Source organism: Nicotiana tabacum, chromosome 5, assembly GCF_000715075.1.
Source record: "Nicotiana tabacum cultivar K326 chromosome 5, ASM71507v2, whole genome shotgun sequence".
Taxonomy (NCBI): domain Eukaryota; kingdom Viridiplantae; phylum Streptophyta; class Magnoliopsida; order Solanales; family Solanaceae; genus Nicotiana; species Nicotiana tabacum.
In genome coordinates this window covers 12,437,809-12,509,897 of record NC_134084.1, presented here as the reverse complement: position 1 = coordinate 12,509,897, position 72,089 = coordinate 12,437,809, and the positions used below count along the sequence as shown (strand labels likewise).

The 72,089-nt window shown below is 37.2% G+C and overlaps 2 protein-coding genes and 1 pseudogene across 4 annotated transcripts; 1 reads left to right on the top strand and 2 right to left on the bottom strand.

Annotated features, from left to right (window-relative positions):
* Positions 1 to 43,209: 43,209 nt before the first annotated feature.
* LOC107775335 (uncharacterized) lies at positions 43,210 to 46,726 on the top strand. Its single transcript, XM_075252649.1, has 4 exons — positions 43,210 to 43,568; positions 44,516 to 45,411; positions 45,493 to 45,634; positions 46,267 to 46,726. The coding sequence occupies exons 2-4, from the start codon at positions 45,289 to 45,291 to the stop codon at positions 46,308 to 46,310; spliced, it is 309 nt and encodes a 102-aa protein (XP_075108750.1). The 5' UTR covers positions 43,210 to 43,568; positions 44,516 to 45,288; the 3' UTR covers positions 46,311 to 46,726.
* A 1,940-nt stretch (positions 46,727 to 48,666) lies between these two features.
* On the bottom strand, positions 48,667 to 50,962 carry LOC107775334 (putative carotenoid cleavage dioxygenase 4, chloroplastic; annotated as a pseudogene).
* On the bottom strand, positions 50,557 to 57,386 carry LOC107775333 (protein root UVB sensitive 1, chloroplastic). Of its 3 annotated transcripts, none has more exons than XM_016595061.2 (7): positions 56,583 to 57,385; positions 55,479 to 55,754; positions 55,132 to 55,188; positions 54,550 to 54,748; positions 53,416 to 53,528; positions 52,593 to 52,778; positions 50,557 to 51,420 (listed from the first exon to the last, which is right to left on the bottom strand). In XM_016595061.2, exons 1-7 carry the CDS (start codon positions 57,330 to 57,332, stop codon positions 51,130 to 51,132), a joined length of 1,872 nt encoding a protein of 623 aa, XP_016450547.1. In that variant the 5' UTR covers positions 57,333 to 57,385; the 3' UTR covers positions 50,557 to 51,129. The 3 variants fall into 3 exon arrangements, with proteins under 3 accessions (XP_016450547.1, XP_016450548.1, XP_016450550.1); XM_016595062.2 differs by having other exon boundaries at positions 52,593 to 52,769; positions 56,583 to 57,384; XM_016595064.2 differs by lacking the exon at positions 52,593 to 52,778 and having other exon boundaries at positions 56,583 to 57,386.
* Positions 57,387 to 72,089: the final 14,703 nt, after the last annotated feature.

Here is a 72,089-nt window from a genome sequence, read left to right as displayed (position 1 = left end):
CAGAATACTGCAGCCGAGAACCACGACCACCTGGTGTACCATGAGAAGCCTGGAGAGCTGACTGAAAGGGCCTCGAAGGATGGCCTCTACCATAAGAATCTCTACCTCCAGACGAGGTACCACTGAATCTACCAGAATGACGGGGCCTCTTATCAGACCCATGACCACCTCCCTGAGCAAGTTCCATCTCTATCCGGCGGGCACCATCTGCCGCCTCCTGAAATGAAATCTCACTACCGGCACTCATGGCCATCTGAACACGGATCGGCTGAATCAACCCATCAACAAACCTCCGCACCCTCTCTCTCTCGGTGGGGAGTATCACAATGGCATGCCGAGCGAGATCTATGAACCAGGTCTCATACTGGGTAACTGACATAGAACCCTGCTGGAGACGCTCGAACTGCCTGCGAAGGGCATCCCGCTGAGTAACTGGGAGAAACTTCCCCAGAAATAACTCTGAAAACTGATCCCAGGTCAATGATGGCGACCCTGCTGGCCTGGCTAAACAGAAATCTCTCCACCAAGTCTTGGCGGAACCTGCTAGGCGAAAAGTGGCGAAGTCGACCCCATTGGTCTCCAGAATACCCATAGTCCGAAGAACCTCATGACAGCTGCATATGAAATCCTGAGCATCCTCTGAGGGAGTGCCACTATATGTGGTAGTGAAGAGCTTGGTGAAACGATCAAGCCTCCACAAAGCATCCACGTACATAGCCGCACCATCTGACTGGGCTGCCATAGTAGGCTGAACTGCCACGGCTGGCTGAACTGCTGGAACCTGGGCCTGAGGAGCTACCGGCTCTGGAGTACGAGTATCGGGAGTCTAAACTCCTCCCCCAGCCTGAGATGTGGTTGGAGCTACAGGAAGCAAACCCACTCTAGAAATGCTCTCCATAATGCCTACCAGTCGGACCAAAGAGTCCTGAAGCACTGGAGTTGCTATGAAACCTTCTAGGACCTGAGCTGGGCCCACTGGAACAGCTGGGGCCGGAACCTCCTCCTCAAAATCGACCTGAGGCTCTGTCGCTGGAAATGCTGCTCGGCGCTGAGCTCTACCCCGGCCTCGGCCTCTGGCACGGCCTCGGCCTCGCCCTCTTCCCCTAATAGGGGCTACTGCTGGGGGCTCAGGTAGTTGCGCGGTAGAAAAGGAAGCACGTGTCCTCACCATCTGCTAAAGAACAGAGTGGAAAGACAATCAGTACTTGAGAAACAGAATCGCACGACAAGAATGAACAAGGTGAAGTTTTCCTAACTCAGTAGCCTCTGCGGGATAAATACAGACGTCTCCGTACCGATCCCTCAGACTCTACCGAGCTTGTCCGTGAGTTGTGAGACCTAAGTAACCTAGTGCTCTGATACCAACTTGTCACGACCCGGATTTTCCACCATCGGGTGTCGTGATGGCGCCTACGATCGGAGCTAGGCAAGCCAAATATTTAAAACACCTTTCCTGCTTTCTTTCAAGCAATATAATAAACGAGACAAAATTTAAGCGGAAGACTTTAAATCTAAAGCAATTGAAAACCAAAAGTGCTGAAGTTTAATACACATCACTACCCAAGGTCTGGTGTCACTAGCTCACGGACTACTACAGAATACTACAGACAATGTCTGAAAGGAAATACATCATGTTTATCTGATACAAGATGAACAAACGAAAAACATGGAAAGGGACTTCGGCCTGCGAACGCCAGCTAGGCTACCTCGAGAGTCCCTGGACTGAAGATAGCTCCCAGAAGTCCTACTGCTGCGGTCCGTAAGCTGCTCCCTGATCTGTGCACCAAAAATGCACAGAGTGTAGCATCAGCACAACCGACCCCATGTGCTGGTAAGTGCCTGGCCTAACCCCGACGAAGTAGTGACGAGGCTAGACAGTACCTACCACAATTAACCTGTACAGATATATATACAACAAGTGCAAGAAAACAATAACAAGATAATACAAAGTAAAACTGGGAGGGGACACGCTATCGGGGAATAACAGATAAAAATGAAATATCGAAAAAAAACAGAAGAAACTCCGGTTTGCCACACGATCCCATAATATCATATATAAGTGGACGGCGTGCCACACGATCCCATAATATCATATATAAGTGGACGGCGTGCCACACGATCCCATAATATCATATATAAGTGGACGACGTGCCACACGATCCCATAATATCATATATAAGTGGACGGCGTGCCACACGATCCCATAATATCATATATAAGTGGACGGCGTGCCACACGATCCCATAATATCATATATAAGTGGACGGCGTGCCACACGATCCCATAATATCATATATAAGTGGACGGCGTGCCACACGATCCCATAATATCATATATAAGTGGACGGCGTGCCACACGATCCCATAATATCATATATAAGTGGACGGCGTGCCACACGATCCCATAATATAGTTCATAATATCTGACTTCATATAGTAGACCCCTTCAGGGGAGAATAACAACTCAATACCTTTAACCCGGCAAGGGTACAGCTAACAGCCCAAAATATCCCGACAAGGGAGAATATATATATATATATATATCAGTCTACACATCCCGGCAAGGGAGTATTCACAACACATTCTCCTTTTTAAATCCATTCTTCCTCAACTAACACATTCATGTTTGAGCTAACGCTCCAAAAGTACACCAATCACAATTTTACCTCAACCGTTCACATTATATGAAACTCATCAAATAAACAAGGAGCTTGTGTCACATTATTCGAATTAAAAGCAATCAGGACTCACGGTCATGCTAGATTCCGGTGCATAGATAACTGTCACCATGCCTATACACCGTACTCCACATTAGCAAGTAGCAAATATCATCCTAATCATATTCCCTCAAGCCAAAGTTAGAACAAACACTTACCTCGAATGCTCCAAACTCAACTCACGCTTCTAGTATAGCTTTACCTCTTGATTCCGCCACCAATCCGCTCGAATCTAGTCATAAGTTACTTAATCACATTAATAATTACTAAATGAATCATCTCCAATGCATGAAAATAGATTTTTCAAGGTTTTTCCCAAAAAGGTAAAAAATACCCCAGGACCCACGTGGTCGAAACTCGAGGTTCGGACCAAAACCCGGTTACTCATTCCCCCATGAATCCAAATATATAATTTATTTTTAAATCGGACCCCAAATTGAGGTCCAACTTCTCAATTTGTAGAAAACCTAGGTTCTACCCAAAACACCCAATTTTCCCCATGAAAATCTTTGATTTGAAGTTGAAATTATGTTAAAAGATATTAAGGAATAAAGAAATTAAGTTAGAAATCACTTACCAATCGTTTTGGGGAAGAAAAGTTGTTGGGAAAATCGCCTCTTAGGTTTTGGGTTTTTGAAAAGTGAAAAATGACTGAGATTTTCCGAACTTGTATACCTTTCTGAGGACCTGGCGCGGACCGCACAAAAAATGTATCGTGGCCGCGCGGCTCCAGCGCGGACCGCGCGGAAATGATCGCGTCCGCGCTGGTGTCTGCAACACCTGAACCTGCATTTTCTTAAGTCCAAGACCTCCCGGGCCTCATTCAAAACTCACCTGAGCCCTCGGGGCTCCAAACCAAACATGCACACAACCTTAAAAGCATCTTACGGACTTACTGGTGTGATCAAATTGTCAAAAGAACATCATATATATAGGATCAAGCCTCAAACACATGATTTTCTTTCTTCAACTTTCATAACTCAAATTCTCCATTTTAAGTCCGAAACACGTCATATGACGCCCGTTTTTAGCCAAACTTTACAGATAGTGCTTAACACATATTTAAGACTTGTATCGGGCATCAGAACCAAAATACGAGCCCGATATCTATATTTTCTAACTCCTTTTCATTTCAAATTTTCATATCAAATTTCAGAAAATAATTTCTTTCAAAAATTCATTTCTCGTGCTTGGGACCTCGGAATTTGATTCCGGGCACACGCCCAAGTCCCACCCAAAATGTTGACCGAAGTCAACATTATGCATTTTAATACCAAAATTCATCAAATATTTCACAAAATCCACATATTCTAACATAAAAACTTTCCGGCTATGCGCCCGAACTGCGCATGCAAATCGAGGCGACTAAAAGCGAGGTTTTCAAGGCCTCGGGAGCACGAAACAAGGAAGAATTACGGTGATGACCCCTTGGGTCGTCACACATAAATACTGTATTGCTTTATTTCCTCTACACATGAAATTACAGGCACTCCTGGAAGGACTTCAGATTGCTTCAAAGTTTGATCTTTACCCATGGTAAGTGGAAACAGACTCAACTGAAGTAATCAACACGATAAACAATGGACATTCAGTTTTTACTAATCTGATTCTTTACTGCAGGTCATTACTGCTCCAGGGGAAGGGTTTTTTACTACGACATAATTTTAGGGAAGGGAATGCAGTAGCTGATGCACTAGCCAAGGAAGCAAAAAATAGTAAATTTAACCCTAGAGGGACTAAGGTACTTGTTGAACCGCCGACTTTTGTACAACAACTGCTAACAAAAGATATGAGCGGGGATAACTTATCTTCAAAAAAATTACCGACCTCTTTATGTAATATGTTTTGATCATTAGGGAATCAAAACATTACAAGTGACACCAGTTGTTTGGCTGAGGGGATATCTAGCCCCAATGTCACTATGACATGTAATATGTAAGACTTTATCTAGTAAGTATTATATAAATTTCCAGTTTGCTACTAAAAAAAAGATGTTAAAATACCAAAGAATTTGCTTAGTGATTGGAAGTTTGATTTTTCGAGGAGTTGTATTTTTAAGAAATTAACTCATAGTTTACTAATTTTAGTGATACAAAAAAATAATTTTATGACTTTATTAATATAACAAATAAAGTTTAATGACTTTATTTAGTGATACAAAATATAAATTTTTGACTTTACTAATAAAATAGATATAATCCAATAACTTTAATGATACAAAAATTGGTTCTATAACTATGACTTTATGAGTGTAACATATAAAATTAAGTTATCACGAGTGAAATCAACCTCGATATCTTAATTATCATTAATTTCTCCACATCTTCATGTCATTTATTTTCTTCGATCTTGAGCTACTTATGCTCTAGCTAAGGCAGCTATTTCTACGTCTGGTTCAATGGAATGTGGTTTAATGTAAGTGCTTTTGATTTGAGTAATAATTGAGAAAGCATTATTTCCACACAAAAAATAAAAAACCTAGTCCCCCCCCCCCCCCAATTAGTGGCGATGGAACTACCAGGATGAGCTAGTCAAAATTAGGGTCAGAACTAACATATAAGTTACGTGTTCACGTGAACTTAATAATTTTTATCTAAATGGTATACATATATTATAAAATTCACAAAATATCTATACAATATTTACCTATATTTTTATTTCTGTCTATTACCTTGAGGCCACGGTAGACATCCAATGACCTCTTATAATGAAAGAAATATTTTGTAGCTATTGTTTCTTAAATCAAGAACCCTCTTTTTGGAGGGGGGAGGTGGGGGTGGGTGGGGTGGGGGTGGGGGTCACTAAGAAATAAGGATGATGTGCACACATGCAAATACAATTGTAAATGAAGGAAATCGTGGGTTTATTAGTGGAATGTGGGCTGTCCCTACATTTAGACTACTCAAAACACTCATTCATCATTATCTACTCAATTATTATACAGGGTTTGATTCGTCCTCCTCTTTCCCAAAAGCGGATTCAGAATTTAATTATTATGGATCCAAGCTCGAAATAATTATTAGATTTAAATTTTATTAATTATATTTATTTAGTAGGTTTCTAATATAAATATGACATTTGAATCAAAATTAGTGAATTCAACTGAACTTATAACATATATACTAGGTTCGCCCCGGTCTTCCCCAAACCATCCTTTTTAGTGAAGTCGTATATATGTAATACTTCCTCTGTCTCATAATATGTGTCGCGGTTACTAAAAACGTTTCTCTCAAATTATTTGTCATTTTAAAAGTTCAAGACAAAATTGATTATGTTTTTCTTTTTTTACCCTTAATAATCGATTGCATTCACATTTGATAAAAATATGAATAATGTTATTGATAGAGATGACAAATAAATTGAGAAAATATTTAAGGAGTTTGCACAAGAGAATCGCGACACATCTTATGGGACAAAGGAAGTATATCACTATTGTCTCTCCTTTTTGGTAATTGCGCTAATTAGCTTTCCAACCTTAGCTAATTTGTCCTAATTATTGCCACTTTAACAACCTTAATTGGTTTTTGACCCCTAATTAATACTCCCTTTTTCACATAAAGCAACCTTCCAACATCTCTAAGTGCCACCTAATTAGGCTTTATTTATTTTTTAAGAAATGAGAGGTATATTGTTAATTACTTAACTTTTAACATTTTGGAGTCGCGAGTTATTTTAAAATATTAAAAAGTTAAAAAAAAATCTATTAAATTTGTGTGGAAGTGAGAACTTGACAAAGAACTATAGTGTACATCATAATGTTTTATGCTATGACAGCCACTCTTCAATTCAATACTAATTATTATCTACTTCTATTTCACTTTATACTTTAACTTTTACCTTTTTATTTAATCAATCAAATATATAGTGCTTTCCTTTTTTTTTTTTTTTTTTTTTGCTTATTTATTTCAAATGATACTTTTATCATCATGTCACTCATTTGGTAAGTTAATTAGTCACAATTCACAAATCATACATCTACACTTCAATAAGCTTCACATAATTAAGTTAACATTTCTAAGGACTTGAACGTTTATTTTTCTATTTTTTTATTTTAAAAAAACTAATTTGCATTAAGCTTGTCAGGAAAAACAGTGGAGAAATTGTACTTCACCTACTTTGACGATGACAAAATCATTCTTTCTTCCGTTATAAATGTTATCTTTGCTAGTGCTATCGCATAAAGAAGTTAATAAGATTAATTAACTAGCGATGGTGATCATGTTTATGCGCTTAATTTATAGCTTTGGGATAATCATAATTATTTGACAATGTTAAACGGGAGAAATTCAAAAAGTTACAAGTGGTCATTCAAAAATAGCCACACTTTCAAAAGTAATCAAAATTTAGCCACTTTTCATGTAAAGATAAATCTGAACGAAAATACTATTCAAAATCCGAAAAATACTCCAGTATAATATACTGGAGTTCCAGCATAAGTATACTGGAACTCCAATATAATGTACTGCAGTTTCAATATACTTATGTTGGAATATATTGGAACTCCAGCATAAGTATATTGAAACTCCAGTACATTATACTAGAGTTCCAGCATAAGTATACTGGACTTCTAGCATAATATACTGGAGTTCCAATATAATATACCGGTCCAGCATAATATGTTGGAAGTTTATACACAGGTGTTCCAATCTCTAGTATATTATGCTGGAACTTTTCGCATGTTGGAGTTCCAACATAATATGCTGGAAGTTCATACACAGGTGCACCGATCTCCAGTATATTATGCTGGAACTTTCCATGTTGCAGCAAAATAATAGCTATTTTTCAATGACTTTACAAATGCTGGCTATTTTTAAATGGCCAGTCCAAAAACTAGCTCGCCCGTGCTATTTTTACTTCTAAAACCTAGTCATGATTTAATTTTGTTGGGCTAAACTAGTCTAAAGATACTCTTAACATGATGTAATATTATCCGTTTTGGATCAAGCCCGTACAATTTTTTCCAAAAGTCTCACACCATTTAAAGATTCATACAGTTTATATGTAAGCTCCCAATTTTTTTTAGCTATCAATGTGGTTCTTTGTTCACATACTCAGCGATCTCTCTCTCGAACTAAATTACACGCGGTCTATCATCACGATTCACAGGTCTCTCCCTCGAACTAAGTTCCATATAACCCATTACCGCAATTTATGGGTCAATTTTGAGATTCACTGTGTGTCACTTACATTGTCGGACTATTTATCTGTCATCACTAATATACTCGTCCCACCGAACCTGGGCTCTGATACTAGTTGTTGGGCTACCCAACCCAAAGATACTCTTGACATGGTGTAATATTGTTCACTTTGAGCCAAGTTCGCATGGATTCCCCCAAAAAGTCTCACACAATTAAGAAATTCCTATACCTTATATGTAGGCTCCTAATCTTTTTCAGCTATCACTATGAAATTTTATTCGCACACTCAACAATTTTTGTCCTCTTATATGATTAATACTATTCTAAAATTAAAATGTCAATTTGACTTATCGATTCAACAATACCGAAATTTGAAAAGTTAAGTGAAATTAATTAAGGACTCGTTTGGCGATACATTTTGCCAAAAAATATTTAGGTTTTTTTGACAAATAAATATTTGTTCAAAATTTTTATCTATATTTTGGAAAATTCCCAAAATCCAAAATCCAAATCCCAAAATCAGCTCAAGAGCCGGTTTTGGCCCAAAATGTTACTATTAGTTTTTTAAAAATTACCCCAAATTTTTATATTTATAAAATAACCCACCATTTATTATATTGTAACAATGCTGATTCGCCTTCTCGGTCATTTGATAGTGTATTATGTAGTTCATTATAAAAATAATAATTTTGTATCAAATTTATTTATGTTCAGGACTATGGTTTGCGACAATATAATGAATGTTATTGATGAAGGTACTGTTGAGTATTTGTGATAGTTTTTAGAACTTGTGGGTATAAGACATGTTTCATGTTTTTCCAACAAAAAAAAAGTGAAATATATTTTGAAAACTGATGTCCAAACACATTTTCATCTTCAAACCAAATTTCACCCAAATCAATTTTTTCAAAACAAATTTAAAAACTTATGGCCAAACACTAGCTAAGTAACGAATTTGTTCATAGACCAAAGTGGAAAGAATGGAGCAATACTGTCATGTAGCATTTGCCAAAATAAGGAATTCTCCAAATGATCGCATGATAAGACATTGCTGGTAAGAATAGTAGGTGAGATTTTACCAAAAGTGCAGATCTTCTATGATGTTTCCCATGATTCAATTTACATTCAAACGCATTATATCAAATCAATAAATATATAACTTGTGTCCAAAATCTAGCGTTGTACCATGGTAATCGAGTATAGTTTAATTTGATATAAACATCGAAATGTTACTAAGTTTTTTTGTGAGATGAATGTAAGAAACATAAAATTGAATTTAAATAGGAAACGTGGCCCGTGAAAATTTATGTAACTGACATTTATTTATTTGAAATTGAGACGTAATTGTTATTAAACTCCACGTCGGCATCTGGCCAAATGGGGTGATGTGGAGAAGAACTACATGTAAGAAATATAAAAAATTATTAGGTTCAAGATAGAAACACAACAGAACCCACAAAACCACGCGTGAGCCATCATGTTTAGATATCATTACTTTTATTGAATACGTGAAATTCCACTTCAAGTTTCAGAGAGATCAGCAACATCAAGATATGTAATTTTTACAAAAAAACATAACAAGAGATCGACAAAAAAGTAGCTCGGTGCATAAACTATTTTGTATTCGTGTAAGGTACGAGAAAGGGTCGCACCTCAAGGGATATAATATAGACAATCTATCTTACCTAATACAAGTATTAGTGGTTGCTTTCACAGCTCGAACTCATGACCTATAGGCAGCGCAAAGTTACATTTTGGCAAGGGTGGTCAATTGATCACCCTTTGTCGGAAAATTACACTGCATATATAGGTAAAATATCAGGTGTTAGAGGTACATATCATATATTGAACACCCTTTGTCGGGCATTTATTTTGCTTCTTTCAAATTTGAACACCCTTAAGAAAATTCCTGGCTTTGGCGCTGTCTATAGGTACGCTGAGACAATTTTACCGTTGCTTCAAGACCCCGGCCACTTCCATAATGATTGGCATTAATAGTGGTTTTTACTGAAAAGCCACTGTCATGCAGTATAATTTTTTGTCTCTTAAAATAAATCTGTACATGAAAACACCTATATATTTCAAAGATTCACAAAGAATTTCACAGAGAAAGATGCATGTTTTACTGTATTAATTTTCTAAGTTAATCGAATTTTGTCACCAAATTTTCTCCCTCAAATGAGTGAAAAATTCTTTCCTATAAACCTATACAAATCACCGCACCCTGGCAGATTAAAATATAGGATTTAAAGTTATATAAATGCAAACAAAAACTCTTTTAAGTCACTCAACGTAATTTTATCTATTATATATATATATATATATATATATATATATTTGTTTTTATCAAGTTACCAATTTATATTTGTTATAAGAAAAAGTTACTGATAATTACTCCATCCGTTTCATATTAAATGAGGTACTTTCCTTTTTTGTATGTTCCAAAATAAACGACACATTTTTAAATTTGGAAATAATTCAACTTTAAACTCTTTTATTTTACTCATTTACCCTTAATGAAAAGCTTTTATAGCCACACAAATGTCATGGCCCCACAAACTTTTTACCCCTTAAACTTTTAAGACCACAAGTTTCTAAAGTCTTCTTCTTTTTTCTTAAACCCCGTGTCAAGTCAAACTACCTCATTTAATATGAAACGGAGGGAGTATTATCTTATAAATAACTTAACTGTATAAATATCTTTCACGTCGCGTCATGCATAGTACATATGTCATAGGTCAATCGTAATATATCCATATCCAATATATGCACTCTTATTCCCTCCCCACGAGATAAATCATGTTCTAATTGCTAAACCAAAACAAGACATCATAGCTAGAACGAAACTAAGATGATGGGAGATGATCATAATACTTTAGGAGTTAGAATTTAATTATAATGATTGATGATGAGAAGAAAGAAAGGGGAAATATATGGTGTGTTTGGTACGAAGGAAAAAAATTCGAGAAATATTTTATAATTTTGCTATGTTTCTAATCTGACTTCCCTAGAGCTCTCAGTGGCACAGCCGAGACAAAGACAAGTTCTCTGCCCTTGCGGGTGTGGAGCGGTAGAAGTTTTATTGAGAGTTAAAGAGAAGGTCACGGTGAGATGAGATGTTCATCATTAAGATATATGTTAAGTATAAGTGCAGTGATATATGTAACTAAGCAGAGGCGGACCTACCTTGCATGTAGAGAGGTCACGGGACCCGTTAGCCTCGGGAAAAACCTTGTATATATACGTTATATATATTCGTACATATATATAGGACCCGTTAAATATTTTACTTGTGTCCCTAAAAACTAAAAAGGTTGATAGAAGAAGTGGTTATGATGGGTGCTTCAATTCCCTTGTTTGTTGGATACTCTGGGTTCGAATCCCATCATTAGTTTTGTTTTAGTTAATTGAATACAACGTACTTTCATACTTACTAAGAAATTGTTTTTGTTTCTTTATTCTTTTTCTTTTGAATTCAATTATAGTTTAGTTCTAACTTCTAATACATAATAGTCAACTTAATTTAAAAAAAAAAAATCAAATTCATCCTTTAATATTAAAAGTTTCAAATTGCAACTTATCACTCCATAGAAAAATACAAATCCTTACGCCACAACCTTTTTCATCAATCACTTTGACTCCGACTCGGCAGTGAAAACTAAGAGTTTAAGACTCTTCTTTAGCTTTTTTTACTATTAACATACCTTAATCTTGATTTCTTAAAAGTTTGAACGCCCTTTTGATCACTAACTCTTTATTTTATTAAAAAAAAAAAAACTAGAAATTTTAAAGTGCGAAACATGCTTAATCAAACATTTTCCATTCCCATAACACCTATTTTGCGGGGAAAAAAAATCTCTTTGTTTGGTGCTTTATTTTCTTTAGAACTTTTTTGTTTATACGTGGATGATAAGTCATTATAATCATTAAGTTTTCAAAGAGTTGCATGCCGAATTTTATCGCTAGTGATTAGCACACAGTGGTGCCTCCGTCGTGCTCAAATCCTGGGTCTGCCTCTATAACTAATGCATCCTAATAGACCGGTACTTGAACCTCGTTCCTACATGACCTGATCAGTTCGATCATGCATTCACAATCCGTTTTCATTGTTTAAATCTTTAACACGAGAAAACCATTATTCAACTCTTTAACAATATGAAAAAATCAAAAGCTTTGCGCTCCCTCTCTATCTATCCAAGGGAGGGAAGGACAGTGGCGTTCAGTGTCCCTCCAGTCAAGAATTGAGGCCTCAATGATCATAAAAAATATTTTCTCTAGGAATACGAGTTCCTTAAAAAATAAGAAAAATGACTTTCCTCGTGGGAAAATATGTTTAAGATGTAGTATTCCACTCCCCTGCTCCTCCTTACTCTATCAATTCGCAACACCTTGTTTTATATATCTCTACTTTCATCCCATAGTATTTGCCTAGATTACATATAAATGCTACCGGAATAATTATTTTACTTACGAAAAATTAGTCAAGAGACATTTTACTTCGTGCCAAACAAAGCCATAGAGAAAAAGGGCATGCAAAAATATTCAAGCTAAGGGTAGTTGTTGCAAGTGGAAGAAAATATGATATTTGATATCATTATACTTTAGTGCCTTACAAAATCTGTACCAGTTGTAATATGCTTGCATATAAGCACGCCTACAAAATTTTATTCTCCCTTAAGCATGATCCTCCACTACCAAAAAACTAAAGTGATGGATCCAAACTGAGAAGTGGAGATCCTCTTCCCATCTTATCATGCTTCCTCCAATCATTTGCTCTAGATTTTCTGCATCTTTTCTAGTTCTCTCTCCCTCTGGAGTAAAATTTTATGAGTAAAAATCTATTAAAATTATAACAAATAACTGATATAAATCCATAATTTATAAAAAATAATGGGTTCAATACTAGGAACAATAAAAGTTGAACCCATAAAATTTAAATTTTGAATCCGCCTTTGTGGGGAAGAGAGGTGTAAAATAATCATTAACTTCTCGGACAATCCTTTAGCTAGTGAAGACCTAACAAAATGTTGAACTCAAACACAATACCCGAAGTTTATAAGAATCGTATGAGCATTTATGTCGAGTAGGGCGGCTAACGGGCAGGTCAGATTGGATATGGGCGGGGTAAAAAATGGGTAATGCAAAAAAAGAAAAAGAAAAAAACAGATAAATTATCCAACCTGACCCATATTTAGTATGACAAAAAAATACGTTAACTGACAGATAATATGTATTTTCATATTGTCCATGGTTTTTTGAATATGACCACTTTTGTGAGAATTCTTAGTCTCACAAACTAGAGAAATCTCCAATTTGATGTTTTACAAATGTAAAAATTAAACCTATTAGTTATCTATTTTCTAAGTGGATAATATGGTTCTTATCCATAGTTAATCCGTTTTTAATAGTTTATTATCCAACCCATTTTTTAATGGATAATATGAGTGGATAATTATTTTCTTTAACCATTTTGTCACCACTAATGTCGAGCATAGCAAGGGCCTTGACTTCAACTTTTGTCATTTATCCTACAACAGAAACTCATCTGTCCAATTCTTTTTCTCTTCAACTTGGTCTAATAAGGGACTACAAATTGTTTCTATTAATGAAAACTGTACCTGGCATTAAAATTTGTTTGGCGGACTAGCTAATGTGTCTGAGAATATATATAAATAGAAATATATTCTTGATTAAGATTCTTAAACTATTAGTTTGTGTCAAGTAACGTTTTTTGAAAGTTGTTAAAGTGTGGGATAAATGAAACGGAAATAATATTTTATTACACTCCAAAATATAAAGTGGGGATAAATGAGCGGATCCCACGTTAGCCCCAAGACATTGAACTATGTAATGTACTTTATTTGCTGGATTAGGGGCGTTCCCTTTTTTGAAAGAAATGTGCGATCCGGACAAAATCGATGAAACGAAAGAAATCTAAGTGAATGAAAAGGGAGTTCATTCTCCGGATAACTCCATTTAAATTATTCTGATGGATTCTTTCCATCCTACTTCCTTTATGGCAATTCGGAAATCGACCTTGATGTGGGGCTATAAGTCTATAGTTTAGCACATTATGTGCCTTGCATTTTACATGTTCTAATGATAAATTACACTTTATTTGCGCGTAATGGAGTCTATTTTATGTGTAGGTGAATTGGAAATGAAAGTAGAGCAAAAGGAATACTTAAACGTTGAAAGTGTACTCGAGAACAGTGAAAAGGCGAGGCCAGGCAAAGGCCAGGCTGAGGCTGACGTTAGGCTGGCTGCAAGGATAAGGCCAGGCTGAAGCTGGCATTAGGCTGGCGACGCCAGGCCTAGGGCGAGGTCCAGTCCGAGATTTGAAGACTTAATTCATTTTCCGGCTTGACTAGGATTTGACCTACACGTTTAGGTATTGTCCTAAACATATAAATAGACCTAAAAACGCCACTTTGAAGGAGTTTTGCGACCGAAGGCAAGGAAATCACGTGGACAACTTTTGGAGGAGAAAGTCATAGAGTTCTTCAACCTTTTTTCTTTTCTTTGTAATTTGTTTATGCAAAATACTTGGAAAATTATTACTACGAACATGAGTGGCTAAGCACTCTACGTTCTATGGTTGTGGTTGATATGATTATTAACGTTTATTAATTACATCTTCGTTAATTCGGATTATCATCTTGTGGTTGTTTTTCTAATTCTGTGCATAATTGCTTAATTGTCTGGCCAACAGTTGAGTTCTATTTACTATTGATGATAGGCTATAATTACGTATATTAGTCGCTTATTAAACTCAAATTTACTGCACTTTAATTGAGTTTGAGCTTTAATCGCTAGTGTCTTGCACTAATTGTGTGTTTTATGCCTTGTAGGGGTGATTCCGAGCTATGTAGATATTATGGAATGAATTCAAGTGTTTTGGAGCTTTGAAGTCTGAGTAAAAGTCAAGGAATTAAGACGGGATCGTATTCGGGGATTAGCGGATCATAGAGCAATAAAACGAAGAATCGAGTAGGCATATTGCGCACTGTCTAGTACAATGCACATAACGTTTCACTCAGAATGTCATTTGGACTCCACAATATATGGTTGGAAAGCTAACTCAAAGGGCTACAACTTTCATTTTACGTTTTCCTAAATTTCAAACTGAATAGGGGAAAAAATGCGGTCGAAACCATGACCGCGAACCTGACGCGGACTGAGGCAGTACACTAGGAAAGTACCGCGCTCGTACCGCGCCTGGACCGCGGCCGCAGACGTTCAGTCCTGGAAACTTGTCCTTTTTTGCGTAGGAGAAGGTATAATTATTTGAGCCTGACCCTACTTGGTATATATACATGGGAAAACGGTATTTTAAGGAGAGGAGACCAATTTTTGACACAAATTCGACCTAAGGAGGCAAAGACACAATAGGAGCAAAGCGGGGAATTCTTCTACGAGTTTTTCCTTCCTCTTCCTATTTTTCATTGTTGGTTATGACTTTTAGTATTGTAGTTTTACATACTATTATGAATAGCTAATTTGTTATCTAGGGTTTTGATGGAACCTTTTGTAGGATAAATTCTTGTTATGTTTTTATATAATTGAGCCATAGTATTTTCTCTATTTGTTCAACTACATTATTCTTGTGGTTGATTGAAGGGCCCTCAATTAGCTTTGCCTATTTAGTATGTATTACTCGGGAGAGAGTGCATATTTAGGTAGTTGTTGAACAACATCAATCCCGACGTATGTGAGGAATCAATAACCAAGGGTTTAAATGTGAGATTAGGGATAACGAAACCTTGTGTGCGATCTAAGTGAGATGTAATTAAAGTCACCTAGCGTAACTAGGGAGAGTATGTCTAGTAAATTATCGTAATTACTCGGAAGAGAATTACAACACGCAGAGCGCTCATGATCGGTAGAGAATACTTAGGCGAAATTATAGAAGACATAGCGGGAAGGATTTCGATAATTGGGGAAATCATAACGTTGGACCTCCTTAATCTTTTCTACAACCTGTAGTATCTTTAGTGTTAATTTATTATTTTAATTTGTTAGTTAGTTAGTTAAACACAAGAATCTTAATATCTATAAGTTAGGAATTGTTCAAGCTTGTATTCTTGGTGACAGTGAACAATTGTAGCTAAGCCTTAGTTCTCTGTAGGATTCGACTCCAGACTTGTAAACCGGATTATATTTGCAGCGACCGCTTATCTTTTTAGGACTAGAGTTGGGCGTGATCAAATTTTAGCGTCGTTGCCGGGGAACTAACGGTGTAGTTGTAGGTGTACATATTTCTAGGTTGCAAGTTTGAACTATTATTTTTGTTTTTCGTGTATTTGACTATTTATTTATCTTTAGTTTTTTTTTAATTTTTGATCTGAGAGACATGACATCATGGAATTATGAGAATTTTGATGTTGGTAATTCTGCTTTTAATCCTCCTTATGCATATTGTGAAGGAAACCACCCAGGGCAAAATTATCAAAATATTCCCGAGAGCGAGTTTTGTGCACCAACTCAATCTTATATGTGGAATGTGTGTGATATGTGTGGTGGTTAAGATGGTCACTTTCATGGTTATGGTTATAGTTCTTATCTTCCCCCAACCCCTTACTTTGATGGTTCTTCTTTTTCTTGTGAAGTTAATAGGAACAAAGAACCCAGGGATGATGAACGGAAATAGATCAAAGATATGTTAAAGTATTGCATGGAACTATATGATAAGAGACCACGACAGATACAAAGGTAAGAGGCAACTATTCACAACTTGGAGGCTCAAGCGAATAAATTAATTGAACCTTGTAAATCGCAACAAGTTAATATTGTGGATAGTAGCCAATATGAGCATGAATTGGCTGCAGAAATTGCCATTATACTGGAGGATTTAAAAAAATAGAAGGATGAGCTAGAGGAGAAGGCCAGAGTAGAACACCAACAATCAAGCGAACTGGATTTTGAGGATGCCGATGTCGTAGAAGAGATACTAGAGTCAACAAAGGATATTGATGCTACATATTTAGTTAACTCTATTGTCATTAGTGTTGATAATGTAGACAGTCCTAATGTTCATTGCGTGCACAGTCCGGGCGCGTAGCCGGAAAGCTATTATGTGAAAATCTGTGAAAATGTTGAAATTTTGACTTAAAATGCATTTGAGTTGACTTCGGTCAACATTTTGACTAAACGGACCCGGACCCGTGATGTGATGATCCCGGAGGGTCCGGAAAAATATGGGACTTGGGCGTATGCCCGGAATAGAATTCCGAGGTCCCATGCTCGAGAAATGGATTTTTAAAGAAAATTGTTTTCTGAAAATTTCTATGAATTTTGGAAATGAAATGCATTCAGAATTTGATGGTATCGGACCCATATTCTGGGTCCGGAGCCTGGTAAAGGTCTTATATGTGAAATAAGATAAGTCTGTGAAATTTGGTAAGAAACAGATATCATTTGACGTGATTCGGACCTTAAATGCAAAATTTGATGTTTTAAGTAGTTTTGAAATATTTCATTGATTTTGAGGTTTAAGTCATTGTTTAAGGGGTTATTTTGGCGATTCGATCGCAAGATAAGTTCATATGATCTTTTTGAGTTAATGCACCTGTTTGGGTTGGAGCCCCGAGGGATCAGGTGAGTTTCGGATGGGTTTCGAAAGGTTTACAACTCATAAAAAGTTGGAGGTTGTTCAGTTTCTGATGTTCTGGTATGTCCTTCTTCGCATTCGCGGGAGGACCCTCGCGAACGCGATGAGTTATTCAGGCTGAAGGAGATTTCCTTCTATGCGAATGCGAGACCCAGGTCACGAGTGCGAAGCTTTGGAAGTTTTCCCTTCGCGAACACGGGCCTGGTAACGCGAATGCAAAGGCTTATGGGCCTGGGCAGGGGGAGGGGTATTTTACCCTACGCGAACGCGTCCACACGAACATGAACGCGAAGGCTCTGGGGCTGAATCCGCAAAGGCAAGCCTTGTGTCGCAAATGCGATGCTTTATTTGGCCTGACCCATCGTGAACGCGACAGGCCTGTCGCGAACACGATGAAGACCTGTCCAGTGATTTTAAAACAGAACCAAAACGAGATTTAGCCAAAATTTCATAACTTCTTCTTCCAAACTCCAAATTGGGTGATTTTCGAAAGGGGATTTCACCACCAATTCATAGGTATGTAATCTTAGACTCATTTTCTTCAATTTCTATTAACACCCATTAGATTTCTAGGCTTAAATCATGCTCTTAAGGGTAGAAAATTAGGGATTTGGGTAGAGTTAGGGCTTTTTGTATAATTGTGATTTCGACCTCGTTTTGGGGTTGAATTTTGAACTAATTATATATTTGGGCTCGTGGGTGAATGGGTGATCGGGTTTTTGTCCGAACTCATGTTTTGACCAAGCAGGCCCGGGGGTCAATTTTTGACTTTTTGGAAGAATGATGGGAAAGCTATAATTAAGCATTGGAATTGGAGTGTTTAGCGTTTATTGATGTTATTAAGGCAATTATGTCTAGATACAATTGATTTGGAGCCGAATTCAAAAGAAAAAAAATGGTGTTTGAGGCTTGAGGTGACCGTGGAAGTTCGAGGTAAGTGTTTGGTTTAACCTTAGCTTGAAGGATTAGGAGTTGTGTCCTATTTGCTACTTGTTTCTTGTTGAGTACGACGTATAGGCATGGTGATGAATATCTATACGTTGGTGTCAAGCATGACCGTGACTCGTGAATTGTAATTTATTGTGTTCTTAAATAATACTACGGATGCTTAAGTTGATGACTCTCTGTATTGAGCAAGAATCGTGATTATTCTCGTAGAAATTACTTATGAATAAGTATTGGTGTTAGCTGAGGTAGTTAGATGTTGGATCAAGTTTGGTTATAGTTGTTTCTCCCTTGCCGGGATGTTTTTACTTATACTGTCAATTCCTTTGTCGGGATAGTGTAGTCCTTTATTGATCCCTTGCTGTGACTCTTGATATGATTGTTGTTGATTGTATATGTGGATTGGGTTGCACGCCGCAACAATGATATATCTGGATCGGGTTGCACACCGCAACAATGATATATTTGGATCGGGTTGCACTCTGTAATAATATTATATTTGGATCGGGTTGCACGCCGCAACAATATTATATGTGGATTGGGTTGCACGCCTCAATAGTGATAAATGATATGGATCAGGTTGAGCACCGCAACAGTGTTGATATATATATTGGGATCGGTTTGCGCGCTGCAACAATTGCTGATACAAAGTGTTTATAGATTAGATACAAATTTCTTATTATTTTGCTGTGAAATCTAAGTTTCTTATGCTGTTACTCTTGATTTACTGTTGATATTGGTATACCCCGCAGCATGTACCCCCTCCCATATTTACTTATTTATTTCTGTTTTATTTTTTGCTATATATTATATAACTGCACAGGTTATTTGGTAGTCTAGTCCTAGTCTCGTCACTACTTCGCCGAGGTTAGGCTAGGCACTTACCAGCACATGGGGTCGGATTGTGTTGATACTACACTCTGCACTATGTGCAGATCCCGGAGCAGCTCTTGGACTATAACATTTGGATGGCTACCTTCAGTCCAGCTAGAGATCCCGAGGTAGTCCTACAGGAGTCCGCAGGCCCGGCGTTCTCTTCTATCTTATTATGTGCTCTGTTTTCACTTGTATCCGAGACAGACTGTATTTCCTTTTTCAGACATTTGTATATAGTACTCATATACAGTCTGTTATATTCCAACACTGGATTCCGGGTAGAGACGTATGTTGGCATTGTAGTATTGGCTTTGGTTATTTTATCAGTTTAAGTCTTCCGCTTGTTTATTTATCATTAATATTCAATGTTGATTACCTATTAATCTCAATTGTTAAAAAGGGGTAAAATGAAAGGGTTAATGATTCTTCATTTGCGCGGCTTGCCTAGCTTCTACGAGTAGGCACCATCACGACTCCCGAGGGTGAGAAATCTGGGTCGTGACAAGTTAGTATCAGTGCTCTAGGTTACATAGGTCTCACAATTCACGGACAAGCTTAGTAAAGTCTGACGGATCGGTACGGAGACGTCTGTATTTATCCCCTAGAGGCTACAGAGTTAGGAAAAACTTCACATTTGTTCTTTCTTGTCGTGCGGTTTGGTTTCTCAATGCTAATTGAATTTCTACTCTATTCTTTCGCAGATGGCGAGAACACGCGCTTCCTCATCCACCGATCAGCAGCCCGAGCCCCCAGCAGCAGCTCCCACGAGGGGCAGAGGGCGAGGCCGAGGCCATGCTAGAGGCCGAGGCAGGGGCACTCAGCCCAAAACAGCAGCACCAGCGGCGGAGCCTCAGGTTGATTTTGATGATGAGGTTCCAGCCTAGACAGTTCTAGCAGGACCAGCTCAGGTCCCAGAGGGGTTCATCGCTACCCCGGTACTCTAGGATGCTCTGGTCCGTCTAGTGGGCCTTATGGAGAGTATCACCCAGGCAGGCTTGCTTCCTATGGCACCAGCCGTCTCTCAGGCTGGAGGAGGAGCCGAGACTCCTGCTACTCACACTCCGGAGCAGATGGCTCCCTAGTTTCAGACTCTAGCAGCTCAACCAATTGGAGCGGTTCAGCCGGGTGTGATAGCTCAGACTGGTGATAGAGCAGCTATGTTTGTCGATGCTTTGTGGAGATTGGATAGGTTCACCAAGCTCTTCACCACTACTTTTAGCGGCGCATCTTCTAAGGATCCCCAGGATAATCTAGATAGTTGTTACGAAGTTCTCAGGAACATGGGGATAGTTGAGACCAATGGGGTCGATTTTGCTACTTTTCGTTTGTCTAGATCTGCCAAGACTTGGTGGAGAGATTATTGCTTGGCTAGACCATCCGGATCACCAGCTTTGACTTGGGAGCAGTTTACTCAGCTATTTCTGGAGAAGTTTCTCCCCATCACTCAGAGAGAGGCCTATCGGAGGCAGTTTGAGCGTCTCCATCAGGGTTCTATAACTGTTACCCAGTATGAGACCAGATTCATTGACTTGGCTCGTCATGTTCTTATCATACTTCCCACCGAGATAGAGAGAGAGGGTGAGGAGGTTCATTGATGGAGTTATTCAACCGATTCATCTTCAGATGGATAGGGAGGCAGGGATTGAGATCTCTTTCCAGGAGGCGGCCAATGTGGCCAAGAGAGTTGAGATGGTTCTATCATAGGGAGGTGGTCATGGGTCGGACAAGAGGCCTCGTCATTCAGGCAGATTCAATGGTGCCTCGTCCGGAGGCAGGGATTCGTATGGTAGAGGCCATCCTCCTAGGACCTTTCAGTCAGCACTTCAGGTTTCTCACGGCACTTCAGGTGGTCATGGTTCTCACGTGCAGTATTCTGATCAAAAGTCCTACAGTGAACCACCAACTCCTATCAGTGCACCACCGCTCCAGAGTTTTCGGGGTGGTCATTCAGGTCGTCACGATCAGTCTCAGTTTCCTCAGCCATATCACTCAGGTGGATGTTTCGAGTGTGGTGAGTATGGTCATATCAGGAGGGCTTGTCCAAGATTGGTGGGTACTCAGTCGTAGCAACAGGGTTCCTGTGCTATGGTTCAGGCACCATATGTTCCACAGTCCGCCCAACCAACTAGAGGTGGGGGTAGAGGTTCTAGAGGTGGAGGTATAGGTACTAGAGGTGTAGTTCAGACCGCTAGAGGTGGAGGCTAGCCAGCTGCAGGCCATCCCAGAGATGTAGTCCAGGGTGGTGGGGCCTAGCCCTGATGTTATGCTCTTCCAGCTAAGCCTGAGGTTGAGGCTTCCAATGCAGTTATCACAAGTACTATTTTGGTTTGTGGCAAAGATGCTTTAGTTTTATTTGATCCAGGGTCTACATACTCTTACATGTCATCTTATTTTGCACTGTATCTAGTCATGCCCAGTGATTCCTTGAGTGCCCATGTATATGTGTCCACACCGGTGGGTGATTCTATTGTGGTAGATTGAGTCCATCGCTCTTGTATAGTTGTGATTGGGGGTCTTGAGACTCGTGTAGATTTGTTGCTTCTGGACATGGTTGATTTCGATGTCATATTGGGGATGGACTGGTTATCACCTTACCACGCTATCTTGGACTGTCATGCCAAGACTGTAACCTTAGCCTTGCCGAGTTTACCTCGTTTAGAGTGGAGAGGCACTCCTGGTCATTCTACCCGTAGTGTCATCTCTTATGTGAAGGCTCAGCGTATGGTCGAGAAGGGGTGTTTGGCCTATTTGGCATATGTTCCTGATTCTAGTGCCGAGGTTCCTTCTATTAATTCTGTGCCTGTTGTTCGTAAGTTCCCTGAGGTATTTCTTTAAGACTGTACGGGTATGCCACCCGACATGGATATTGACTTCTGCATAGATTTGGCTTCGGTCACTCAGCCCATTTCCATTCAGCCATATCATATGGCCCCGCCTGAGTTGAAAGAGTTGAAGAAGCAGTTGCAAGACTTGCTTGAGAAGGGTTTATTAAACCCAGTGTTTCGCCTTGGGGTGCGTCGGTGTTGTTTGTTATGAAGAAGGATGGATCGATGCGAATATGCATAGATTACCGGCAACTGAACAAGGTTACAATCAAGAATAAGTATCCATTGCCGAGGATTGATGATTTGTTTGATCAGCTTCAGGGTGCCAAGGTATTTTCGAAGATTGACTTGAGATCTGGCTACCATCAGTTGAGGATTAGGGCATCCAATGTCCCTAAGACAGCTTTCCACACTCGGTACGAGCATTATGAGTTTTTGGTGATGTCATTCGGGTTGACAAATGCCCTAGAAGCTTTTATGGATTTGATGAATCAGGTGTTCAGGCCTTACTTGGATTCGTTCGTGATAGTCTTTATTGATGATATCTTGATATACTCCCGTAACCGGGAGGAGTACGGGCAGCACCTTAGGGTGGTTCTTCAGACTGAGGGATAGTCAGTTGTATACTAAGTTTTTGAAGTGTGAGTTCTGGTTGAGTTCAGTTGCATTCCTGGGTCATATTGTATCAGTAGAGGGTATTCAGGCTAATCCGAAGAAGATTTAGGCAGTCAAGAACTGGCCTAGACCAGCATCAGCTACAGAGATTCGGAGTTTGTTGGATTGGCAGGTTACGATCGTCGGTTCGTGGAGGGGTTTTTATCTATCGCAACCCCGATGACCAGGTTGACCCAGAAGGGTGCCCAATTTAGATGGTCGGACGAGTGTGAGATGAGCTTTCAGAAGCTCATGACTGCTCTGACTACGGCAACGGTATTGGTTTTGCCTACAGGTTCAGGGCCTTATACAGTTTATTATGATGCATCTCGTATTGGGTTTGGTGCAGTGTTGATGCAGGATGGCAAGGCCATTGGCTATGCTTCGCGGCAGTTGAAGATTCATTAGAAGAACTATCCGGTTCATAACTTAGAGTTGGCAGCCATTTTTCATGCATTGAAGATTTGGAGGCATTATCTGTATGGTGTGGCATGTGAGGTGTTCAAGGATCACAAGAGTCTGCAGTATTTGTTCAAGCAAAAGGATTTGAATTTGAGGCAGAGAAGGTGGTTGGAGCTGTTAAAAGATTATGATATCACCATCTTATATCATCCGGTAATGGGGTGGCCGATGCTTTTAGTAGGAAGTCAGCCAGTATGGGCAGTCTTGCTTATATTCCGGTCGTCAAGAGACCACTTGCTTTGGATGTTTAGGCTTTGACCAATCAGTTCGTGAGGTTAGATGTTTCTGAGCCTAGTTGGGTGTTAGCTTGCACAGTCACTTGTTCTTCTCTAATTGAGCGTATCCGTGATCGGCAGTATGATGATCCCCATTTGTGTGTCCTTAGAGACATGGTGCAGCACGGAGGTGCCAAGCAGGTTACCTTAGGTGATGATGGAGTTTTGAGATGGCAGGGTCAAGTTTGTGTGCCTAATGTGGATGGGCTCCGAGAGTTGATTTTAGAGGAGGCCCATAGATCCCAGTACTCTATTCATCCGGGCGCCGCGAAGATGTATCAGGATTTGCGGCAGCATTATTGGTAGCGGAGAATGAAGAAGGATATCATTCCATATGTGGCTTTGTGTTTGAATTGTCAGCAGGTTAAGCATGAGCATCAGAGGCCTGGTGGTTTGTTCTAGAAGATTGAGATTCGTGAGTGGAAGTGGGAGTGGATCACTATGTACTTCATTGTTGGACTCCCACGTATTCAGAGGAAGTTCGACGCAGTATGGGTTATTGTTGATAGGCTGACCAAGTCAGCGCATTTTATTCCTGTGGCAGTCTCTTATTCTTCCGAGAGGTTAGCTGAGATCTATATCCGGAAGATTGTTTGTCTTCATGGTGTGCCCGAGTCTATTATTTCTGATCGAGTTACGCAGCAGTTTGCCTTGCATTTCTGGAGAGCAGTTCAGCAAGAGTTGGGCACACGGGTTGAGTTGAGCACAATATTTCATCCTCAGACGGACGGGCAGTCCGAGCGGACTATTCAGATTTTGGAGGATATGCTCTAAGCTTGTGTCATTGACTTTGGAGGCCCGTGGGATCAGTTTTTGCCTTTAGTAGAGTTTGCCTACAATAACAGCAACCAGTCGAGTATTCAGATGGCTCCTTATGAAGCTTTATATGGTAGGCGGTGTCGGTCTCCGGTTGGATGGTTTGAGCCGGGAGAGGCCCGATTGTTGGGTACAGATCTGGTTCAGGATGCCTTGGACAAGGTCAGGATTATTCAGTATAGGCTTCGTACAGCTCAGTCCAGGCAAAAGAGTTATGTCGACCACAAGGTTCAAGATTTGGCTTTCATGGTCGGTGAGCGGGTATTGCTTCGAGTGTCGCCTATGAAAGGCGTGATGAGATTTGGGAAGTAGGGCAAGCTTAGCCCTAGGTTCATTAGCCCGTTTGAGATTCTTGATCGAGTGGGAGAGGTGGCTTATAGACTTGCATTGTCGCCGAGCTTGTCAATCATGCATCCAGTGTTTCATGTGTCCATGCTTCGGAAGTATCACGGCGATCCATCCCACGTGTTGGATTTCAGCACAATCCAGTTGGACAAGGACTTGTCTTATGAGGAGGAGCCGGTAGCTATTCTACACCAGCAGGTTCGTCATTCAGATCGAAGAGTTTTCCTTCTGTTCGTGTTTAGTGGAGAGGTCAGCCTGCTGAAGCATCGACCTGGGAGTCCAGTCTGATATGCGGAGCCATTATCCCCATTTTTTTCCCGACTCAGGTACTTCCTTCTTATGTCCGTTCGAGGAAAAACGGTTATTTTAGAGGTGGAGAATGTGATGAACCAAAAGGTCATCACTTCTTTTTATAATGAATTTTTCATTCCGAGGCCTTAAAGACCTCTTTCAGCATTACTTCGATTTGCGTGCATAGTACGGTCACGTAGCCGGAAAGCTATTATGTGAAAATCTATGAAAATGTTGAAATTTTGACTTAAAATGCATTTGAGTTGACTTTGGTCAATATTTTGGGTAAACAGACCCGAGCCCATGATTTGACGGTCTCGGAGGGTCCGTGGAAAAATATGGGACTTGGGCGTATGCCTGGAATCGAATTCCGTGGTCCCAAGCCCAAGAAATGAATTTTTAAAGAAAATTGTTTACTGAAAATTTCTATGAGTTTTGGAAATGAAATGCATTTAGAATTTGATGGTATCGGGCCCGTATTCTGGTTCCGGAGCCTGGTACAGGTATTATATGTCAAAATAAGATAAGTCTGTGAAATTTGGTAAGAAACAAATGTCATTTGACGTGATTCAAACCTTAAATGCAAAATTTGATGTTTCAAGAAGTTTTGAAATATGTCATTGATTTTTAGGTTTAATTCATTGTTTAAGGGGTTATTTTGGCGATTTGATCATAAGAATAAGTTCATATGATGTTTTGAGTTAGTGGACCTGTTTGGATTGGAGCCCCGAGGGCTCGGGTGAGTTTCGGATGGGTTTCGGAAGGTTTTGAACTCATAAAAAGTTGCAGGTTGTTCAGTTTCTGATGTTCTGTTATGTCCTTCTTCGCGTTCGCGGGAGGACCCTCGCGAACGCGATGAGTTAGTCAGGCTGAAGGATATTTCCTTCTATGCGAACACGAGACCCAGGTCGCGAACGCGAATCTTTGGGGGTTTTCCCTTCGCGAATGCGGGCCTGGTAACGCGAACGTGAAGGCTTATGGGCCTGGGTAGGGGGAGGGGTATTTTACCCTATGCGAACGCATCTACACGAACGTGAACGCGAAGGCTCTAGGGGCTGAAGCTCCGCGAATGTGAGCCTTGTGTCGCGAACACGATGGTTTATTTGGCCTGACCCATCGCGAACGCGACAGGCCTGTCACGAATGCGATGAAGGCCTGTCTAGTGATTTTAAAATACGAGATTTAGCCAAAATTTCATAACTTCTTCTTCCAAACTCCAAATTGGGCAATTTTTGGAAGGGGATTTTACCACCAATTCATAGGTATGTATCTTAGACTCATTTTCTTCAATTTCCATTAACACCCATTAGATTTCTAGGCTTAAATCATGTTTCTTAAGGGTAGAAAATTAGGGATTTGGGTAGAGTTAGAGATTTTTGTATAATTGTGATTTAGACCTCGTTTTGGGGTGGAATTTTGGAACTAATTATATATTCGGGCTCGTGGGTGAATGGGTGATCGGATTTTGGTCCGAACTCGTGTTTTGACCAAGCGGGCCTGGGGTCAATTTTTGACTTTTTGGGAAGAATGATGGGAAAGCTATAATTAAGCATTGTAATTGGAGTGTTTAGCGTTTATTGATGTTACTAAGTCAATTATGTCTAGATACAATTGATTTGGAGAAGAATTCAAAAGGAAAAGCGGAGTTTGAGGCTTGAGTTGGCCGTGGAAGTTCGAGGTAAGTGTTTGGTCTAACCTTAGCTTGAGGGATTAGGAGTTGTGTCCTATTTGCTACTTGTTTCTTGTTGAGTACAACGTATAGGCATGGTGACGAGTATCTATACGTTGGTGTCGAGCATGACCGTGAGTCTTGAATTGTAATTTATTGTGTTCTTAAATAATACTACAGATGCTTAAGTTGATGACTCTCTGTATTGAGCAAGAATCGTGATTAGTCTCGTGGAAATTACTTATGACTGAGTATTGGTGTTAGCTGAGGTAGTTAGATGTGGTTATTGTTGTTTCTCCCTTGCCGGGATGTTGTTACTTATACTATCGATTCCCTTGTCGGGATAGTGTAGTCCTTTATTGATCCCTTGCTGGGACTCTTTCTATGATTGTTGTTGATTGTATATGTGGATTGGGTTGCACACCGCAACAATGATATATTTGGATCGGGTTGCATGCCGCAACAATGATATATTTAGATCGGGTTGCATGCCGCAACAATATTATATTTGGATCGGGTTGCACACCGCAACAATATTATATGTGGATCGGGTTGCACACTGCAATAGTGATAACTGATATGTATCGGGTTGCGCGCCGCTACAGTGTTGATATATATATATATATATATTGGGATCGGGTTACGCGCCGCAACAATTGCTGATACAAAGTGTTTATAGATTGGATACAAATTTCTTATTGTTTTCCGTTGAAATCTAAGTTGTTTTTATGCTGTTACTCTTAATTTACTATTGATTTTAGGATACCCCGTAGCATGTACCTCCCCTCCCATATTTACTTGTTTAATTCTGTTTTATTTTCCGTTGTATATTATATAACTGCACAGGTTATTTGGTAGTTTGGTCCTAGCCCCGTCACTACTTCACCGAGGTTAGGCTAGGCACTTACCAGCACATGGGGTCGGATTGTGCTGATACTACACTCTGCACTATGTGCAGATCTCGGAGCAGCTCTTGGACCATAGCATTTGGGTGGCTGCCTTCAGTCTAGCTAGAGATCCCGAGGTAGTCCTGCAGGCGTCCGTAGGCCCAGCGTTCTCTTCTATCTTATTATGTGCTTTGTTTTCACTTGTATCCGAGACAGACTGTATTTCCTTTTTCAGATACTTGTATGTAGTACTCATATACTGTCCGTGATATTCTGACATCGGATTTTGGGTAGATACGTATGTTGGCATTGTAGTACTGACTTTGGTTATTTTATCACTTTAAGTCTTCCGCTTGTTTTATTTATCATTAATATTCAATGTTGATTAGCTGTTTATCTCAATTGTTAAAAAGGGTTAAAATGAAAGGGTTAGTGATTCTTCATTTGCGCGGCTTGCCTAGCTTCTACAAGTAGGCGCCATCACGACTCTCGAGGGTGGAAAATCTGGGTCGTGACAACTTTTCCCGACGATGGATATTCTAGAAAATTTTCTTGAGGGATTTAAGTCTAAAGAAAAAAAAGATTTTGTTTGTAGGTAGTGTAATAATTCCCCCTTGGTTTTTCTTTGTGCCTCGGTTCTTTTTCAAGGGTTTTATTTGAACCGAGTGTAGTTACTTTTTTTTGGGAGTAGGAGCCATTGTGTTGTGTTTTGAATTGAAGCAATATCTCTTGACTTGGTTATGCCTTGAGAATAGTGAGTACTTTGGTTGTGATGCTTAGGCTCAGTTTTTGACTTTTGTAGAAGTACCTTAAATTGTATGATCTTAAATTTGCTTAACTGCTTTAACTAGAGTGTCTATGACTCCAATCCTGAGTGAGTTATGTACCATGTGTGTGTAAGATTTTGTGTTATTTAGTGCATTGCATTTGATGTCTAGAACTTGCTCCGTGTGTTTGCAAAGCGAAATAGTAGTTTTATTTAGTCTTGGAAGTGATATAGGCGTTTCTTTGTTGAGACAAATATGTATATTTTACCCGCCTAATTATTATGTATCGTAATTAACCCCTTTGAGCCTGTAATCCTGTTTCTTTGGCAACCACATTACAAGCCTTACCCATTTGTTTGAATTAACTATCTATTTGAACCATTGTAACCTCTCATGAACACTTGAATTGTTTATGAACTTTGTAAAAGTTAAAGTGTGGGGTGGTTGATTTGTCTTTTGAGTGGAACTAATTAAATAAGGAGAAATGTTCCTATTTTGAAAACGTAAGAGCAACTTTAATTGAGAAAAAAAAATAGTTGGATTGTTGTGAAGAAGAAAAAAATATTCCTTGATAAGTGGTGACTTTTGATGTAAGTGTGCTTAAAGAAGAATGGGGTAATATACATTGATGTGAAGGTGGAGTTTTGGTTTGACATAAGTATGGGGTTTGAATGTTAGAGTATATGTATTAAAGTGCTTAGGGGGGTGTAGTCACTCTTATATCTAAATGTATCCTACCCGTCCCGCAGCCTACATTACAACCAAATAAAGTCCTACTTGATCCTAGACTGAATAAGCTCGAGTAGTAGAGTAGTACACTATGGGCAAGCCTATGGTGCATCTTTTGCGGCATATGAATGTTATTTTTGAGACTGAGTGAATTCTTTCTATCTTGAGTTCCTAAGTGTTCTTAAATTTTATTGTGTGGAACTCCTCTCTTTTGTTGTGTGAGGGCACTTAAGTTATGAAGGAAAGGTAATGTCAGTGACCTCTATGTTAGAGTAAGTGGGTGAGTTGTGAATAATGTGCGGTACTTGTGAGTCAAATCTTGAGGTGAAGATGTTACGCTTTTGTGCTTAGTCTATTTTAAATACTCTTGGTGTGATGAGTTTGGAGAACAAAGGTCGTGTCTATAAAAAAAGTGTAGTTTGATTGCTTGAGGACGAGCAATGATTTAAGTGTGGGGTGTTGATGATAGGCTATAATTATGTATTTTAGTCGCTTATTACACTCAAATTTACTGCATTTAATTGAGTTTGAGCTTTAATCGCTAGTGTCTTGCACTAATTGTGTGTTTTATGCCTTGTAGGGGTGATTCCGAGCTATGTAGATGTTATGGAATGAATTCAAGTGATTTAAAGCTTTGAAGTCTGAGTAAAAGCCCAAGGAATTAAGACGGGATCTTATTCGGAGTTTAACGGAATATCTTCCTCTTCCTATTTTTCATTGTTGGTTATGACTTTTAGTATTGTAGTTTTACATACTATTATGAATAGCTAATTTTTTATCTAGGATTTTGATGGAACCTTTTGTAGGATAAATTCTTGTTATGTTTTTATATAATTGAGCCATAGTATTTTCTCTATTTGTTCAACTACATTATTCTTGTGGTTGATTGAAGGGCCCTCAATTAGCTTTGCCTATTTAGTATGTATTACTCGGGAGAGAGTGCATATTTAGGTAGTTGTTGAACAACATCACTCCCGACGTATGTGAGGAATCAATAACCAAGGGTTTAAATGTCACTCTTAAATATCTTGGACAAGTAATTGATTTTAGTTTGCTTAATTAATGATCAATCTAAGTCTCTGTGGGTTCGACATCTGACTTTCGAGTCACTTATTACTTGACAACTACGTATACTTGCGTGTGTCTTTGGTCCCAACAAATTTTTGGCGTCGTTGTCGGGGACTTAGTTATTGATTGTTTATCTAAGTTTAGCTTTTAGTTGATTTTTGTTCAAGTTTTTAATGTTCTTATTTAGTTAGTATTTTATTTTCTTATTTTGACATGACATTTTTGAATGAAAATTATTTGAATGATGATTATTCTTACTTTGATGATCCTTGTCCATATTGTGGAGGACCCACTGGTGGAAAAATTATCATAATGTTCCCGGGAGCGAGTTGTGCGTACAATTTCAATCCTTTGAGTGGAATATTTGTAATATGTGTGGTGGTCAAGATGGTCATTGGGATGGTTGTCCTAATTCTTTTCATCCTTCTCTGAGCCCTTATTATGATCTTGCTAACAGTGTTTGTGAGTTTGATAGGGGCAATAAAATGCAGGATATGGAACGTGATGCATATGTTAGGGGTATTCTGAGTAAAGTAGCAGAGCAACAGGATGACCTCAGAAAGGATATGAAAAGAATGAGGGCAACAATCACAAGAATGAAGGCCAATATAGAAGAATTGAATGAAGAGAGTGAATACCAGCAAGAGAAAAATTTCGAAAAACAGGAGATTATGAGTCAAACTTGGCTGGTGGAACAAGCTGAAAGATTGGAAATATATGAGGCTCAACATGAGAAAACTACAAATGAGATAAAAGACTTAATAGAATGAAGAGCTAAAGTGGGACAAGAGATCAAAAATTTGGCACTGCTATTCACGACTTGGGAACTCAATGAATGCAAAGGTTGATGCGTCTAACACCCAACAAAATAGTAATGAGTTGTGTGAAGTTGAAAGGGAGCTTATACGCAAAATTGAGGAGCTAAAAGTAGAGAGTCAATCATTCGAGCATATGTTTGTTGATGATGCCCATGTTGAGAAAAGTACACAAGATCCATGCGATGAAGTAGATAATGTTATATTTGAAGATTCTAGTGCATGTAAATATGGGGATATAAAAGAGTAATACAATTCTAGAGTTACACTGTATTGGTCCTTATTCCATACATTTTTCAATTTTTTGTTTGGATGATGACATAAAAATCGAGTCATCTGAGCCTTTGGAGGAGCCAATGGATGAGGAACGGCGTGCTTACATTCTTGAATTCGTTGTGCCAAAAAGTAAAAATTACATTCTTCATCTAAAGGCTAAGAAGTGTAGAGAGAAAAATTTATTGCTTGGCCTAGTTTTCTTTGTAGGCCCACCGAAGGAGCATAGCCACAAACTGGATGCCCTATTGGGGGCTCAATTCATAAGTTCGAGATGGAGGCAAAACAGTGGTTCAAGTCATGCCACGACGTCAAATCAGGTGTTTGTTGGGAGGCAACCCATCTTTACTATTTTCTTCCATTTTTATTTTTTTTCTTATTATTTTTGTAGTATTGTTTTTGTTTTGTAGGATTATAAACATAGAAGGCAGAGTCATTGGAAGAGTGCAAAAGCGAGTTAGATGGTGAGAACTAAGCGTGGGGTGCCACACAAAGGACTATGCCTGAGGGAAGTCTGAGTACCCTATGAGCCACTATTGCTTCGATCTTTGGCTTTTCAGGGAGTTTCTTGTCCACCCTCGTTATTGTTTTTCTTTAATTGTGCGTTGGGGGCATTGCACTCTTTTAAGTGTGGGGTGGGAAAATTCTCTAAATGATTAGTAGTACGATGTAGAAAAATGTTAACTTCTTATTTGTGATTTCGTAGTTGTGTAGTAGTTGTGTAGTATCGAAGTATTTATGAAAAAAAAACAAATCAAAAAAAAATCGGAAAAAAATAGAAAAATTGGACTCTTCTCGATGATGGATCTCCTAGACAGTTTTCTAAGGGATTTAAGTCTAAAGAAAAAGGACAAAAAGATTTTCTTTGTAGGTAGTGTAGTAATTCTCTCTTGGTTTTTCTTTGTGTCGTGGTTCTTTTCCAAGGATTTTGTTTGAACAGGGTGTAGGTAGTATTTTTTTTTTAGGAGAGGAACCATGATGATGTGAATTGAATTGAAGCAATATCTTTTGACTTTGTTTTGCCCTGAGAATAGTGAATACTTTGGCTGTGATGTTTAGGCTCAATTTTTATTTTGACTCTTGTATAAGTACCTTAAATTGTATAATCTGAAATTTGCTTAACTGCTTTGACTAGAGTATCTTGATGAGTCCAATCCTGAGTGAGTTATGTGCCATGTGTGCGTGAGGTTTGTATGTTATTCTGTGCATTGCATTTGATATCTAGAACTTGCCCCGTGTGTTTGCAAATTGAAATAGTAGTTTTGTTCAGTCTTGGAAGTGATATAGGTGTTTCTTTGTTGAGCCAAATATATATATATTTTACCCCCTAATTATTATGTATTGTAGTTAACCCCGTTGAGCCTGTAATCTTGTTTCTTTGGCAACCACATTATAAGTCTTACTTATTTGTTTGAATTAATCATCTATTTGAACCTTTTTACCTCTCATGAGCACTTGAATTGTTATGAACTTTGTAAAAGTTAAAGTGTAGGGTAGTTGGTTTGCCTTTTGAGTGGAACTAATGAAATAAGGAGAAAGGTGCACTATTTTGGAAAAAGTAAGAGCCATTTGAACTGAAAAAGAAGAAAAGAAAAAAAATAGTTGTATTGTTGTGAAAGTATTTCGTGATAGTTGTAAGCACGTGATTTTTGCCCTATATGAGAATTACTCCCAAAAAATTCAAAAATAAAATGATTTTTCTTTGGTGTGCAATTTTGTGATATTTTGTGATATTTTGAATAATTATTTGTATTTGTCTATGCATGTTTATTTGTTAAATTAATAAAAAAAATACAAAAATATGTCGCATTTGCATGTAGGATTTAATTCTATAATTGTTACTAATTAAATTTGTTTACAAAAAAACGAAAATTATAAAAAATAGGCATCATTTGCATTTTTAGCATTTAATGTCCAAATATACAATTTTATGCTTAATTATTACTTAATTGTGCGTTAATTGTTATTGGGAGTTAATTTGCGCTTTTATAACTTAATTTAATTCTTAATAATAGTTTAAGTATTTTTATAATTTAGTTTTAGAAAAAATAAAAGAAGAAAAGAGAGCAAAAATATAAAGAAAGTCGGAATTGGGCCTCTTCTTCGATTTCAAGCCACAGGCCCAAAAAATGGCCCAATCTTCCCTACGACCCAGTCCATTTCGAACTGGGTCGACCCAGTCCATAACCCAAAAGACCCAAAACCCTTTTGTCTTATATTTTACAAAAAAAAACAAAACAAAACAAAATGAAGAAAACCCTAAAAATTTGCTAAACCATCCGCCCCCCCTCCTATCTTCTTCTTCTTCCTCAAGCTTCCTCAAGCACCCATCAATGGTTGCCCCTATATACTCCTCACCCTCACTGCACACACACAGTGCACGTAGCAGCCGTTCATGGCTGCTACGACCCCGTTGCCTCCGTCTCCTTCAAACCAAGCGATGACCCCTTCGCCGAACACCTTCGTTATTTCTTCTTCGTCGTCCAACATTCATGGACGCCTCCTCCACCTCCCCAGCTGCTCAAGCTTTAATTTCTCCATGGCAGCATCATCACCAACGAGCTTCTGCCTCAGTCAAAAGCTCCGACGTCCAGCAGTAGCTGATGCTACTGCTTCATTGATGCAAGGTTGAGCATCCCCCTCCGTTCTCGTTGCTATTGCCCACGCAGCTGTTGCTGCTTTCTTCTCCAACAACTTCGCGGCGTCTACTGTACGATCACTGCTGCTGCCCGCCATGGACGTTGCTTTCCGCTGCTGCGTCCGGCTACTATTATCACCGAACAAACCCCGTTTATTCAAGCTTTGTTCAAGTTGTCCGTGTTCGTTCGAGCTTTGGTCGAGGCTTGGACAGATTTATTTACAATCGAAGTTCTTCGTTGATTCATCTCCGGTTAGTTGTTTTTGAGTTTTATTTTTGTCCATATTTTGTTTGATATTTTCCGGATCCAAAATCGTTAAATGATTTAATCTTTGTTTTGTTCGTTGTTCATCTTTGAAATAATTTTCTAGTGTGTTCATGTTGTTTGTTAAATTAATTTTCAGATTTCAAAATAGAAGTTTAATTAGTTGTTTTCATGTTTATTTCATGTTTGTATTATTGTTTAAGTAAGTATTTGTTAGTTTGATGTTTTTTAGATTCAAATTGAAATTTAATTAACTATTTGTTCAATTTGTTTCATGTGTTTATGTATTGTTAGAAGTTGTTAATATTGTTAAGTTTAAGCTTAAGTTCATAATTGTTTATTCGTCGATCTTGTTATTTGTCTAAAAGAATTTAGTTGTGTTTAGAGAAATATGTTGGTTTAATCGTTTAAATCCATCATGTTTGTTGTTTAAAATAGATTTAATTCATGTTCATACTTTGTTTGATTGTTCTTGAATTCGAAATTTGTATAGCTTGATTTCTTGTTTACCATTTGTGATTATTTCTTGAATTTGTCTCATAAAGTTTAATATAGGAATTGTTGTTGTAATGTTGTTAGAGTAGTTGATTTTAAGTTCAATATGATTGAAGTTAGAAATCTAAATATACTTGTTTGTTGTAGTTGTTGAATCCGAAAATAGGATTGTTTGTTGCTAAAAATTTGTTCAATCAAATTTTAGTTGTTATTTGTTGTTCAATTTGTGTTCGTGTGATTTGTTGTTAAAATGTTGTTAAAATCGTGTTCATGTGATATTGTTGTTATGATGTTCATCCGTGTTCATATTGTTGTTTGAACATTGTTAGAAATTGATCATATTGTCTATATTTTGGTTAAGTTTGATTAATTGATGTGTTATAGCTGATGGGTAGTTTGGTAAATTTGTAGTACGTTCAGGGGTAGTTTGGTAATTTCAGTAAGGTCGTGAGGGGTAGTTTAGGAATTGTACATTTTGAAATTATTTATTTGAAGCATGGGGGACAAAATGAAATGGGGTGGGTTGTGATATAGTTGTTTAATATAAAGGGGGGACAAGACAAAATTTAATTTAAAGGGGGAATCTTGCATTATTTTAAATGAAGCATGGGGACAAAATATAATGGGGTGGTGTGATATGTTTATTTAATGTAATGGGGATGAGTGGAAAGATAATGGGTTGGGTAGAGAAAAAGTATGGATTTTAATTAATTGAAAGGTTTATGGGATGGGTTATAAGAAGAAGTCTTGAACACAAGACAATACAGAGAACAGAAATAGAGAGAGATACGAAAAAAATACACACACAGATAGAGAGAAAAAACGGACAGAGAATAGAAGAGAGAAAAATTCCGAAAAATATTTAAGCTTTCAAAATAAAAATAAAACTAAAAAAAATCTACTGCTTTCTTTCTTTGTTTGAAATTAGTATTAATGGTTGTTGTTTCATTTAAAGCTTAAAGCTTTTGTTTTTGGGATTACTACTCCACCGGTCTGTTACTGGGTTGTTACTGTTGCTGGGCAGTTGTTGCTATTGTACTGTTATTATTGCTGCTGATTCTCATCATCATTTTCTTTTGCTTCCAATATCAGGTACATATCTGTAAATTCATGTCATGAAAAGCTTCAACATGGCAAGTAAATGAAGTTTGGAATTATAAGGATGTCTTCTACTCATTTAAATTTTATTAGTTTAAGTTTCAGTTTTGTTTTAATTGGTTAGTATAGTATTATACTTGACATGATAAACTGTTAACTAATTAACCTTCTGGAGTAGTAAATTCTACGATAATCTTATATGTTTTGAGGACTAGTGATGACATTTACTGTTTGAATTGATAGGGAATATTGCAGAAAATTGGCCATTAATTAAATCTTGTGATATTGTTAGCTAAGTAAAGAATAGTACGGAAATACCCAGAAATTACATTACTAGCTTATTTTGTCAAATATCCAATTTTGTTTAACGCTAGATGATGTCGTCTTATTAAATCAATTGGTAGATTAATTCTCTTTATTAATAACAAATAGCGTAGTTAAATCAACTCATTTCTTTTAATGTATGAAATAATGTCGATGATTTTTTTTTACAAAATATAGAGTTAGTGTTTGCAAATATTCGCATAGGCAGAGAATAAGAATTGGTTTATTTATCTCAAACTCAATCTTCGTAATCAAAAATCAACTAAATAATTATAACTTTGGACTAAAACAAATACATGAGAAGGACATGGGATTTATAAACAAATCGTGGCATTTTATGTAAAAGATATATAGAAGAAGAGTTCGCCTTAAATGAAACAATGAAGATTCTGCAGAAACTATTAATTTGTTTATCATTTTAAGTTCTTTCCCAATTTTATACACCATTCGATTTATGGACATCCAAATGTTGTATCCACAAAAAATGTTAGTTTTAGATACATATTGTCTGTTTTCTTCTTCACGCCATTAATTCTTTAAAATTTGAGATATATGATTCATATGTGTAAAATAAGGCTCGCGGTCAACACGTAATAACAATTTGTAGAGAACCTTATCAAGAATATTTTTGTGATTAGGGATACGTTCGCGTAACCTGATTATATTTCTAAAAGCAATTCGGATTATGCGTTCGCGCAACTTCGATCGAATATTTAATAAAAGGGATTCCTCGGAGAATATCATTATTAATTTCATAAAACCCCGAGATGTGAGGTTCACTACTTAATTATACAAAAAGGGCGAATGTTTTTTATTTTATTTAAGCACAATTTCGAAAATAATTGTTTTAATAAATATATTATCTATATTATCGTGTACACGTGCGCGTGACACAACTCCGCATGTTTTTTAAAAAATATAATTTATAACACGAATATACGTACGCGTGATTCGATTCAAAGAAGGGTCTTTAAATATAAATAGAAGCGGTAACAATAAAATCATGCAATAAAAATGTATTTTACAAATCAAAATAATCAAGCCGAATATAACAGTTGAGCGACCGTGCTAGAACCACGGAACTCGGGAATGCCTAACACCTTCTCCCGGGTTAACAGAATTCCTTATCCGGATTTCTGGTGCGCAGACTGTTAAATAGACAGAGTCATATTCTCCTCGATTCAGGGATTAAAACCGGTGACTTGGGACGCCTTAAAATTCCCAGGTGGCGACTCTGAAACAAACAAACAAATCCCGTTTCGACTGTCCTTTAATTGGAGAAAACTCCCTTGCACCCTCGCGGGGGCGGAAAAAGGAGGTGCGACAATAGTGGTGACACTTGATGTAATTGTGCTCAAAGAAATATGGATTTAATATACATTGATATGAAGGTGGAGCTATGGTTTGACATAAGTATGGGGTTTGAATGTTAAAGTATATGCATTAAAGTGCTTAGGAAGGTGTAGCCACTCTTATATCCAAATGTATCCTACCCGACCCGCAGCCTACATTACAACCAATGAAAGTCCTACTTTATCATAGACTGAATGAGCTCGATTAGTCGAGTATTACACTATGGGCAAGCCTATGGTGCATCTTTTGTAGCATATGAATGTTATTTCTGAGAGTGAGTGAATTCTTTCTATCTTGAGTTCCTAATTGTTCTTAAATTTTATTGTGTGGAATACTCTCTTTTATTGTGTGAGGGCACGTGATTCATGAAGGAAAGATAATATCATTGACTTCTATGTTAGAGTAAGTGAGTGAATTGTGAAATAATGCATGGTACTTGTGAGTCAAATTTTGAGGTGAAGATGTTACACCCTTGTGCTTAGTCTATTTTAAAGATTCTTGGTATAATAAGTTAAGGGAATTGCTTAATAAGTTGTATCTATAAGTATAGTTTGATTGCTCGAGGACGAGCAATGTTTAAGTGTGGGGTATTGATGCGGGGCTATAAGTTCAAGTTTAGCACATTATGTGCCTCAATACCATAGGAATATAGGATTGATATATTATGGGAAGACGAGTAGTATTGTGGGAACATGCTATTCATATAAATGATCCGGTTAATTAGCAACCATAGATAATCTGGACTAATGAGTGTAGTTATTAAACTTAATAGGATTGATAAACAACCACAACCCTGGAATTTCCATCGCCTTTGAAGTAAAATCTTGTCATACAAAATCGCATTCTTGATAATTTAGTTGTCTTTTTGTTTAATTTCTGCAATAGTAGATTAATAGAAAAATATCATTCTTAAATATCTTGGACAAGTCATTGATTTTAGTTTGCTTAGTTAACGATCAATCTAAGTCTATGTGGGTTCGACATCTGACTTTCGAGTCACTTTATTATTTGATGACCACGTATACTTGCGTGTGTGTTTTGTCCCAACGGGCCTGATTCTATCTATTTTCGTTCCGTTTGAAGAAAGGAAGGATCCCAAAATTCCATAATCCCTTCCCGAACCAAACATATTTTTTTGGAACCGCCATTGAAAAATTAAAAAATTACTCTATTATAGCTGGATGTGAAAGCCTTCCATTTTCTATTTTTATTTGTAGAAAACTCGTGTGCTTGGGAGTAGGCATTTCGGATGTTGCTAGTGAAATAGCCCTTCTGGCTAGTTGTTAAGAGATATTGTAATATGAAACTAGAAAATAGGTAAAATATGTAGAGGGAACGAGAGAACTTTCTTATTTCATCAAGTGTTTCACAAGTATTTTTCCAGTATATACAATATCAGTTTTCATCATTTATTTATAGTATTACATAGATGATAAGCAACCTTCACTTCCAACCAAGAGGTTGTGAGTTCGAGTCTCCCCAAGAGCAAGGAGGGAGGTTTCTTGGAGGGAAGGATGTCGAGGGTCTATTGGAAACAGCCTCTCTACCCCAGGGTAGAGGTAAGGTATGCGTACACACTACCCTCCCTATACCCCACTAAGTGGGATTATACTGGGTTGTTGTTATTATTGTTGTTGTTGTAGTAGTATTACATATAGGTATACAAAAGAATGCCTTAAACATGACATTATGCATTTGAGATCATGAAGGAAGATCATGGGGGAGGTTATAGAAGTATGGGCAGAGGCCGATCTAGGATTTAAACTCTATGAGTTCAATCTTTAAGGTTCTTACTACTGAACTCATTATATCCTTAAAGTTATGGGTTCATAGCTATGACTTATTGTGAATTTAGTAACTTTTTGCATATAAATTTGTACTCTGCGTCGAAAGTTATGGCTGCAATTGAACCCAGTGTTATAGGGCTACATACGCTCTTGAGTATGGGAGTTAATTACAACCATAAGTATTGGAGTAGTGCGAGTTATAGACATAATGAAAAAGAATAGTGGTATTATTCATTTGGTGGTTATGGATATCCACCATAATTTAATATTTTATAACAAGAGTAACATACGGAATTAAATTGGGCATTTGCATCTATACCCGCTTTTCGGGTCACGTTTAACTTGTGCCCGCTTTGCAAAAATAAAAATTGCAAGTGTACCCACTTTTTCACGTAACTTCAGCATACGGGGCTGAAGTAGCAAAGGCAATCACGCAAAACTTCAGCATTCTAGTAGACGGGACTGAAGCAACAAGTGTGCTGAAGTTTTTGTTTGTAATTGTTGAACTTAAGCATAGTAGCTGAAGTTTTGTTCTCTATTTGCTGAAGTTTTTATTTGTAATTGCTGAAGTTTTTGTTTTTGTAATTGGCGAACTTCAGGTCTAGAGCTAAAGTTTTTGTTTTGTAATTGGCGAACTTCAGCTCTAGAGCTAAAGTTTTTGTTATTGTAACTGGCGTTCAGCTCTAGAGCTAAAGTTTTTGTTTTTGTAACTGGCGAACTTCAGCTCTAGAGCTGAAGTTTTTGTTTTGTAACTGGCGAACTTCAGCTCTAGAGCTGAAGTTTTTGTTTCTAACTGGCGAACTTCAGCTCTAGAGCTGAACTAAAAGGTTTCCAAATTTGGTATTTTGTCAAAATTTCCAAGAAATCTGCCTTATTTTTGGTTCTTTGATCATGCTCAGCATCGGCAAACAAATCTCTCACATTCTTTTTAGTTTCACCAATACATTTACTCATGTCAGTTGACGATCTAGAATTTGAATATCAGTCATTGTTTGAAATTGAATATCGTTTATGACTCAACGTGTCGTTTCTTCTCTTTCTGATAAAAGCTAGTATGACTCCGAGGAAATACCAAATTGATGAACTAAAAGGTTTCTATCTCCACATCCCATGTCAATTACTAGAACATTTTCACAATCAGCGACTTCAGAAAGGAGTGGCCTATCGGATTGAGTGCAGATATAACTTTGAGGAGTAGAAGGATGAGGAGAATGGGGGCTAAAGTTGTTTAAAAAGTGGGTAAAAGTTAAAACTTTTTTAAAAAAAATAGGTACAGATTAAATGGGGATGACCAAATAGGGCACCCCGTACAATTTTTACAATTAAATTAAAGGATTATATTTTATGACTGCAATGCAGACATGAAGTTACTAGCTATTCTATAGGCCCTAGGGTTGGCCCAAAATAGCAAACATTATTTCGGTCTATGTTAGTCCAAATGAATTTTTACACAATTATTCTGTCAGATTTATTGTTATGTATTGGAAAACTACCAGTTATGTCCGTCTATAAATAGCTTATTATAAAAATTATTCAATTCATAAAATATCACTAATATTAGCCAAATGCAATCAATATTGGTCAATTAGCTATTTATAACAATAAAAAAGATCAAATATTTACTTTTTTTTGAGTTGATATTTTTAGAATAGATTGGGTACATCTTAAGCAGTTTGAATCTTAGTTTTGGAATGATTAGGTGGAGTTTTGAGGTGGTTTGCATTGAAAATTCGAAGTAGAAGATGAACATGGAAAAAGATGATATGTGTATGAGACTTTGTATCATTTATGCATCACATATGTATTATATGCGTATCAAATATGTATCACATGTATATCTATGTATACCTCATGTGAGATACATACGTAATACATGTTTGATACATGTGTCGCAGAAGAATGTTTTAAACTCGATTTTAACTACGAATTTTGATATCAAATCAGTTCAAATCACCTCCAATCTTGTTCAAATTTTGTATATTGCCTCATATATTTGTTTTCATCGAATTCCAACGATACTCATTGAAACAAAAACCTTTTTTGCCCTATTTTTTAATATTTTATATATGGGTTGTTGTTGTTGTTTTTAATATTTTATATCATTAGTAATGAATTTTGACTCCAAACTAGTCTAACTCATCGTAAAACTTCGTTAAATTTTGTATATTGCCTCTTCTATATATTTTCAATAAATTGCAACAATACCCATTGAAAAAAAAATTGCTTATATTTTTTAATGGGAAAATGCATAAGTACCCCTCTGACCTATACCCGTATTTCCAACTACACACTTTTTTTTGCGAAAATCTTATTACCCCCTAAACTTATTTTAAATAGAATTATTTGCACCCTTAACGCTGACGTGGAAGAGTGTGTGTGTTTCACTCTCCCAAAGGAGAGTGGGAAGCAAGAAAAAATGATTTTCAGACTATTTTTTCTTACTTTCTTTTTCCTTTTCCTTTTCCTTTTCCTTTTTCTTATTCTTTTTTCTTTTACCTTTTTTCGTTTCTTCTCTAATTCCGGCGGATATTCATTCACCGGCGACTTTGTCTAACCATTTTTCTTCCATTTTTTCTTTCACACACAAATTAAACTCTCAAAAAGATCTATTCATAAGCAAAGCAAAATACACTAAGATTTTGTTTTTGGGGAGGAGGGGAATTCATCATCGAAAAACCTTCCCACACCGGGAAAAAAAATGTATTGAAATTTTAACTGGAAAAAGTTTTCTCAGCTTATATTCGTTTTTATTTCTTTTGCTCTTTCTCCCACACATAAATTACACTTTCAAGAAAAATTATATATATAAAAAACAAAACACACTTAGATCGGGGTAAAATTTTGTTGCGGAAAAAAAAATTCACCGGAAAAAATGGTATTTGTGAAATTCCGATGACCACCATTTTATGTCACCGGTGACCAAAACAAAAAGAAAGAGAATGAAATAACCAAAAAAATGAGAATAATAAGAAATAAGAAAAAAGAATAAGAAAAAGAAGAAAGAATAAAAAAAGTACTAAAAATACATGTGGGGGCGCGTGTAGCTTACCACTTGCCAAGAGTTTGGTTGTCAGTGTTAAGGATGCAAATAATTTCATTTAAAATAAGTTTAGGGGGGTAAGAGGATTCCCCCAAAGAAAAAGTGTGTAGTTAGAAATCCGGGTATAGCTCAGGGGGGGTACTTATGCATTTTTTCCTTTTTAATATTGTATATCATTGGTAATTCTTTTGACTATTTTTGGTAGCATAACTAAAATGGCTAGTTGTTTGTAAGTAGTATCTTTCTTTGGTCCATTACCATAAGATTCCATCATTTTTTCTAACCGATATATGTAATTATACGTCGATTATACATAATTATACACACACATCGATAATTATTAGTCCAAGAGGGTGGGCGGCTATTTAAATGAATTCTTCTAGTTAAAACTTGAGACGCGATTAAAAATTTAAACAATGGAATTGTACAAAGTTATACTTAATTACCACTTTTATATAGTTTCTTCTTAATTATATGTCATATCTATATTTACGATTTGTATACAAATCTATAATAACAGAGGACCCCTTTCCCCTTGTCTGCCATCCAATTACTTTCCAACCCACATTTTTCTTCCACTTTTCAACTCAATTTCCTTTATCTTTTTAAGAATCGCCTCTTTTTCCTCCTAAATTAAACAGAATTTCTAGACAAGTTCTGAATAATAAAGCAATAATAGTCATTAAAAATCTTTAAAACATTAAATTTGATAATTGAATTTCATAAAATTATTATATATTTGAATTGAATATTGTTAAAAATGATTAGAAATATTAATTTTGAGTGGATTTGATGAAGATTAACCTCCAAAAAATATTTCCAATAATTAAAGTAGAAAATAAAATATGAGAAGAGGTTCGATGCAATAAAATAAGTACACATTCATAGAGAGAGAGAAAACAAAGACCGCTTGAAAATCATAAAAGGCAAACTTAGGTGGTATTCTCTCATATTTTACACACTTTAGAGTGATATTTGATTCATACTATAATTAGAACTGAAGCAACTTAATTTGTAGGAGTTTAGGGCAAAATTCGTGTCATATTATAATTAGTTTGAATATTACAATTATATCCACCTCTACCTTGCTCTTGATTAATATATTAGTAATATTTTTATCCTTCAATATTTATCAAATACCCTATTTTTTACCCCAAGTTGGAGTGCTTTCTCTCTCGGTAATATATTAGCAGCATATAAATATCTGCTGGTTAACACGAGATGCATGTCGGCCAATCCGAAATTAGTTTTTATGTTTTATTTGCGATAATATTTTCCTTTTCCCTATTGTTAGTAGGAGTAATTTTGCACCTGCTTACATTTGGAGGAATTGCTCATTGGCTGAATTATCACGGATTTTTGGGTAAAAGACCGAAAAGTAAAGTGAAAAAGAAAGCCCTAGCAGAGGTATGTGTAAAATCTGATTTTAATGGTGTTTTATAAAAACAAACTGGCAATACAGTCAAACCTCTTCATAACAATCTCGTTTGTGTTGAAGTTTGGCAAAATGCCAAAGTCCCACATCGGTTGGGAGTTAAGCTTGGGGGGGATTTTCCCCCTATAAAAGAAAACAATTGGTATCAGAGCCAAGGTACTGTCTAAGTATGCTCTGTGGTTGCAGCATAGTCTGATCTTCCACATCAGAAAAGATTTATCTTGGTAACTGAGTCAAGGTTCTGTCTGAGTATGCTCTGTGGTTGCAGCTTAGTCTGATCTTCTACATCAGAAAGGAAATAATCTTGATTTGTGTCGTCAGCTATTAAATAATATTTGTGTCAAATATGGGAGACAATAAACACACCTCTCATTTGCCTTCTCATCTGTTTAAGGCATTTGTATCTTCTCTCTTTAGTATTATTTCACTTGTATTTTTAGAGTGGAATAAAATATTGGTTGTGTCCGAGGAGTAGGCAAAATTAGCCGAACCTCGTAAATTCTGGTGTTCCCTTTATTGTTGTTTTATTGTCTTATTTATTATTTGGTGGTTGTCATAATTTTTGGTATAGTAGTTGTGACTTATTCACACTATATACATTTGGCTTCCGCAACAGTTTGTTCCGAAATTTTTTGGTTGTTGTAGTGAAGTGCTTATAAAAGACATATTATAACATAATATAATATTCGGTTTCGAGAATAACGTGACTTTTACATTGAATGGCTATTATATAAGAATGTTGTTATTGAGAGGTCGTATTATAAAAAAGGCATCCTTTTTCTATAGTTTTTAGTAGTAACTGCTATCTTCATGAGCGAGGGAAGATCATTCTTTAATTTTGCTATTTTTTTAGGTTGCGATACATGAATTTTATAAAATTTCTCCTTAAATTTTTTTGCTGGCACTTTTATGTAATTAGGTTTATGATGCAAAGGAGGATTATTTCAGACAGCTACCAGATGATGTTTTGTCTACCATTCTCGCACATTTGACAATAACAGATGCTGTTAGGACGAGCATTTTATCTAGAAGGTGGAAATATCTCTTTGCCTCTATGCCTACATTAAGACTCTTGCGATCACAATCGTTGTCCTTACTATCAGCAAAAGTTCTTGACAGGAGTAAATAAGTTATTACAACTTTATTCAGGTCGTAAGGTGTCTGGTGTTACTATAACCTTTTGCTTTTGGAACAAGTTTTCTAGTGAATTTGACAAATGCATGCATTCTATTTCAAGATTAAGTGTTGAAATACTTCGTCTTTCTTCTGATCGAGGCGTTATTTACCCCTGCCACTACCCTTACCCCATCCGCGACCCCAACAAGGTGTTTAAATTTTCTCTTGAGCTCCTCTCTAAGTCTCAGGCATCCTCATTGAAACACTTGATTTTATGTTATTGCATTGTCCAGCCAAGTTTCAGAGTCCGTCTTACCTCTCTCAAGACCCTTACTTTGCATGATGTTATATTAGCAAGCGGACAACTTGAGGGTGTTTTGTCCTCTTGTTTAAATCTTAACCATTTAAAGCTACAATTGCAAACTTCTTTATAAGTTAGTCATATCTGGTACACTAACATCCATTGTTTTCTTTGATTGTGGTGAATTGGAAGAGATTGATCTTCGAGCTAAAAATCTTCGTTTGTTTGAGTGTATCTTCTGTAGCAAAGTAAGATTTTATTTTTCATCTGTTCCCATGTTGGAAAATGTAATGATTAGTGTTCATGGAGCTGATGTAATGCCATTCATATTTGGTGATTTTGCAAGAGATTTACTTGCTCAGGTCAAATCTTTAACCGTTAAAGCGATTTATGATCAGGTATTTGACGACATCTTCTCAAATTACTTTGGTCTTAGTCTTTTTAAAGACCCTAATCACTTGATGTGTTCTATATTTCAGATAAAATACTTCCCAACAGAGATACTAATATTCAGAAACCTTAGGAAACTAAACATGGTACTTGTGCTCACGGACGACTTTGACATAGTCAAAATTTCCCCTCTTAGGCGCCTGTCCTCTTTTCTGATATTTGAATGTTGTGGTGAGTTATCCATATTCTTCTTTCTTCTTTTTTTTTCCCTTCCCTTTTTTGGATATTGTTTGCTTTTCTATAATATGTTGGTATGTCCACATGAATTAATGAAGAAAGATAATATGATAATTATATGACCGTTCCGCTCTAGTCATGTTTACACCAATAAAAAATATTACCCTCTACCGATTATTTTTAGTTTAAGTGGTTGAGTGGGCGGCTATTTCGGTTAATTCTTCTAAAAAATATTACCCGATGAGGTTGGAGTTGTTGTAACTGAATGAAACACCTCCTATAGTTGATTTCCAAGAAACTTTTTTTGTGATCTATGACATAATGAACTACTTAGTATATTCCTCGGGGGTCATTTGATAGAGTGTAAAAGAATAGCACTGAATAGGGTGTAGTAGTAATGTTGAGATTAGTTATGCTCAGATTATTTCTTGGTTTGGTGTATTAAAGGTTTTGAAATGACAGTTCTATCTTTGTACATGCTTATCCATGTATTAAAACCAATGGTATTGTTAATGCCATGATTTGTTATGTATAAGAATAATACTGAATTCCAGTTTGCTTAACTACATAAGTCATAGTTGTATTCAAATAGCAATATATTGATATTATTCTTGTTATGATCTCAGCAATCGAGGACAACAAGGGAAGCAAGAGGAAGTGGCATAATTAGGCCTCATTTATCTCCTACATATCACACTGAGCTAAAAGAAGTGAAATTTGGAGGATTTGTTGGAACAGAAGAAGAGATTGAATTTGTTGTTTATATTCTGAGAAGTGCAATGGTACTTGAACAAATGTTACTCGGCCCATGTTTTAAATGGTATTGTGGTAGTGGTATATGGGAGGAATTGTCGGGTTTTTCGCTTGATGAAAGAAAACGCAACTCAATCCAACAAGAACTACATGGGCAAGCTATCTCTAGTAATGCCGTGGTGATCATTCAATAGGTTCTAGTAATGGGTGGTATTCTAGTAATGTTTTGAAGGAAAACATTCTTGCACTGCAAATGCACATTTTCTCTCATTTTTTATTCTTCGTTTGAATAATATTAGTTTCTCCATTCTTCGTTTGGCATGTCAAATATTATCTTGGTGCATTATAGTGTTGGTATATGTGGCTTTCTGTTGATATTAAGAACGAACAGTTCTGTATCTCCTCTTTCTTTCGTTAGCATTAACTGGGATCAGTGGCGGAGGCAGGATCTCCACGAAGGGAGTTCAAAAAAAAAAGGAGGCAGGATCTCCACGAAGGGAGTTCAAAAAAAAAATTGTAGCTAGTGGGAATTGAACCCATGACCTTATGTAAAGGTTAAACCCCCGTGACCACTAAACTACACTTTTGGATTGTGTTAATGGTGTTCAAAACTTAATATATAGAGATAAAAAAACAGATTTTGTCTTATATATACAGTGTAATTTTTCGGCGAAGGGTGTTCGGGTGAACACCTTGCGCCTCCCTAAATCCGCCCCTGACTGGGATTGATAGAATTGATGTTCTTGTAGCAATACAACAACAACAACATACACAGTATTATCTCACCCCATAGGGTCTAGGGAGGGTAGTCTGTACACAGATTTTACTCCTACCTTGTGAAGATAGAGAGGCTATTCTTGTCGCCATGTGCTAGTTTAATGAGTGACGTTAAGACGTTAACTGGTTGCAATGTGCTATTGTTATTGTTCTAGCTGTTATTAGAGTGACAGTAAGACTTGACGTTAAGAGTTGATAGAATTGTTGTTCTGGTTGCAATGTGCTAGTGTTAATATCTTGCTACTTCACAAGGTAACAACTCTCAATTCAGAACTTTAACAACTGAAAGATTTAACCTGTTTTTCTTATATGGCCTTGGACAATCCTGTGTTGAGCTAGCTTTTGGGATTGTATTAGGCCCAAGGTCCATTTATCTATTACCTCCCATTCAGTCCCAAATTTAGCTTTCTCTGCTTTCAACTGATATGTCTCCTTTTTGTTAGGATTTTGCCCTGAATTTTTAATCTATTAGCACTCTTTTTCTGGGAAAAAGACTCCTAAAAGGAGTAAATCTCTTTTATCTGTCTTACCCTTTTCTTGGAAGAGAAGTTTTGTACTTCTATATTGACATTCTTATCATAACAAGAACAACAATGATAACCTAGCTTAACAATGTAGTCTTTATGAGAATCTTTCTTTTTATAGTAGTGATAGATTATATGTAGGTCGATTGATCAATTCATAATAAATTATTATGCCTAGTTTAGTATATTTTTCTTTTATATTCTGATTTATCGTTCATCGAGCTTTGCATTTTTAGCTTTCGCATGAACCATGTTATTTCAATCCCAACACTTTTCACTTTCTTCCTTTTCCGCTCTAATTTTATCAATCTCTGCTGTTGCTTTAGCTTTGTTTCCGGAATGAGCAACTCTTGAGCTTTGTTTTTCATAGCCTCCATTGTTTCTTCCTCAAGATTGATGCATTTTCAAGATCATCTTTCATTTTGCTGATTCCTTCCCTTCCTTGCTACAAAATTGTTCTCTTCAATTTTACCTTTTTTTTAGCAGCTTAGGGATCTCTCTTTTTCCTCAATATGTAGCGTATTGTATTGTATCGTATTGTTACTTTAAATATAATGTTTATTTTGATTATTATTTGAATTATTGTATCATATAGTTAAATCTGCTGTTATGTAATGACAAAGGACCCTTAATATATAACGACCGATTTGGTATGATTACGATATTATCTTGCTCCCCCCCTCCCCCCCTTTTTTTTATAGTAATTTGGCACTTACTAGAACTCTATTTTACTGCAATATTGTAGTCTTATTTTTCAAATTGTTGTTGTGTGGCTTTATAAAACGACGAAAAATGATACTATATATTCAAACGTTATATTCATTCAAATAATACAATACAGTACAATACGAGATAATATATTAAGTAACAATATATAATAACCGTCCCAACAAGTTATTAATATCCATGTCTTACACTTCAAGATCATTTTTCTTCACAATTATCTACGAAAACTTCTAACACGTATACTTTCTATAGCATGTTAAGATCATTTTCCTTAACGAATATCCCATGAAAACCATAAGGAACGCGACGAGGCAATTTCACAACAGCGACAATTTCAAGATCAGGAGATTTGGCATCCATAACTAAGAAACTTGATTCTCCTGTGCTCTCATTATGCATATAACAAACCACATAGCCATCATCTTCATCAGCTGTTAAATTGTTGGTGTCCTTTGCTACAAAGAATGGCTCACTACAAAAACAATTTTGTCCAAATATTCTTGTGGCTACTATGCAATCACGACGATCAGTTTCTGATATGGACACATCCAATTTTACCACACCTATTGCTTTTGGCAAAGGGTTTCCAGTAGCTGCATATATATACCTTAAACATAAGGGAAAATTTACAACTGTTATATATCATCCACACAAAAAAAGGTTAGTTTCTCATTTTTTAACGACATATAAATTACCTATGTATGAAGACCAGGTGCGCGAAGCTAAGTAGGCGGAAGGGGGTTCAGAACCCCTTTGCTGAAAAAATGATAATATTTATATAAGGTCAATTTTTTTCTTATATATATATATATATATATATATATATATATATATATATATATATATATATATATATATATGATGTTTGAATCCTCTTAGCTTCTTTACATGTTTAATTCTTTTGTTTTTTAAATCCCCTAAGTGAAAATCCTGCTCTGCTAGTGACGAAGACAACAAGGTTCAAATAGTTTAGTACTAACTTTCATACAGAGGTGAAACCACCTCAGAAAAACATAAATTACTGTGGTACGTACTTGTTCTTCTTGCCAACATAAGCCGAGTTGGTAACTCCTAGGTCAAGATTCCTCGTTGACACGGGATGTCTAGTTACCATCCCGGTGTTAAAGTTTATCTTTACTTTCTCAACTGAAGAATGTGTCATGTCCAATCTTTTCAAGAAGTGCTCTACCGATATTACATTTGGCGCAATCATCTATCGTATCACCGTCATCTTCTTCCCATGCATTAATTGCATGCACAATATTAAACCCTGGAACTTCAAACCACTTCATTTTCGACTCGTCCATGGCATAACGAGGAATCACCCCGAGGCGAGGCACTTTTCTCGGGTTAGAACTCATCGGCGAGCCCCAGTGATGAGCGCAAAAAGGTTCATTTCAATTTGTATGTCAGGAAATATGGCATAATTTTTGCTAATAGCAAAGTCATGTACAAAAGATGGACGTGTCATAGAGAAAATTGGTACGTCACAACTTTTGGTCCCGTTAGGGTTAATTCTAAAATAGGTTAAAAATGGAGATATTGGACCGTAACAAAAAGCAAAAGCCTCCTTAGTTTCTGGATCAATTTTGGGATGTGCAGTCATATTTGAGGAAATATTTCCATAAAAATCATGGCGACCAATAGTAATAATATCACCATTTGATACTACTTTTATAGGATAAGGAAGATCAGATTCACAAAGAGCAAATAATTTGCCTCCAAATAAAGCTAAGCTAGTATTTGCAACTCTAATACCTTTTATGGGATCGGAATCGGAGTGTCCAATAATCGCGCGAACCAAAGACACAGCTCTATGACTCACAGATGCAGTGAGGCTATTAAAGCCAGAGAAGATATTAGGGTAAACTAGAAAACCTGCTTCATTTTCTTCCAAGTACTTGTCAGTTTTGACGTAACGACTACAATATGTAGCTTTACCTTGAGAAATTTTAATAGAGTGAAGCATTCCATCACCATCAAATAGATGAAAAGGTCCATGAGGAATAAATTGTGGATTAGGACCATTTTCTAATGAAAGCGCCGTTAAGACATGAAGGAAGGGACCCTTTTACAACCTCGCATTCTGTGGGAGAAAGTTCGTCCACAGGAGCATAGTTGTCAGAGAGAACATACTTTGGATCAACAAATATATGTAATTCAAGAACAAACTAACAAAATTCATTCATAATGTTTTCTTTACAGCTATTACACTTATTTTCTGATCATATTTGTTGTTTAGTGCCACTTGATTCACGATAAAATTCATGGGCAATGAGGTGCATGTCTTAGTGTCTTGCCTTACACTGAAGCGACGCGAAGCGCCCTCCCTGAGCTTTTCTGAGCTTCAGGGCTTAAGCGCGCTTTAAATGTGCCTTTTGACAACACTGTTGCAGCATTATCTGATCAAGATCCAATGAATTTCATAGCAGCAACAAAACCATGCACTCAAAACCAAATCCAGATACTCACAAGAACCCACACCATTCAACCAGCGTACTGCATCATCCAATTCTTGAATGACATACCATTGCAAGCTCATTGTACAGTCATGAAATGGGTTTTACCAATCGTTTTCAAGCTCTTCCGCCTGTAGATGCAAATCCAAAGTGACACATCACCATGGTTTGGCAGCTCCACAGGGTATGAGGGATGACTTGAGCTGGCAACAACAGCTTGTTCAGAGAAACCACGACTTGTAATATAAGGTCAACCTTCTGCAACAGAAGATACAGCTGCATAACCCAAGCGAATTCGATTTGGCAAAGGCCTTGCAATGAGACTGTCAATCACCCAACCTGCTACTTCACCATCATTTTTAACATGATTAAACTCTCTCTCAACATACTCCAAAGATATCTGCAGCCTTCCCCCAGGCCTGCAGTCATTAGCTACACTGCTCGACTTGATTCCTGCATTTTTCTCCAACCAGTACAGGTAATTGACATGAAACAATGACTTCAACATATCTTGTGGCGATGAACTTTCTTTCAGCACAATCTGCTCCAACAGTGCAAAACAAATGTAAAAATGTTAGCTAAGCATGAGGTCAACCCCCCTTTTTTCCGTCACGGCCCAAATCTCACCAATGAAAAGGAAAGCAGAAGTTAGAGATAACGCCAGAAAATGAATGAGGAAAATTTCCGAGAGAGACAACCCTGCTAACGATCTACCCAAGCGCAACTCTCTCCCTCCCTCTCTGATATGTGTCACTCACTGGAGTATTCATAGTTTCCCGCTAAGTGAATGATTTTTATATGGGTCATTAAGTTTCTCCCTTACTCATACAGTTCAATATCTAAATGATATTTTTTCTACCAACGCTAACTCCAACAATACACACTTAAGAAGGCCAACCTTAGATCTCAATCATCAATTTTATGTGGTTCACCATACTGCTTGGTGATCGCCTTAAGGTGTTTTGGGAACTACACTGATGCAATTGCAGAATAATTGATGTACTAAGAAAGAAGAGCGTGTCAATTCTTGATCTGTTATCATGGTACTTCCTTACTTTGCTTGCCAATACTAGCTTAAAATTTTGAATTGCTTTTAACTCAACCGATGACCTCATACACCACTGGTGACTGTGAGTTACAAAATGGATTCTGCAGAACCCTCCTATTTACTTTTCTCTTCGTAATTAATAAACAAAATTATTGGTCAAATGGCTGGGTTGCATCTGAAGCGGAGTTCCAATACATGAGACATACTCTCTTGAAAAAACAAAAAAAAGGAAAATTATATTCTTTCCTATCAAAGCCTAATAGGTGCTATGACTAAGTTTAACTTGCTTGAATCCCCAATATTCATAGTGAATGTCCTGGTGAGAGGGCCTGGGCCGGGGGGGGGGGGGGGTGTTGTTTGTAAGGCCAAAATATGATCAACTGTTCCCGATAAAAGAAAGGTTCTTTAAGCAGAGCACTCAGAAATTTGAGCTCACTCTTTATTCACCATGTTTTAGGAAGTTGACACCACTTGCAGATGGTAGACCAAAAAAAAAAACCTAGCCGGAATTTACAGGTCAGTCTAAACAAGTGATGTCTCAACAAGAGGAGCTCTAAAAGAACAGAGAGAGGGTGTGTGTGGGGGGGGGGGGGGAGCCTGTATGGATTGCAGCAAAATGTAAGAGGTAGGGTAATAACAAGCAAGCAAAAGGAAGATTTACTTACACAAAATCTTCCTTCTTGCTCAGTCAAAATGTAACCTTCATTCTTGTACAGTTCAAACAGAGCAAGCACATCTTCTCGACTAGTAGCAACATCAGAAAGTTTAGAACCTAGCTGCAACCGCTGCACAATCCTAGCAGCTGCTTGCTTAGCATTGACAGAAAGCACTTCCGTTTGTGTCTGAGAAGACTACATTAATCAGAGAATATAGTCTATTTTCACAGTTTACAAGTCAAAACCAAATGATATCTTTAACCAGAAGATGGCATCAACAGAGAAACTTTTGTCCCATTCTAAACAAGGACCACAGGTAACAGTTAGGGCCATTCCTACTCACTAGGTCATCCTCGATACTCATTGTTACTCAAGATTATGCCTATCTCGTGAGTTGCTAGTTATTACATTTTTTCCTTTTGTGTTGGAATAGGTTAACTTTTCTTAATTCTTTTTACTTGTTTACAGTGTTCCTACTCTTATTTGATGTTAGTAGTTGAGCATGAACACAATGCATTTATCCTCTATATCTTGATAAAACAGTTAAGCTGACCATATATTGGCTTTTTGAGGATATATCCATCTTTTCTATTAGCAACTTATAGAATGATATGAGAGTATCCCTACCTCCCACGCACCACCCCAAAATAAACATGTTTTATTGCATAAACATAGATCAGAATCCAGTTTGTTAATGATAATACAAGAACTGAAGTTATCATCGTGGATTATGCGAAAGAACAAAACGAATAACTAAATACAGGTCCTGAAGTTTGCTCAGATGTGCGGGGAAAATGTCTTGTGAAACTAGTAAAAGTGAACGCAAACTCACTTCATGTGCTGCCTTTCGATTTAAAAGAGCAGCTGGGAAAACAGGCTCCTCATCATTGACCTCTTTAACTGAAGGAACCAGACCACTGAGCAGATACTCACTGAAGACTAAACCTGTCAAAAAATAGACACGCTAACATAAGATTAAACAAGGACAGATTAAGTGACAAGTCTCAACTACTTATTAGAACCTAGTAAGAATTCTATTAAATTAAAACAACAAAAGATTGGGCAGGATCAGCATACCTAGCTAAATCATCAAAGACCTGTAGATTTCAATTTTTTTTTCCATTCTTTCTTCCCTTTTTCTTGTGTATGTGTTGTTGTTTTTTTTTGTTTAGGGGGGGGGCGGGGCGGGGGGGGGGGGGGGGACTGCATATTTATTCATTCTCAACAATTCTTGAATTTTCCATCAACTGTTGACATATTGTTAAATGTGTTGTCCTTAAGCTTTTTAACCTCTAGCTTGTCTCCCCCTTAGCAAGTCTATACAAGAGCATGGAGTGCCAAAAAAAACACAAATAACTCAGCTTTATCTCTTTTTTTTTCCCTTCCGCTGGTTACTAGATTTATCTTCTTTTTTCCATTCTTTTGTATTGTCAGATTTCGATAAATTGGATAGGTTCTTTGACGTACTATAGCTATCAGAAGTATCCAAGTGCACATGCTTACATTGGACACTTTTCCAGTGGTTAATAAATAAAGTCAATATCTATAATCCGTAACCAAATTGTAATGCTAATGTGATCAACGCTGCAAAGTCATGTCAATGCATATGCACATGTTCCGTAACTAACCACCATAACATCTTCACCTTTACTTATCTTACACATCATTCAGGATAGAAACCTACAACTAGGTCTGAAATGTACTTTCCAGACACTAAAGTGATTGCATTATAGATCATGTCTTGAACACTCATTCTTTTTTTCGTTTTTTTTTTTTTTTTTTTTATCAAGATCTTGAACACTGACTCTCTCAGTAGAAACAAAAAGAATAGGGCACTCTAGTATAAAAGAATTGACTGATATCAGTTTAACCCACAAAAAAAAAGCATAAAATACACGTCCTAGTGCTTTTAAAAATTGATTGATTTTATCTTAAGATATAATAAATAAAAAAGAGAAGTAAGTACTTGCTCGATAAGGATTTAAAGTCCTTAGTTGAATGGACTGATATGACTTCAGATTACAGAACATGTGGATCCAAGTTATCACTCCAAAAGAAGCAAGAGCAAGAGATGTAGAAGAGCGGGTGCAGTTAGCCAGTGCAATGCCAAGCATGATTCCAACTCCTTTGCTCACCATTCCTTGAGCTTCACCCTTTGCAATCACCTGACATTAGTAACTGATTCAGAATAGAAATGTTTTTCTTCCAGTAACTCCTCACAAAGCATATGCACAAATGTAGGTACAAGTGGTTCTTCTAGGGGAAAATTTTATTTTGTGTCTCATACAACTGACACTAGTTGTATGAGGCAACTTTTTTGTCTCACAGTTTTGTAGACCCAGATTTATGTGGACCCAGAAGTGTAAGATTGGGGTCCACAAATTTGTGAGACAAAAAGGAGCCTCATACAACTAGTGTAAGTTGTATGAGACACAAAATAAAACTTCTCTTCTTCTAGGTAATCAAGAGACAGGTTGGAACATAAGAAATTTCATGCCCCAAACATATTTTGACAACCAAAGCCAGTATATAGAAGTAAAAAAATTACCTCCGCGAAATTCCTCTGAGCAGCAAAACCCGCATAGAAGCAGCTCCTTGTAGCAGCCTGTAAGCCAAATGTTTTTGTTTATTGCTTACTGCATGAACCTTAATCTCCTTTTTTTTCTTTTTTTTTCTATTGGGGGTGGGATTGTGTGGGGCAATAACATCCAATTCTTCCCTGGACTGAGAGATATAAATCACATAAATTAATGAAAACGCCTAAGGGAATCTTGCAGTACATCTTTAAGACACAATACCAGCAATATATAGTTCATTTGCAGTAACAACATGCTGATCAGAACCTTGCCCCTTTTTAATCATGATTGGATACATACTTGGCTTAAAAAATATTACCTGGATTAATGAAGCGGCTGATCTCCCTGCTCCAGCAACAGCTCCGATAGGAACAAACAGATGTGGGAAGGCAGGGGTCAAAATCTCCAGCCCATAAGCAGCATTCTCCAAAAGGTCTGCAAACAGCCTCCAGCTCTTAGGATTGACATCAAAATGCCTGCCATAATTTGACAAAAGAATCTTGCTAAGATATCCAATGCCATCCTTAAGCACCCAATTGACAGCTGCAGCAGTAGGAATAGCTCCTTTCCCTAATCCAACGGCGTAAAGTAAGGCCTACACAGAACAAAGAATGAAAATCTATCAGCAGCTCTCCTATGAATTTCTTCCTAAGATGATTCAAGACAGCAAAGGTGAATAAGAAGAAAAGAAAAAACAGAAAAACATATATGTAATCTATTTGACTTTCGTCCGGACGGGGTGACGAAGTGGTTGACGAGATAGGGAGTAACAACTTGGAGATCCCATCCCATATTCGAATCCCAGCTGCAATACTCAATGCGAGTTTAGTCTCCTCCAACCTTGTGTGCCTAACCTTTGCTTGTATGCATACTCAGTAGATTAGTAGCAGTGCACATAAGCTGGTCCGAGCATAAGTGTTAAATAACAAAATCTATTGGACTTCCACTTTAGTCAACCACTAGACTCAACTCAACTTCGCCTCCAATCCCAAACCACATAGCTTCAGGATAGATAAATCATATTTGTTGATTTCTTCTTCTTTTTTAATGCAGTGGTGTCCAATACAGCTTGTGCACCTCGACATTCTACCAAGTACCTACTACCTTCATTCTCCACCAATATAGGTACTAGGTAATTCTACCCATCAAGATGCAAGTAGATGGGAAGACATTTGAATCACCGAAATCATATATATTGATTTCACTGAATCATTTTTCATGGTATTTGCAATAGCGAGACTAGTTTTACTCTAAACGACAATCTATCTACCTTTCTCTTTATCTCCAGTCCTAAGGCCGACTATGCCTTATGAATTCACATTTTGCATATGTAGTCAAACCACAAAAAAACATGTGTATCAAGTTGCATTGGTTGCAAAGGTTACAGTTGACAAGAAAATTAACGCAAGAGAAGGAATACTACCTGGGTAGCAAGAACACCACTAATTTGTGCAGCAAGACCTTGAACCCCTCTCCAGATTGAATACTCCAAATAATCACTCGTCACACTCTCCGGAAACCCCTCAGGCAACAGCAAATTCATCGTTAATTCCTTGCATTGCATCCACAAATTTGAAACATAACCACTACCCGAAGAGAAGGAGTTAGGGTTAAATAACAAACGTGACCACATTGTCTTCGGAAGAATAAATTCATCCTTTGAATTATCCAGCTCAAGTTCAATCCGCCTTCCTCCTTTAATTTCATACACAATTTCTCTACAGTTTTCTTCGTTTTTTGTTTTTGCTTGTACGAACGAAGCTAATATTAAGCAGCACGTAATTGAAGAAGAAGCTGATACGAAGAACAATAGCAGTGGCTTACATGATAATATAGAATCAATAATAGAACTATCTTCGTTACGGGAAAATGGAAGGAGGAGGAGAGGAGATTTTTTGTTATTAAAATTGAAGAAATTGCTCCACCAATCACCGCCGCCTCCATTGTCACCGCCGCCGCCATCATTTCCATCAGCACCGCCGCCACTATGGTTGTTGCTGCAAGCTGAAGGGCGGCGAAGAGACAGGTTGTGGATTTTAAGGGGAGTAAAGCGAGGAGAGTGGTTTGCTGTGGTGGTAGAGAAGAGCGTGCCGGCGGTGGTTTGCGGAGGAAGAAGGGAAAACGGCGCTGAAGTTAAACGGGGAAGGGAGAGAACGTGGCCGGCGTAGCTCATGACTAGAATGTGATTCGTGAAGGGTTGTTAGGTCGCGCTTTTTTTTTTTTGGAATTCGTTTTGGAGCGTTTTTTTATTTCTTTTTTTTTTTTCGGAAAAAGGTTTCAAATTTTATCGCAATTACACTCTCAGAAAAGGTACAAAAATATCCTTGAACTATTTGAAATAGCTCAAAAATATCCTCCGTTTATTTTTGGTGCCAAAAATATCCCTGCCGTCTATGTTTTGGCCCAAAAATGCCCCTAAACCGTTAGTTTTGCTATTGAAGCTGACATGGCAGTCCAACTGGGTTAGAATTGCTTCCGTGGTCGTCCACCTAAGCAATCCATATATGAAAATTATTTTTTCGGAAATTTTATTTTTTTAGAATTTTTTAATAAAATACAAAATAAACATTTATTCTGAAAAAAAGTAAAAAAATTCGAAAAAAAATATTTATTTCAGAATTTTGTAATTAAAATACAAAATCAACACTTATTCCGAAAAAAAAAGTAAAAAATTTACGAAAAAATTATTCTTGATTCGGGTTTATGAATTGATTAAAATCTCCATTGTTCTCTTTTGTGAATTTATGATTATAGATATCGAGAATTCGTATAACCGACCCCAACTTATTTAGGATTAAGAAACCAGTGTCTTTGTTATTGTACAAATAAAGTTTTAATTTTTTTCTTGTAAATGTTGTGTGTTAATTTTTTTTTGGGAGCTAAAGAATGGGGTTGAAATTATACAGGGATAATGTTCCAAGACATAACTACGCTATTACTGGATTCAAAAGCATTCAAAGACATAACTCTGAAATTCACAAATTAATCATAAATTCACATAAGAGAACAATGGAGTTTTTTTTAATCAAATCATAAACCCAATCAAGAATAATTTTTCATAAAATTTTTACTTTTTTCTGAATAAGTGTTGATTTTGTATTTTAATTTAAAAAATTCGAAATAAATATTTTTTTCAAAATATTTTACTTTTTTCAGAATAAATGTCGATTTTATATTTTATTAAAAAAAATTGGAAAAATAAAATTTTCGAAAAAATAATTTTCACATATGGATTGCTTAGGTGGACGACCATGTAAGCAATTCTAACCTAGTTGGACTGTCATGTCAGCTTCAATGGCAAAACTAACAGTTTAGGGACATTTTTGGGCCAAAACATAGACGACAGGGATATTTTTGGCACCAAAAACAAACGAAGGATATTTTTGAGCTATTTTGAATAGTTCAAGGATATTTTTGGACCTTTTCCGTTACACTTTTGATCCATTTATATTTTTGTCATAAGCAAAATAATCTTGTACTTGTTACATTTGAAAAATGAATTCTGTATGATCTAAAATTTAAACTTTATATTTAATTCAACTTTTAAAACTTATAGTGTTGAATCTGATACTCCTATGTTATGAAAATAGCACGGGTTAGTCAGTTTTCGAATTGGTAATTGATAAATAGCCACTATTTTGCTGTAAAGCGGAAAGTTCCAGCATAATATACTAGAGATTGATGCATATGTATATGAACTTACAACATATTATGCTGGAACACCAACACACGGAAAGTTCCAGTAACTGAAGATTGGAGCATATGTGTATGAACTTCTAGTATATTATGCTTGAATATTTTCCAGATTTTGAACAGTATTTTCGTTCAGATTTATCTTTACATGAAAAGTGACTACATTTTGATTACTTTTGAAACTGTGACTATTTTTCAATTACCACTTGTAAATTTGACTAGTTTTGAATTTCACCCTCCTAATGTTGCATCTGCGCCTATCTTTGTGTCGAGTTCCTCTAGAGAAAAATCTTAATTTACCTCTCATTTTTTTATTATGGTTTAAAAATAACGTCAAGCTGGACCTCTATTTGGAATCAAGAACAAAAGTAAAACTGCCTTTGAAAATGAGAACAATATTAGGCCGAAAATTTAACGAAGAGCAAAATTATCAATTTCAAATATTACATGAACAAATGAGAAGGAAGACATTTGAGCAACGATAAAGTTATCTTTATATAATTTATAGGTTAATAATTCGAGTCATGAAAGCACCCATTAATTCGAGTCACTGAGAATATTATTTTTTCTTTGGGGTTTGTTTAGGGATGGCAATGGGGCGGTACGGGGTGGGTTTGGCAAAACCCACAAAAATTTTAACCCGTCCCGCTTTGTCTCGCATAGTTATTTTTTCAATTTTCAACCCACTTGGACCCGCCCCGCCCTGCCTCACTTAAATTTTTTTTTTAAAAAAACAAATTAATTTGACATTTTATTTTTTTATAAAATGGAGAGTTTAATAGTTATTTTACGAAACATATTCTATCAACTATCTGCTGAAGTGACAAGATCTCTATCTCCGACTAATACAAACTTCGTTATGAATAATTAGGTTTCTCCATTTTTGCTAATTAGTTTAGCATCACTAAATTAAACCAAAATATTTAGTTTTATTATTCTCTTTATTAGTAGTTTGAAGCATGTTATCAAAAATATATTTAATAAAGAAGGCATGTATCTTGCTGGAAAGCAAACAACTATAAATTAAATGACAAAGTTCTATTTTTCCCCTCACGGATGTGTCGTACTTCTTGAAATGCATGATTCAAATATGATTAATTAAAAAACTCAAGACGCAATTAAACACGCCCGCCTCGCCCCACATATATTTTATGCCGGCAATAAAATTGAACTATGTATATGGTTATTCTATAAGGTTTATGTATGTATAATTTTATGTGCATAATATATTATTATAGCAAAGAAAAAATTTACAAATAATTAAATTTTCTTCTCCGTGATTCTAAAAATTAGGCACAAATGACTGTGAGATAGAGATTTTGACACTTTGGGACCCACATTCCACTTATTATTCCCTCATATTGTTGGTGCTAGTGTAGAAGAATGTAAAATTATAGTTAAAATGATTAGTTTGCTTCAAAAAAAAAAATTCAAAGTTGCCCCGCATTAAACCCGCAATCCGCCACGCCCCACCTGCTTTAAAAAAAGTTAAAATTATTTTAACCCGCCCCGCCCTGCTCCTCACCCGCATAAGAGTAAATTCGTCACGTCCCGTCCCGCATCCACCCCGCCCCATTGCCATCTCTAAGTTTGTTTTTCTTTTTTGGGGGGGAGGGAGATGAGGTGGGTAATTGTCGCACACTAATAAGTTTACTACCATAGATTAATTACACAAACAAGTAACAACCAATGAGTGTGACTTGTTTCATTGATAGAAAATCTTAATTATCAACTGGTAGGTTGGCTGTTCGACCCATTGAAATGGAAGATAAAAGGCAAAAATGCTCTAACTACAAGCAATCGCCTATAATTATTAGTATAGTTAATAGCTTGATTGAAAAATATTTGATGTATAATCTGTTACCAGTGTTTTAAAAGGCGTTTTCGGGACGAGCACTGGGCGAGGCGTACCAAAAATGCCTTGGGGCGATGGTGTGGGGCGAAAGTCTCAAAAGGCGTATGCCCAGCAATTCGGGGCGTACGCCCGGGCGTTCGGGGTGCATTTTTTTAGTGAGGCATAAGCCCCAAATATTTTTCCAAATTAAAACAAAATTTGTTAAATAAGTCATTCATATAATACCCAAATTATCAAAATTCAGTTTGGTAATTACTCAAAAGTTTTAAAAAGGAACTGAAATGCATTAAATTTAAAAGTTAAGACCCTTTTTATTGATTGAAGCCCCAATTCATGATCTTTCCTAATTCTTTATCTTATCCGCTAGTCTGCTAATATCTCTCAAAAGCAATGAATATTCATTTTTTTTACAAATACAAAGAGAACTTCATTCTCCTTCATAGCAGCAAATTCAAAGTTCAAATTGTAGGTTAGTCATCTTTTTGTTCCTTCATCTAATTCTTTTCGACTCAAGTTACTTGAGCTTCTAAGTAACATATAATAGATTGTTTTGACTAGCTTTTTGGTGTTATATACGCGTATATATATATATATATATATATATATATATATATATATATATATATATATATATATATATATATATCACATATTTATAGTTTTCTTTATTTTTTATGCAATTTTACCAGTTTATAAATATTTACTATAATTATATTATTTTATAAAATATTAAAATTTAAATACTTATGGGGCTTACGCCTCGCTGAGGCATATGTAAAAGTAAAAATGGCATGTGGTAGCCACTAAGTAAGGTGGTCTTTATTTTTTATCCACTAATTATAATGCTCAGCAAAAATAGCCACTACTAATAGGAAAAAGACAGTTCCACCCTTTCTTCAATTCTTATATTCCTAAACCCTTGTTTTATTCATTAAGAAGAGGGAAAATTTGAGAGCGAAAATTTCAGGGCAAGTTTCGCATGCTCCTCATCTGTATCGTCCTCGCATGCAAACAGCTGCACTTAATCTTTCTCCTTCTTCATCTTCTATGTCATCTTCTCTGCATCAAACGATCGAACTGGTAATTTTATTTTATTTTTGCTTTTATGCATTTTGTTTTTGTGTAATCGCAATCAATGTTGTGTCAAGTATGTGTGAAATTTCAAAAACAATGATTATAAGTTGATTCAGTGTCGAATAAGTAGCGTATTTTTGTGAGGTTGTTATTCAGAAATTTTTGTTATTGAAATGTGTTTGTGGTTCAATCAATATATTTGATTATATAAGGACATTTCATAAAAATAGTCGTACGAATTCATAAGGTAACTGTGTTTATGAATTTTTAGTTAACTGTGTTCATAAAAGTTAAGGACCAAGCGATATTAACTTTTGAACCTGAAACTCAAAGTTAAGGACTGAGTATCCTTAACTTTTGAACTTGAAACTTGAAGTTAAGGACCAAGTGTCCTTAACTTTGGAACTTGAAAGTTGAAGTTCAGAACCAAGTGTCCTTAACTTTTCAACTTGAAACTATAAGTTAAGGACTGTCTGTTCTTGCCTTTTTAACTTATAACTCTAAGTTAAGGGCCAAGTGTCCTTAAATTTTGAACTTGTAAGTCAAAGTTCAGGACCAAGTGTCCTTACCTTTTGAACTTGGAACTTGAAGTTCAGGACCAAGTGTCCTTATATTTTCAACATGAAACTATAAGTTAAGCATTGTCTGTCCTTAACTTTTTAACTTGAAACTTGAAGTTAAGAACCAAGTGTCCTTAACTTTTGAACTTGAAATTTGAAGTTCAAGACCTATTGTCCTTAACTTTTCAACTTGAAACTTTAAGTTAAGGACTCATGTCCTTAACTTTTTTACTTGAAACTTGAAGTTAAGGATCAAGTGCCTCGAACTTTTCAAGTTGTAACTATAAGTCCTAATCTTTATGTTCTTTTTCCTTCTTTGTAGTGTGATAATGGAAGGAGATCGTGTGTTCGAGTTTGATGTTTGGCGTAATTTTATGATCTATTGGAAATGAGATTTACAGTATAAGGAAATAATCAAAACTTTTTTGTCAAACAGGCAGTGGAAGAAGTTGAGGGATGGTATTTTCGGAAATTTTTTTCGATTACAAAGTGTGAAGTTATGTGGTAAACTTATTCAATGTGTATTGCTTTCAAAAATTGTACATAATGACCCTGATTCGATGACATTCAAGGTTTTTGACCGTGAAATTAAGTTTACACGTGAAGCATTTCATATAATTACTGGTTTGAAGTGTTATTCTTCACCGGGCATCAAAGGTTTGCATGAAAAAGAGAATACGCTTTCGAAAGTCGATTTCCCCTGAAAGGATAGAGTTGAGTTAGGTGATTTGTTTAATTTTATTACTAGTCACCCACATGGTACAACTACAACATTTGTAGGCAGCGATGATGATGCTGTGAAGTTGACAACAATTTATTTTGTTGAATTTGTTTTGTCCGGGGAAACGGAAGAATAGGAATGTGTCCAAGCAGATAATGAAAATTGTAGACGATGATGAACTCTGCTCTTCTTTCAACTAGGGCTCTCTTTCTTATGAAACGTTATTAAAATCATTGAACAGTTGTTTGAAGCCCAATGAGAATGAGAAAGACAAAGATAAAGACAAGGATAGCTACACTATACTTGGCTTTCCTTTTGCTTTTTGTGTTTGGATTATGGAAGTATTGCCTATTTTCCAGGAAAAATAATTTGTGAAATTCCAAGAATGTGATTTTCCTCGGATGTTATGTTATTTGGAAATGAAATCTCCACAGTATAATTCTCTGTGTAAAAAATACTTCCATAATGAAAATGTAAGTTAATCTAATTACTAGCTATTTTTTTGGTTTATTTGTTTTAATTCTGAAAACTTATGTTTTTTTTGTTATATAATAGTTGTATAAGTTGATCGAGTGTCACCATTTATTCCTATTGAAGAAGATACAGAGCCTATTAGTGTGGAAGAGCCAATTTCTCAAGATCAAAGTTCAATGTCGTCTTCCACACAATTTGATGAAACCATGCATAAGGAAATTGTTAAAGTAGGTTTTCTGCCTTTGAATAACATTAGTTTTTTATTTGATTATTTTTTGCTTAAGAGACTTTTTTGTTTTTATGGTTTTTGATTCAGATATTATCAGAGAGTTTTAAAAAGGATATGCATGCTGAAGTTACTAGAATAAATCAGAAAATAGTTGTATCAGGAAAAAAGATTAAGAATGAAATCAAGGTAATATCATTAATTTCAGTTAGTCTAAGTTTAGGACTTTGTGTCCTTAACTTTTGAACTTGTAACTCAAAGTTAAGGACTACATGTCCTTAACTTTTTGAACTTGTAAGTCTAAGTTCAGGACCATATGTCCTAAACTTTTGAACTTGAAACTTGATGTTCAGGACCATTGTCATTAACTTTTGAATTTGAAACTTGAAGTTAATGATCTATTGTCCTTAATTTTTGATCTTGTAACTATAAGTTAAGGACTGTCTGCCCTTAACTTTTGAACTTAAAACTTAAAGTTTAGGACCAAGTGTCCTTAACTTTTGAACTTAAAACTCTAAGTTAAGGACTGCCTGTCCTTAACTTTTGAACTTAAAACTTGAAGTTTAATGACTGTCTGTCCTTAACTTTTGAACTTAAAACTTGAAGTTTAGGACCAAGTGTCCTTAACTTTTGAACCTGTAAGTCTAAGTTCAGGACCATCTGTCCTGAACTTTTGAACTTGAAACTTGAAGTCCAGGACCAAGTGTCCTTAACTTTTCAATTTGAAACTTGAAGTTCAGGACCAAGTGTCCTTAACTTTTGAACTTGGAATTCAAAGTTAAGGATTGCATGTCCTTAACTTTTGAACTTGTTACTCTAAGTTAAGGACTGCATGTCCTTAACTTCTTTACTTGTAACTTGAAGTTTAGGACTACATGTCCTTAACTTTCTAACTTAGTATCTTTCACAGGATTTAAAGAAAAGTCTAGGATCAAAGCTTGATACTTTGTTGAAGATTTATGTGAAACCTGATGAAAGGAACATAGAGAGAGAATCTAGTATTCAAATTACTAAAGATGGAGTTGATGATCATTGTCATGGTACAGACCCTACTGTTACAATTAACAAAGATGCAGGTGGTGTTGAACGTGATGATATGGATGTGCATGCAGAAGTTCAGTATGAAAGCGATTTTAGAGATGCACATCTAGATGATGAAACTGATAACGTCACTGAAATTGGGAAAGGTTAGATATAGATTTTGAATTTTGTTTCATTGAAATTTATATTCAATAGCATAAAACATATAAACTTTTTTGTGATTACAAATATTTGTAGAATCTATTGATGGAGTGGAAGTTCAAGATGTAGTAGAATGTCAAGACCAGGAAAATCCAAAATAGACAGGAGTAACAGAAAAAATTTGTAAATATGGATTGCAATCTCAGGAGGATTTAGAAAGTCTATTGGGAATAAGTGTTAGTGAGATTGTATGCAAATGCTTTGAAGAAACATATGATCTGTCTACACCTCTCTCATATAAAGAGAAATTTGGAGTTCAAAATTGTGTCAATCAAGGTTAGATGAAATTTTCATGATAAGTTGAATGTTAATTTTAGTGAACTATTAGAATGGGTATTAATTACAAATGTTACAGAATCTTTTGAAGCTGCAAGGGAAGAAGCTGGAGTGGAGTATTAAGAGAAAAGTGGAGTATAATCTCAAGAGCTAGAAAATACCGAAGAAACAAGCATAAGTGAGATTGTTTCCAAATGCATAGATGGAACATGTAATCTCTCTACACCTCGCTCTCTTACCGACAATATTGGAAGCCAAGAAAATGCTAGTGAAGATAATGATTTAACTGGGATGATCTTGACAATTACAAACGGTTAGATAGTGTTTTTTTTAAATTTTATACATGTTTGTTTTAATCAAATATTAGTAACAAGTACTAATTGTGTTAGCTCTTGTAAATATTTTGCAGAATCTTGTGAACTTGCAACTGAAGAACATAGAGAACAGTTGCAAGATAAAGAAAATGTGCAGTTGGAAGATAAAGAAAATGATGCAACCAATATGTCAGCTCAATTGTCTATTGAAAAAACACAAGAAGGCAGTGTGAACAAGACAGGTATTTGATTGTATCCTAAATATTATATTCATAATTGAAAATGTCAGTACATTTCAAAAATAATATTCTTAGTTTTTGTCTCTTCATTTGACGACTTGCAGCAAACTAATATATTGTGACAACCCGTCCGGTCATCCCTTACTAACTGCTTTTCCCAAGTTTATTCTCTACTATTTTTGATTTGTCGGGATGTTCGGTTTCGAGTTTCGGAGAGTTTTGGGACACTTAATCCCTAAATAAGAGCTTAAGTGCTAGAAAGTTGACCGTAGTCGGAACAATGTGAAGACGGCCTTGGAATGGAAATCTGATGGTTCCGTTAGCTCTGTTGGGTGATTTCGGGTTGAGGAGAGTGTTCGAATTGTATTTTGGAGGTCCGTAGCTAATTTAGGCTTGAAATGGTGAAAGTTGCATTTTTGAAGTTTCCGATCCGATAGTGAGAGTTTGATCCGAGGGTCGTAATGGAATTTCAGAAGTTGAAGTAGTCCCGTAGTGTTGAATGTGACGTGTGTGCAAAGTTTCAATTCATTCAGACGAGGTTTGCTAGACTTTTTTATCGAAAGCGTATTTTGAGAATTTTGGAGTTCTTAGGCTTAAACCCATGGTTAATTCGAGGTTTTGTGTTGTTTTAGGTGTTTTAAGGATTGATACAAGTTTGGATAGTGGTTTGTGACTTGTTGGTGCCTTTGGTTGAGGTCCCGGAGGCCTCGGGATGAATTCGGATGGTTGACGAAAAGATTTTGGAGTTAGTGGTTCTATCATAACCACACCTGCGGTTTGGGTTCTGCAGGTGCGGCACCGCAGAAGCGGCTCAGAGGTCCCAGAAGCGGTTTGAGGCAAAAAGAGAGTCGACTGCAGATGCGATCAAGTAACCGCAGAAGTGGCACCGCATCTGCGGTAAGGTAGTCGCAGATGCAGAAAGTCTTTCTTTAATGAAATGTCGCAGGTGCGACCTTGGCTCCGTAGAAGCGGGACCGCAGATGCGATCTAAGGGCCGCAAATGCGGAAATCGGTGGGCAGAACATAAAAATTCTTACCTTCGCGAAATTTATCCATTTTTCATCTTTTTCAAAACGGGAAGAAGCTTGGGGAGCACTTTTCAAGAGGGATTTTCAGAGGAGTTCATTGGGGTAAGGTCTTTGGTCCCTAAACTCACTATTGGAGTGATTTTTATCAATTTAAGCATGAAAAATTAAGGAAAATCAGTGGTAATTGGGGGGTCAGGGCTTGTCTAATTGGAGACCTTTTAGTGATGATTTGAGGGATAATTTGAGGTCCGATTTTGGTACTTTTGATATGACTGAACTCATGAGAGTGCGAGGGTTTTGGAAATGCAAATTTTACCCGATTCAGAGATGTGGGCCCGAGCGTCATTTTGGTTATTTTACCTAATTTCACGTATTAGCTTAGAATTTAATTGTAGAATCAGTTACTTGAAGTGTTATTTACATTATAAAATTGAATTTGATAGATTTGGGCCATTTGGAGTCGAGTACTCGTGGCAAGAGCGTGGTTTCAGATTGATTTTGAGCCAGTTCGAGGTAAGTGGCTTGTCTAACCTTGTGTGGGGGACCTTCCCCTTAGGATTGGTATATTTGGAAATTGAAATGCCTTGTATGTGAGGTGACGAGTGTGTACTTGTGCTAATTGTTGGAAATCTGGTTTTCTTTAAGTAACTACTAGTATATTTCCTTTCCTGTTTATATTACTTGCACTTTAAGCCTGTTGTTAGCTTAGGAAAGCATGCCTAAGTGATTTAATTACTTTATTTGCTCAAACTGTTTTACCTGAATTCTGTGCAACATGCTAGACTAGAATTACTTGTTTACCTTAATATGAAACTGACATTTGCTAAATATATTTCTATGTTGCTGCTGTGTATTTACATTTGGGACTATGGATGTGGGATTCCGGTAGATCCCCTTGTCTATTTATTTGGGACTACGGATGTGGGATTCCGGTAGATCCCCTGCACAGTTATATGGAACTACGGGACTGCACCCGGTAGATTTTACCAGTATTGGGTATTTACATTTGGGGACTACGAAACGGGATTTCGGTAGATCCCCGGCACATTATGAGTTGGACTACGGGACGACACTCGGGAGATCCACTAGACATTTATATTTGGGGGCTACAGGACAGTATCCTGGTAGATCACCGGTTGCTATCTCTGTGTTGAGCTATGTTCCCTCGGTGATTATTTTGCCTCTGTTCTAGTTGTTGTTGCTTTTTTTATTCTATGTTATTTCTTACCGTTGCACTTAATTATACTGTTTTGTTCTACACTATTATACTTTGTATTTTATTTAACCTCAGTAGGGCCCTAACCTTCCTCGTCACTACCCGACCGAGGTTAGGCTTGGCACTTACTGAGTATCGTTGTGGTGTACTCATGTCCCTTCTACGCATGTTTTTCATGTGCAGATCTAGGTACTTTCACTCAGTATTATCATCCTTGAGGCGATGCGCTTCTGTAGAGACTTCGAGGTATATCTGCCGCGTCTGCAGACCGAGGAGTCCCTTTCTATCTTTCTATAATAGTATAGCCCTTCTGTACTTCCCTTTTGTTAGACATTTCTGGAGTTAGAGCTTCTTATGTATCTCTTAGCTTGTGATTCATGGGTTTCCGGGTTTTGGGAGAGACATATATTAGATTTGAGAGTTATAATTTGTATGCCGAGCGACACTTTTAAACGCTGTTTTATTATATTATTTCTGTTTTAAATTGTATTCTTCGGCAAATTGGTTTATCTTCCGGGTTTTAGACTTACCTAGTCGTAGAGACTAGGTGCCGTCACGACAGTTCACGAAGGGCGAACTGGGGTCGTGACAAGTTGGTATCAGAGCTCTAGGTTCATAGGAGTCATGGATCATAAGCTGGTTTATTAGAGTCTTGCTGATCGATATGGAGACGTTTGTACTTATCTACGAGAGGCTATGTAACTGTTTGGAAAATTCTACTTCATTTGATTTCCTTGTTGTGCGATATTTTGACATCACAATTCTTAACTTCTATCTTCTATTCTCTCACAGATGGTGAAGAGACGTGCTACCCGAGATAATCAAGCACTTGCGCCCCCTACTACAGCCGTTAGAGGCTGGGATTGGGGTAGAGGCTGAGGACGTGCACGTGGTGCATCTAGAGCACCTGCGCGAGCTGCCGCCGAAGTACCACCAGCAGTTCCAGCCGAAGTCCAGCCACCTGACACGCCTACTGCCACTACTACTCCAACTCTTCAGGAGACTTTGGCACAATTCATGTGCATGTACACCACTCTGGCTCAGGCAGGGTTACTTCCCCTTGCTGCAACCACATCTCAGGCAGGGGGAGGAGCACAAACTCCCGCCGCCCGCACTCCTAAGCAGCGAGTGCATGTTGAGTAGGTCCCTAAGATTATTCCTGTACCGCCTGCAGTGCCAGTTCAGCCCGAGGACAGGGCAACGGCTTCCGAGGAGGAGCAGTTGAGGCTTGAGAGGTTCAAGAGGTACAAGCCTCCTATATTCAGCGGTCTAGCATTGGAGGATGCTCTAGGATTTCTGGATGAGAGTTACCGCATTCTCCGTACCATGGGTATATCAGGATCGAGCGGGGTTTCCTTCACTACTTTCCAGCTTAGAGGAGCCGCCTATGAGTGGTGGCGCACCTATGAGTTAGACAGTCCGAATGAGGCTGCTTCACTGACTTGGACTCAGTTTTCATATCTGTTCCTGAGAGAGTATGTTCCTCAGAGCCTCAGGGACGCATGACGTGCAGAGTTTAAGTATTTGCACTAGGGTACTATGACTGTCTCAAAGTATGCTGTCTGTTACACCATTTTGGCTAGGCATGCACCAGCTTTGGTTTCTACTATTTGCGGGAGGGTTCACTGGTTTATTGAGGGCCTTATTCCCAACATCAGGTCTAGCATGGCTCGTGAGTTAGAGATGGATATTTCTTATCAGCAGGTGGTGAGCATTGCTAGGAGGATTGAGGGTATGCATGCTAGGGAGAGAGAGGAGAGGGAGGCCAAGAGGTCTCGAGAGTCGGGCCATTTCTCTGGTGCTCGTGCCCCAACAGCAGGTCGTCATGGTAGGGGTTATATAAGTCGCTCTGTTCATTCAGCTCTTCCAGCAGCCAGTGGTATTCCAGCTCCTCCTGGACCTTAGGAGCCTTATTATGCACCTCCGGTATCTAGCGCGCCTTCCGCACGGGGTGCTTTCAAAGGTCAGTCCAGCAGACCTGGCCCGATCCAGTCACAGCCACCACGTCCTCCTAGAGCATGTTTTGAGTGTGGTGATACACGTCATATGGTGATAGATTGCCCCAGACTTGGGAAGGGTGCACCTCTACAGACTTCTCAGCCACAGCGTGCCCCGCAGAGTTCTCAGGCTATGGTTACAGCTCTAGTTGCTACCCCACCTGCTCAGCCAGCTAGAGGTATAGGTCACCCTAGAGGGGGAGGCCAGGCTAGATACTATGCCCTTCCTGCCCGTACCGAGGTTGTTGCCTCCGATTCTGTCAACACAGGTATTATACTGGGTCACAGAGATGCATCAGTTCTATTCAATCCAAGCTTCACATATTTTTATGTGTTTTCTTATTTTGCTCCGTATTTGGGTGTATCTCGGGATTCTTTGAGTTCCCCTGTTTATATTTCTACTCATGTGGGAGATTCTCTTGTTGTGGACCGTGTTTATCGGTCGTGTTTGGTTGCTCTTAGTGGTTTTGGAACCAGAGTCGATCTATTATTGCTCAGCATGGTAGATTTTGACATTATCTTGGGCATGGACTGGTTGTCGCCCATTATGCTATTCTTGATTGTCACGCCAAAACTGTGACACTGGATATGCCAGGTGTACCGCGTGTTGAGTGGAGGGGTACTTTAGATCATACTCCCAGTAGAGTTATTTCTTTTCTTAAAACTCAGCGTATGGTTGAGAAGGGGTGTGACGCGTATTTAGCTTATGTGAGAGATGTCAGTATTGATACCCCTTCAATTGATTCAGTCCTAGTAGTACGGGATTTTCCCGATGTGTTTCCAACTGATCATCCAAGCATGACGCCTGATAGAGATATTGATTTTGGCATTGATCTATTGCTGGGAACTCGGTCAAATCTTTTTCAAAACAATGCTTCACACGGAGTATTCGGACGGGCAAAAATCGCTCGCTTTATCTTTGCGCGAAAACCCTTCGTGTCTTCGTGCAAAGAGGGGCAGCTGTAAGCACGTGATTTTTGCTTCACGGACAATCGCTCCAAAAGAAAATAAAAATAGTGGCAAAAGGCTTCGCTGTACAATTTTTCGATCTTTCCGTGACATGTGTTGTTAGTCGTTTGTGAGTCTGTCCATTTTGCATCTAGTCATTATCAAACAAAAATACAAAAAAAATATATATGTGGCGTTAAAAGAAAATTCAAAAAAAATATATATATAAATATATGTGCATCGTCCGTTTTAGGTTGTGATTTAACTTACTTGGTATGATAATTATGTTGAAATGCCATATTGTTATTTGTTTTAATTTCATTTGTTTTATTAGTTATTTTTATTTTTATTTTTCTTTAAATTGGAAAACAAAAGAAAGTTGAAATCAATTTGGGCCCAAAAGAATAAGACAAAAAAAAAACAGGCCCAAACCAACGATCTGACCCGGTCCAAACCGGCTGCCCAAGCACCTCCTGAAACGACGTCGTTTCAGGCAAATCAATCCCAGCCGTTCCAATCAATCCAATCCAACGGTCCAGGATCATTTTCGGCAACCCGTGTTCAAACCCGACCCAATAACCAATCCGACCCAACCCCTCACTTAAACCAAACGACCTCGTTTAACTACCAAACGACCCCGTCTCATTTCTCACCATCAGATCCAAGCCGTTGAGATCATTTGATCTAACGGCTCAGATCCAATCCCCTACTCCGTATATAAACCTTCCCTTACACCCACGCCCCCTATACCAACACCCCACCCCTTCGTCCCCAAGCTCAAACCCAGACCTCTCATTAGAAACCCTAGCCGCCCCCGTCTCCCTCGCCATTAAAGCCGGCGGCATGGACGCCGGTGGCCACCTCCTGAACATCCTAGGACCACCTCACTGTCCTGAACACGAATCCACTAACCACGAGCCTCGAATCACTTCCGTTCGTCTCGAATCTTCATTTGAAGATTTGAGTCGAACCCGGATCTATGCCAAACCATCCCATCTTCATACCAGACACTCCCCTGACCTTCCTCGTGACCAAACCAAACTTGGTTTGGTCCGAATCTACCCACA

What these genes read in the sequence shown, in the direction of transcription:
- LOC107775335 (XM_075252649.1), top strand. Translation starts at nt 45,289, where the DNA reads ATGTTGGAAAATGTAATGATTAGTGTTCATGGAGCTGATGTAATGCCA. An exon ending in TTAAAGCGATTTATGATCAG is followed by an intron (nt 45,412 to 45,492) that starts GTATTTGACGAC and finishes TCTATATTTCAG; the next exon opens with ATAAAATACTTCCCAACAGA. An exon ending in TCTGATATTTGAATGTTGTG is followed by an intron (nt 45,635 to 46,266) that starts GTGAGTTATCCA and finishes TTATGATCTCAG; the next exon opens with CAATCGAGGACAACAAGGGA.
- LOC107775333 (XM_016595061.2), bottom strand. Translation starts at nt 57,332, where the DNA reads ATGAGCTACGCCGGCCACGTTCTCTCCCTTCCCCGTTTAACTTCAGCG. An exon ending in CTCAGAGGAATTTCGCGGAG is followed by an intron (nt 54,749 to 55,131) that starts GTAATTTTTTTA and finishes TACTAATGTCAG; the next exon opens with GTGATTGCAAAGGGTGAAGC. An exon ending in AGCAAGAAGGAAGATTTTGT is followed by an intron (nt 51,421 to 52,592) that starts GTAAGTAAATCT and finishes CTGTTGGAGCAG; the next exon opens with ATTGTGCTGAAAGAAAGTTC.